This window comes from Lygodium microphyllum, chromosome 14, assembly GCF_053477565.2.
Source record: "Lygodium microphyllum isolate KBCC chromosome 14, Lygodium_microphyllum_v1.1.10, whole genome shotgun sequence".
Lineage (NCBI taxonomy): Eukaryota > Viridiplantae > Streptophyta > Polypodiopsida > Schizaeales > Lygodiaceae > Lygodium > Lygodium microphyllum.
The window spans coordinates 34179976-34252064 of NC_141148.1; positions in this window are offsets into that span (position 1 = coordinate 34179976).

The following is a 72089-nucleotide window of genomic DNA, read 5'->3' on the forward strand; positions in this document are numbered from 1 at the left end:
GTTGATAAGATAAGTGGGAAATGTTGGAACACATGCAAGAGGACCTTCTTCATCAACCTGTGCACTTGGCTCAATCTCCTTTTCTTCCACCATTGTGATATTGTCACTCTTGAATAAACCTACATCAAAACCTTGGACAAGTTGATTCTCAACATCTTCTTGGAAAATCTCCTCCTTCTCTTCAACCTCCTTATCCATACTTGCAATATCCTCTAGCTTTCTCTGTTGGTCTATATCTGGAGAAGAATTTTCCATGTACTGAAGATACACAATAAATCCAACGTCCTTGTGGATCAGAAGGCATTGGCGTTGGTACCTGTGGAAAGGGAAACATGTTTCTTTCTTTCTGAATTCCTCATCAATGAGGTTGAACCTACCTAGCAAAGTTGACCTGGACGTATTGGTGGCTCCCATGACATCACAATAATGAACAAATCCATTGACTTCCAAACCTTGCACATGTCTATCATAAAAACATATGTACTCCTTAAGTTTATCTTCAAGATCCTCCAATAACTCCTTCAAATCAAAAGGAACATTGAAAATTTCCCTGATATAGCCAAACTTGGAAGAATTTCCAGTGGTGTGTAAGAAATCAAAGAGCCTATCATTAGATGTCTCAATTATCTCCTCCTCATCCATTCCTTCCAAAGATAGCTTCCTCTTTGTCATCTTGACCAGGAAAATATTTATCCCTGAAAAAAAAGCAGAATAGAATCAATATCCAATAAAACAATATGGAACCATGGAAAGAGGCCCCAAAATTGATTTTCCAAGACAAAAAAATCAAAAAATGAGAAAAAATTTTAGTTGACCGGTGAAACGCGAAAATTAAAGTGTCCAAGGCAAATGCCTGTGAAGAAATCGCGTTTCACCAAACACTACCTTGAAGATAAAAATTATTCCAATATCTCGCCGGTGAAATGTGATACTTAGCAAAATATCACTAACAGGGACATTGTTTCGCGTTTCACTGGTCAAAAGATGCAAATCAAGAAGAGAAACATGAACTATAAATTAATTCTATGGAAACACAGAAATTGATGATAAAATCCTTTCTAGAAAAGCTATGCTACTTTTAAAAGATACAAAGCACATAACATCTGTAATTATTCAAGTGTTATTAAAAATTCTTTCTATATTAATCAAATTTATTTTGTTAAAATACTTGTAATTAAAAAAAACTGTTACCTATCAAAGATTTTTGAACTGCTCTCCACACAGGAAGCAAGGACCTTGAAGGGAAGTCGAGACAAAATTTTGGCAGAAAAGAAGACAATGTCGGAGAAATGGCTTTGAAATGCTTTTATATTGACCATTAAGCATGTGGTGATAGTTCCAACGAAAAATTTTGTGTAATAATGAAAAAATACGTGTACACGTGTCTCACTTAACACACCGTATCAAACTCTTCAGAAGACATGCGCACTCTCTTTTTCCAAAAATATGTCACACGTGTGTTACATAACACTTTTCCAAGTTTAAAAAAAATTCCGGTAAGCGAGAATACGTCACACGTGTGTTTTTAACACTTTTCCAAGAACGTTGAGTCCATACAAATTCACCGCCTTCACCTTTCATCGCATTTCCAACAAGCAGAAAACATTGCTATTCCACCTTTACCTTTGGTGTTCCTTCCAATCTCCAAGCATTTCACTGCTTCGCCAATAAAGGAAACCTTCGAGCATATTGTCGTCATTAGGCTGAGATTGTGAAGAACAAGCTAAAAAGAAGATATGATTTCTGCATCTTGCTTTTCAATAACAGGCTCCATTCAATGCATTCTTTTGATACTTTTCCTTAATCCTTTATGTTATTATGAGCTTATCACCACTACAAAAGAATTTTTTCCACAGTGGGAGCATTTCTTAATGTTGTGGAGATTTAAGAAAATCTTCAAACTTCTTCCCTAATTCTGTGGATATTTTATGTAATCTTAAAAGCTTTCCTTAGATCAAAGCTCTTTTTTCTTGGTTTTGTCAATTTTTATGCTATTCATGAGTTGTCCGATGAAACGCGAAAATAAGGTGCTTCAAGGAGGTCTCCTGGCTTAAATTCGTGTTTCACTAGACACAATGGACAACAAGTCTGGTAAAACGCGAAAAGGAGCAGCTGCAAGGAGGCACCTTGCTTGACACTTGTGTTTCACTAGACACGCTCGAGAAAAATTCAGCTGAAACGCAAAACGCCATGCAGCATGGATACCTCTTGTCTGGGACTCGCGTTTAGCTGGACATGCTTGAGAAGAAGTAACATGTCTTTTTTTGGCAGATGGCTAGGACTAAGGCAACAGCAAGAAAAGAGAAGATTGATCCTAGGGATTTAGCATCAAAGAATCATCAGTCTTCAAAGCCTCAGAAGCTCTCTAGAAAGTCAAAGCCAAGGATAAAGTTTTCTCAAAATGTCAAGTGCCTAAGGGAGATTAGGAAGGCAGTAAATGCTCTTGACAATACAATTCCAAAGTTGTCTTTTCAGAGGCTTGTCAGGGAAATTTGTGACAGATATAGTTTGGATAGTTTTAGATGGACAAGAACAGCTCTTAATTGTATACAAGAAGCCACAGAGGATTTTTTAGTTGAGTTTTTTCAAGATGCCTACATTTGTGCTGCTCATGCTCATAGGCTCACACTCATGGACAAGGACATGGTAATTCTTAGGAGGCTAAGATATAGATTTTCAAAGGTCCTTGAGCCAATTCCCCTCACTGATATGAAGACATTTAATATCCTTAATGTGCCCCAACTAGGAGAAAGAAAGATGATTTTGGTCTCAGGGTTGAGGATGTCACCCATGAGAAGGATACAAGGAAACATGAAAAAGAGGAGAAAGCTAAAGAGGAACAGGCAGATAAATGGAGAGAGTATAGGAGGCAAAGGGTTGAAGAAAGGGAAACAGAGCAACTAGAATCCTTTGAAAATGAGCTAGCCACCCTTCTTCAAGCAGCTAATCCAAAAGGATTCAGTGTGTTTTGTTTCTTACCTGGTGACTTAGGCAAAAGAACTGAGGTTATCTCCTTTGATGCTGCATGTGTTTAGATTCTTAAGGATAAAAGAAGAGAAGTAAATGACAATATTATTCTTGTTGGCCTAAGGTATGTCCATCCATAATTACTTATACTTTTTGATATTGTTTTAACAATAAGATTTTTCTTGTTTATACTTACTATTTTTATGCCTTTTCTAGGTGTATAATGCATGAGTTTCCTTTGGATATACAACAAAAAATTGAGGTTCTTGATCCATCTATCTCATTCTTTATGAGGAATGAGCTTGATACAAGTTTTATTGAGCACTGGCTCAATTTGATTGACTTCGATACTTTGGAGCTCCTTATAATTCCATATAATGAAAAGTAAGTGATTCAATATTCTATTAGAGTTTTTGAGATTTTATCCTACTAATTTGTTGAGATATGATTGCTTTTAGTTCTCATGGGAGCTTGATTGCAATAGACCTTGTGGATAAGCAACGTTTTTTAATCAACTCTATGAAAGGAAGCCACGGAAATGCTAAATTGTAAGTTATATTATCCAAGGGCTCCTTGATATTTCAATTCTTTTTTTTGTAAGTACTCTAAATTTCAACATATTTTATATACAGAGGTGCCAAAAGATTAATTGAAGAGGTAGAGAAAAGACCCCCTATGCCGTCTGATTTACTTGCAACAATGCAATATAGACAAGTTGCGGTAAGTTATTCATTAAAATAATTGAAACATGAGTTTATTCTATGAACTACCATTCGTCCTCTTTATAGTTTTACTTTGTGTTGGTGGTTGCAGTGTCCCCATCAGGATGATAGCCATTCTTGTGGGTGGCTGGAGGGTGATTGCAAATGCTAGAAGAATGGTTAACTTTGTTTATCTTAATGATGATAAACATGTAAAGGTAATATGAAAGATGCTAAACTTTAAGATAGATATTAATTGCAAATAGTCCATTGATGATAAAAATATAGTCTATTGTAAGAACAATAATGAACTAAAACTCTTTTGTCTATAAATGTGTGACAGTTTTCGAAGGATTGCTATACATCTGAGCATGTTTGGTACATCAGAGCAAAGCTCTTGAAGTATATAATGGTCAATTGTATACAACCAACAACAGAGATTGGTGGGGATTTGCACCATGAAGGAGATGCAGTGCCTATAACCACGGAAGGCAAATCCACAGCTTCAACACCTTCTATACCCAAGACATCAAAGAAAGGCAAAAGGACTCCTAGAAATGATAGTTCTCCAAAAAAGAAATAGCTTTGCCATATCGCCTTGTAAGCCTTCATATATAGAAATTTGCCCTTCAGCCCTTGTATATCTCATAGAGATGGCAGATAGACATCTGCTACAAAATTTGTACATATATTTTATATTGATAGTAAAGATATATTTTTTTGAATGTCCTTGCAGTGTATATTATTTTCTCTCCTTTTTTATATCTATAAAAAATAAATTACAAATGTTTGTTAGCTAGAAAGTGAGATCTTGATATACATCTAAGTAGATATAATATGATGTGAAAACTTACTCGTTTCTTGTCAAATTGGAATACAAAGGAGCATGGTAGTTCAATGTCTTCATTTTGTAAATCCATTCTCACTTGATGTAGCGTACATGATTTTCTAATCTTTAAGATTGCAATAATATCCTCGTTGAACCAAATATCAAGATCCACTATAGGATCCTTGCTGAAATCATTAAGATTCTGGTCTAAAGCAACTAGACTACTACCAACAAAATGCCATCGACTATAGTAAAAGCTAAGGATAAAATTTTGAGTAGCAATCATATATTTACAAGCTATAGAGTCTTGATCTATCTTACATATAATTTTTCCTTCTGTCATTGTATCCCATCCTTCATCAACAAATTGTATGATATGATCATATGTTAGTCTCTTCACTGAAAGCATGGTTTTTGTTATTCTTATCTCCATATTAGAGAAAAAATCAATAAATATATTAATAGGCATAAATAAAGTAACTTTGCTTAGCCTACTTGAGATATTAGATTTTAGTGCTTTCTGGATCTTAGAAAATATCTCACATCTATAGCCCTCACTAGTAGCTGGACTTGGCAAAGGCCACTCAAAGCTTGACAAATCTGGCAAAGGAAGGAGTTTTATTGATCCCCATTGGCAACGCCGCATAGGAATAACATAAGAATTGTCATAAAAGAATATTCCATTCTCTGCAAGTTCTGCCTTCTTTCTGCCTCTATACATTTCTTCTCCAATTGAACCATGTATAACATCAATAACATCAATAATAGATTCCACTGGTTGCCATTCCTCAAGATTAGAGGGATAGACATCTACAAGATAAACAAATATTATAATGGAAAAACCTAAACCATGTTTAAGAAAGGAAAAACTTTAAGAATCAAATTCTTACAATTTGGTCTATGCATTGGAATCTTTGAAGATCCACGTTTCAAACACAGCTCTCTATGCATGAACACATGTTGCACTAGTACCTCTTTGATGCTATTCTTATTTGCTCCAAGCTTAAAATCTCAGATTCTGCCTTTCCAAGCAGAGATAAACGAGCTCTCATGTCTTTGCCTTTTCCCACGTTTTGCTTGTTGCATGGTGATCCAACTACCTTTGCTAATGATAGTAGGAATCCATCTTCCATCAGTTTGGAATGAGTTAAACACTGATATGGATGTGATTTGGGAGCTTGGACGCCTTGTTGAAGGTCGAATTTCTGTATCCATGGTAGAAGAGAGAGATACATGCACAGAGAGAGAGAGAGAGAGAGAGAGAGAGAGAGAGAGAGAGAGAGAGAGAGAGAGAGAGGACTAGGCTACCATAACGGAGGGAAAAACAATAGAGGAATAAAAGAAAGGAGGGAAAAAACCGAGTGCCATGCTTTTCACCAATTTGAATTTCGATTACATCAGTCATTATCATTAATCTAGAAACATCATTAAATAAAAGTAGCTGAGACTCTATGCCATTAATTCAAAAGATGTCATAATCACGAATATAAGAGACTAAGAATACATAATAAAAATACAAATTCGTAATATTATCATATTTATATATTTTTGTAAAATGATTTTTTAATTTTTTTAAAATAGAAGTTCCGTTACGGAGGCTTTGCTCTTATTGGTCTAGAGCATTCTCTCTCCACATCCTAAAAGGCATTTTCGAGACCTCAAAACTCCCCTAATGTACATGGAGCAGCAAAAAGCAACCTTCAGTTGCTCTATCGAGTACAGACGCTGAGTATAGAGGTGCTGCTATGGCAGCATGTGAGGTGGTATGGCTGCAAAATTTATTAGGTGATTTGGACATGCATGGAGATGGTCCAGTTGTCATTCATTGTGATACATGAGTAGCATATAGCTAGCTAGGAATCTAGTATTCCATGCTAGGACAAAACACATTGAGATGCAGTACTTGCAAGAGAGATTGACTTGGTATATCTCAGCACACATGATTAGATAGCTGACATTTTCACAAAGGCATTGGGTGTAGAGAAGCTTCAAAAGTTCCGAAGCTTACTTGGAGTTGCAGAGATAGAGTTGAGCTTGAGGGGGAGTGTTGAGATGGCAAGCTCAACATGTGCGGACATTAATGATGGACTGCCTGGCTAGATGAGTCCGCACGTCTACACTTAGCACATTGGTGGTCATTATGATACTCACATGGCTACTAACTTATCACTTATTATATTTAGTTTATTATACCTATCTACAACTGGCAAAGATATAACGTCAGTCGATTAGTGTAGTCGGTTATGCACTATCTGACTTAGAAGGCCACTTTCCTTTATGTTGTATCTTATCTATACTTTGTGTACATTGTATAGTGTGTGGAAGAAGAAGAAGAAATCAGCAAGAAAACATTTTTTCCTCCATCTCTCTTCTTGTGTTCTTTAGTGATTTTCCTCTTGTGTATACAGTGTGTGTTTGGCACAGTAGCTCAAGCAAGTCCCCCACCACACGATTCTTGACACCTCCTGCATATATAGTAAGAGGCGTACTCATAACATGTCATCTAACCAACCTATGGATCTACAATAATAGTGGTAGATGGATCTTAGCTACTCTTAGCATTACCCATATCAACCATCGCATGCCATATAGCACGTGGTTTAATAACATTCCCCACAAATGACTAGGTCATGTCTTATTATCAAGAGCAACATCTGGACTAGGACCAGAGCTGAAGAAGATGTCCTCTTCATAAGAGAAATTGGCTAGTGAATCCACAAACTAATTCCAATAACGTAGAATCAACTGAAGAGATACTCTCTCAAATTCATCAAGTAGGATTATAGTTGTTCGATGATACATACGAAGGATAGGATTCTGGACTGTGTATATGTCTCATTGAATTGATTAGTCGGGAATCCCCTTTTACTAACAACTGCTGAATACCACCTTTCTTGGCAATATTCAATCCCATAATCAAGGCTTTATACTCCATCAAGTTGTTAGTGAATCCTACCCCGAGATAAGCAGCTAATTTCATTGTAACTCTACGTCGCGGATCTCGAAAAACTACTCCAACATTCCCTTTTTTATTAGGGCCCCTGGATGCTCCATCAAAGTATAATGTGTACATATACAATTGGTATGCAGAACTAGCCATCTAGACCTCCCCAATTCGTAATTATGATAGTCAAAATTCAGTATATTGAGAGGATGAACTAACGGCTCCATCCCACCTTCATCATTAAAGACTACAGGGACACTCATCAAAATCTACAAATAGTGATGATAGAAGACCTTAATATCCCAAACGAATGTCCCATCGTCTTGCTTAGTCACTTTATAGCCTTTACTCCACCTGATGAGCTTTCCTTGATGATATCACTGATCTAAGCATGGGTGCTCCAAATAAGGGATCAGTCGGCCCATCAACCTTTATCTCTTTGCAGATGTCTGATCAATCGCGCATAGATCTGCAAGGCACTTATGTCATTAGCGCAGTCAGAAATAATAAGGTTTAATCTTATTAAGATTAACCTTATTCTTAAACTCCACACCCTCAAGATCTGCCAATAATGCTGTGGATTTATTCTTCCCGATCCTAACAATCCTATAAGGACTGTCCCATTTGGGTTCCATCTTTCCTAGAAATAATTATCTATGCGCATCATAGTACAACACTAGCTGCCCTTTCTTAAAAGTGTATTTCTTTGCTTTTAGGTCATGGAGTTGCTTCATCTGATGCTTGGTCACCTCTTGATGTAGCAAGCTTTGCAATCTAATCTCATCAAGGTGTGCCAGAGTCGTAAAGCACTCTAAGAGGGCATCCCCATCACCCAAAGAATGATTGATCGTGAATCTTATCGTCGGCAACTCGATCTCTAGAGGTAGGATTGTAAGGGGCATAGGAACCTCCCCATTAATATAAAAGTCAAAGGGAAAAAAAATTTCTTCTTTCAACTCAAATTTTTTTATTCCTCCTCTCTCCCCGCCGACAGCAGTCGGGGAAGGAGAGAGGGAGTGGGAGTGGGAGTGGTGGGGGAAGCATTCACCCTCCAGGTGGAGGGTGGTCATGCTAGTTAATCCCTCCCCCTGGCTCCTCCCCTCCCCAAATATGGGCTACACCGTCACCATCCTGCTACACAACGCCACCTTTAGCCCTTGTCTACACGCCATTCCCCTCTGGTCACCACCCTCCTGCAGTCTTCCAAACGGGCTTTTCTTCCCCCCCCTCCCCCCCCGGGTGTGCCAATCTGCGTCAGCAGATTGGCAGCAGGACGCTACCAACGACCTGCTCCACCACCCAAATCTTCCCTCCCCATGTGGTTTCGATGCATGCCCTCTAGGCCTTTGGGCCTAGTCAAACCCCCCCCCCTTTATTATTGTAGTCGCGGGACCCCCCCCCCCCCCCCTAGGCCTCCATTTAAACGGCCTCCTGCCACTAGGCCCAAACATTTTTTTTTCCTAGATGCTTTTACTGTGAGGTGAAAGAAGGAGTAGGGTGGGAAAAGATAAAGAAGGTGAGAGAGAGAGAAGGGAAAGAAGGTGTGTGAGAGAGAGAAGAGGAGCATTGTGAGAGAAAAGGGAAGGGAGGAGAAGAGAGAGAGAAAGAGAAGGAGAGGATAAGAAGAAGGAGGGAGAGAAAGAAGGTGGAAGAGAGAAGGGAAGAGGGAGAGAAGAAGGAGGAGGTGGAAAAATAGGAGTAAGGGATAAGAAGAGAAAGGAGAGAGAGAGAGAAGAGAAAGAAGGGAAGAGAGAGAGAAGAAGAAAAGAAGGAGTAAGAGAAGAGAAGGGAAGAGGGAGAGAAGAAGGAGGTAGAAGAGAGGAGAAGAAAAGGAGTAAGAGAAGAGAAGGAAAGAGAGAGAGAAGAAAAAAAGGAGGTAGAAGATAAGAAGGAGGGAGAGTGAGAAGAGAGGGAGGAGTGAAGGAGGAGTGAAGAAGGAGGGAGGAAAAGAGGGTAGAGGAAGAGGGAAGTAGAGAGAGTGTAGTAGAAGAAGGGAAGGAGTAGGAGAGTGGTAGAGGAAGAGCAAGAAAAAAGGAGAGAAGGAGGAGAGGAGAACAAGAAGGGAAAGGAGAGAGGTAGAGGAAGAGGAAGAGGGGTGAGAAGTGGTAGGAGAAGGATAAAGAGGAAGGAGTCACCCAAACCACTCTCCTTGTAACAAACCACAACCAACGGTCTTCCAAATCAATCATGTCTAACTGAAGCCGTTAGGGTCCAGACTGCCCAATCTCCATGAGGGAATGGCTCCCAAAAAGAAAGTCACGGGAACCATAGGCGCTCAAGCCACCAGAAATGCTAGAGGGACGAACGGAACAACCAACACAGTGCACACGAATCAAGCCCAAGTTCAAGCATTAAAAAAATTCATTTAGGACTTAGTTCTCGTGGATGGGATAATGTCGTGCATAAGGTTTTGTTATACTAAGTTGCATGCAACGGTAGGGTTGAATTCATATAAGTTTTACTCATCTAAGACGATAAGGTTATCACCTTACCTCACTTGAAGTGATAACTTCTACACACATAAAAATGATAGGGCTATCGCCTTATTTCACATAAAATGATAGCTTTTTAACCAGTTCAGTGCATGAATAGTCATTTGGAATTCATATTTTGCAATCAGGGTTAAAAGAAACACATGAAATGTTAACTTCTGTTCATAAGTTACACTCGCATCATTGGAAAATAAAACCTTGGACTTCCATAGACACAAGTCACATGTGATCCGATGCATTAGAAATAATTACTCATTGCCAGGATTAAAGGGTGATAAAAGCTATTTAGGGGGTAACTATACTAAAATGCACAACGTGCATGATGATTGGGAACTCCTGCATAGAACTGCACTAGGGGAATTGGAAGGATCGCATGCATCTAAACCGCATCTTGAAAGTTTAAATGAGGATTCATGTGTTGCCATGTGTGTTAACTAAGCTTGGCTGGATTTAGAGATTATAAGACCCTTGGTTAGGTTGCGAATAAGGCATATCCATTTCCTTGACAGACTAGCTAGTGCTTGAGTTAGGGACTAGGATACCCTAAGGAAGTATAAGACAACTTACCAAGACCATTTGCCCTTGTTGAAATTATTGGGATTTCGCCAAGTCACGGAAAGACCCAAGTTCAATTGCTAGGCATCCGAGAAAAAGGAGACATACCTTAGCAGTGGGTCGCACAAACGACCTCCGAAATGTTCATGCTTGTACTTAGATATAGTATTTGATTTCTTTGCTCAAAGGAACTAATTCAGGGAAAACACTTAAATGCTTCAAGATGAAAGCCTGGAGGGAGAGGCAGGAACAGTTACCTCCGACTGTCTGCCTGGCCCTATCCAAGGGGGTTGATAGCCACGCCGAGTATATGGACCTAACCTGCCACGAGAGGTCTCTTCGTGGGTACTGCTTGGAGCAGGAGGATGCTTGGGTGCCAGGGGAGGCTCTGGCTATAAATCCCTTGCCTCCGGATCCCGTACAAGAGACCGACATGACTCGAGATGGGATCTCGAGGCCCGTGTACTAGTCTATGGGCGGAACTTGGAACAATGATCTTATAGATTGCTAGAATGGCCTTCGGGCATGAGGTCGGAATTCTGATAAATAAAGAACAGATGCTTGAAAAAAAGAAACTTGCTTGACATTGTTTTTGTGTCAATGCCTAAGTTACGTGAAGAAACCCGTGATTAATTGGTTTTAATTAAGGGAGCTAATTTTACATGTCAAAACGTAATGTGTTAGGTAATTAGATAACTAAAGCAAATTGAGGAAAGTGTGGTGGACGTGACTCAAGCATTGACATTGTTTTTGTGTCAGTGCCTAGGTTATGTGAAGGAACCCGTGATTAATTGGTTTTAATTAAGGGAGCTAATTTTACATGTCAAAATGTAATGTGTTAGGTAATTAGATAACTAAAGCAAATTGAGGAAAGTGCGGTGGACGTGACTCAGGTTCATCCTACAGAAGGGTGGTCTGGGTTAGCTGGGAACTTTTCTCAAATGATGAGATGATAAGTCAATCAGGACCTAGAGACTTGCCGGTAGGAAAGGAACCCTAACCCCAGGTCGATCCCAAGTGGGAACAGCTAGACTCTTCCACTCGGGGCAGACTCGGGAAGACCTAGATCGCAAACCCCGTGTCATTCCCTGCGAGTGCTAGGTAGAGCCTTCTAGACCCTCCTCCCGATGGGCCGCTAAGATGTGTCCCGCAATCAGACAAACATACACGTTACAAGGATGCACTTCTCTCCATATACTAACTTGAATGGGTTGTGACCAGTAGCTCGTTTGAATGTCGTATTGTATGCCCACACTACCACATACAACTTTTTATCCCAATCTCATTTCTTTTCTGATACTACCTTAGACAAAATGCCCACAAGCTGCTTGTTGGTACTCTTGACCTACCCATTGGCTTATGGGTTATAGGGGGTTGTTTTATTGTGCTTGATGTGCCAAGCCTTAGTCAAGATTTTTATCACTTTGTTCATAAAATGTGTCCCTTGGTCCGATACTATTTCTTTTGGCAGACCAAATCGACATACTATTTGCTGTAATAGAAAACCGACGAATACCACTTCTCTTCCCACATCTACGCTAAACAACAACTAATGCTATGCATGGTAGCCTGAAAAGATATAAAAAATTCCACCCCTCTTTGGTGCTTTCAGCATAGGTGCTCTTGCAAGTTCCTACTTTACATCCTTGAAAACCACCTTACAAGGGTCACTCCACATATACAAACAGTTAAAGGATAACTGATTTGTCAATGGCGACGTTCTTTCTGCCAAAGGGTTTATGAACCGTTGATAATACCCAACTGATGACAGAAAGCTGTGGACTTCTTTGGGGGTGTGTGGTGGACTCATAGCGACTATAGCTTTATTCTTTTCAGGATCCATCATAATCCCTACAGAGCTAACTACATGACCCAGCATGAGCCCATAAGGTACGCCAAAAACGCACTCCCTCGGATTGAGAGCTATGCAAAATTGTTTGCAACGCTCAAATTTTTTTTGTAAAATAATCAACTGCCTTTCTCTCACGGTGACTGTCCCTAAATCGTCAATAAATACCTTCAGCTCCTCAAGGGAAATGTCATCAAAGGTCTTATCGGCAATTCGTCACCAAGAAGGAGGCGTATTGCATAGACCAAATGCCATCATATAATATGCAAAGGTCCCGAAGATTGATATGAATGTCATTTTGAGCTTATCCTCTTCTGCAATCGCCATTTGATTATAGCCGGCAAAACAGTCCATGAATGAATATATCTCCCTACCCACCAATTGATCCTGAATCTAGTTGATAAAGGGCAGTGGGTAGTAATCCTTAATTTTTTGCTTGTTCAACTCCTGAAAGTCCACACACAACCGGATTTGATTATTTTTCTTCTTCTTGATCACAACTAGTGAACACTATTCAGTGTGCTGCACATGGAAGATCAAACCCTCTTTCCGTAATTTCTGTAACTCCTTGAACAACCCATCCCGCAACTTAAATGGCATATGCTTGACTTTCTATCGCATAGGATGGCTTCTTTCCTTCAATAGAATTGTATGGACAACGAGGCTGGAGGAATGCCCCTAAGTTCATCGTAACTCCAAGTGAAAATATCACGGAACTCTTGGATCATAGTGGCATAATCCTCCCGTTCCCATGCACTAAGCATGGATCCTAGCTTTATTGGTTACTCATCGTCTGGTGTACCAAGGTATAGCTCAATAACATCTACATCCCTTATTCTATCTTGAGCTTCTAATGGTTCATTTAGCATTACTTGATAGACATCTTCTTTGGTCGATCCTTCTTTGGATTTCTCAGTCAACGACGTCTCACTTGCAGACACGTCTTCAATTGTCTCTAACTCTATAGAAGACAGGGGAGCTCACTCACTTTGAGGCGATTCAAGATATGTATAGACTACCACACATCTAGTACCTCTACCAAATATCAATCTACTAGTGGGTATATCTACTTGACAGTCTACTTGCAAAATCCATGGCTGACCAAGCAATACTTGCTAACTCAGACACCCTACAAATCGGATTACCCTAAAGTCCAATAGACATTCTACGTTGGAAACTGTCACGTGGACTTTAGTAATGCAGCCCTCCGACTCTCTCAGACTATCGTCAGTCATTCTAAGGATTGTGGAGGCATCTTTTTGAATTGCAAGACCCAACCTCTCCATCAATTAAAAACTCATAATATTAACTAAGGATCCTATGTCAATGATAGCATTATCCACTAGAATCCCATCAACATAGGCTGCAACCCTTGGGCAATGCTTTTCGGCATGTTCAAACCAGTCATCCCCTACCCGTGCTATTCCCAACGGTTCTATGATATAACCCGCACGCAAGAAATTTTTAAATTCTTTGTATACTCATGGCAACACCTTGATTAGCTGCAAGAGATTCACGTATGGATTAACATCGCAAAGAAAGCTAGCTAAATCAAATTCGTGATAATTCGCTAAAGCTTGTTTCTTGTGCCAAACCATCCGCTCTTTAGGATGCTACACTGGCTTTATTGCCTCTCTTTTAACTCTCACATTCTTTCTTGATAGCTCTTTATCTCTCTTGGCGTCAGCCTTACTCTCTACGAGCTTCAGAGGTCCCCCTTCCTTGTCAAGATTTAGAACTTATGTTCCTTTATTATCCTGCCTAGGGTTTCCATGGACAGGTTTTACATTATCTTTGTCGCCTTCTCTATTTTTTTGGCCTCTTGTTATGGCATGTAGGCTAGAAGCTTCAGTGCCATTAACCTGCACAGCCTCGATGAGGCTCACCCCACTGTCACCTAGCAGTTCCTTAATAATAGCCTTACCCCTTTGGAGTATTTGTTTCGGCCCATCATCCTACTAAAAATTGTTTCCTTGCACATGATGATTAACAGGCCCTAGTTGTTGCTGACTACCTTGCTGGAGGGAACTGATCTTGCTCCAATAGGTTGCTGCTAAATGGCCGGACTTCTCGCAAATGTCACACTTGACATTTGGGTAATTATGTGGATAATGTTGCCCACTTGCACCCTCTTTGGGACGTCGACTCCCTATCAGATTCTGTTATTTCTTTATAAAATGAACATCAACGGCTATTTGCTAGAGATCATATCCATATAGTGCTTCATCATATCCTTGACTTTGCTAAGGACATTTGAAGAACTCAACTCATAGCCCTAATCGTCTACCTGTGGGTCCCTTGACCGCACAATTTGATTAGGTATTGGTTGTATTGGTTGCTAACCCACAGGAATGACGTTAGGCTTCGCTGCTTGGCCTCCCACATTTGGAGGCATTTGACTACATAGGCATAGTCACACTAGGCAGAACTGGCAATAAAGGCATATTCAGCACCACGTTCCCTCTCCCATTAGGGTTGGCCTTCCCTATCCCTTGGTTTCCACTTCCATTGATCAGTTGGGAATTATTTTCCAATGCTAGAACCATATTGGGATTGGTTGAGAAGCATAGGCCGCTTGCAGTCAAGATTCTATTTCTTACGCTCATCTAATGGCAGTGTTTACATCTGCCAAGGTGACACTACTCAACTACACTTGGATGTTAAAATCAAGACCATGCAAGAAGTATTGTAACTGGGCACCAGGTGGGATAGGGATAGAGGCATCCAATTTACAGAAAACCTCTTTTATCTTCTTGGTATATGCTCGTATGTCTTCATGTGGTTCTTGGCATGTCAAATTCAACACGTGCAGTCGATATTCGCCACCCCTCTCAAGGGAAAACTCCCTTTGGAAGGCTTCATGAAATAAGTCCACAGTGATTATGGTTCCAACCTCAAGGCCGTGATACCATATAGCTGCCCTTCCCTTCAGGGTCATGTTGAAGAACATCATTAGATGTCCTTCCTCTTGGATGAAATAGTTAAACATTAGCTTTTGGAACTCCCTTATATGAAGCTCCACATCCTCTTCCACTAACCCATTAAAAATGGGTAGGGGGAAACCTAAGGCTAGCAAATCCGTCGTTCCCATAGGGATTGCGATAGGTTGCAAAATGGCAATGATCAGATTTGCTAATGGAATTGGGACATGCAAAGCTGTCACACCACTCAAAGTGGGGAGATTAATTAGGAGCGAGGAAGTACTAGAACTTCCACCTCCTAACAGACTTTGATTCAGGCTAAGGTTACTAAGACCCCACCCTTGAATAGGTTCAAGACTACTCCTTTTAGGAGAATAGTGCCTATTGATTTTGGCCGTCCATCTAGCCCTCTCAGCTCTCTCATATTTTTGGAGTTCGGCTTGACGGATCTCTTCAAAAAATACATCAAATAACAAGTAGGTCTTGAGAGACCCTAGATTCGAAAACCACAACTTTGAGGCGGCTCCTGGTAGATGCACAATTGATGGGACCAAAAATGGACCCAAAAGTGGATCGGCACTGGCTATGGCACTAGCCAAACCTCATGCACACAACAGACACCTCCACCACCACCCAACCTTGTAGGCCACGAGCGTCTGTAATAACTAAGTGCACACTAGATACATCTAATATTGCGTTTGTAGCTAGATAAGAGTCCAACGACACCTTCCCAAAAACCTCTCAAAGGGGGAATCCCACACATACTCGCAATGAGTGCCACGTATCACAAACATAGGAGGCACCCCATCGACTGATTGCCGTAGCCCCATTGTAGCTCTCCTACATCTTGGGGATTGTCCCCTCGATGCACTACTTTTACATATAAACACATTCGCACAAGGCTCCTCTTTTTTTCAGTGAGATCTAGGAGATACCATGTCTCCTCACTAATAATTTCCCCCAAGAAACAAACAGCTAACCTACGGCAAGGGGAATCTCACCCTCAAGCATTGGTCAACAATAATTCAAACGATTGCTATGTATTTCCAGGATTTGATACCATATCGATCATCAGTGCAATAGTGGATGTCTCATTGAGTACAAATAGTTATGTTTCGAAATCAACCTGTGTGCTAGTATGCAAATAGTCTTTTCATGAATTCCAGCTAATACGTATATGATTCATTGCAAGAATCTAGCACCAGGGCCAACCTTATGCTACTAGATTCCTTATTTCCAAATAGTCCATTTCTTAAATGTTATGCACAGAAAAAACAATCAAAATTTCTATTATTTCAGCCCTCAAACTATTGCACAAAATCTTCCTCCCCCTCACCGTTTAAGTTTTGCTTCATTGCATAGATGTATAGAGGTTGTTTTGTCATGGTTTAATAAATAAAAAGACATAAATCAAACACTGTGGCAAAAAGATAGGGCAAACCTCATTCTTTGCCACTATCGTATGTCCACAATCACTTACTATAGTTTTTTCTATTTTTCTAAGGCATATTTCTATTTTTTTCCTTTAATTTTCCCATTTTTCTCTATTTTTCTAATAAAAATATTGATATATTTTCAAAGTTGTGGCTCTTGATACTTAGAACATTAGAAATATAGATTTTATTTGCATTTTATCCCATGTATATTGGTTTATCCCACCTGAAAACACCAAAAACCCCATTTTTCTCATAAAAACCATATTTTACAGGTTTCTAAAAATTATTTCCAGCATTTTGACTTTATGTTTTCTGATTATTTCATCATGCAAGCATAGAAAAAATAGTAAACAACATGTCTACCAATTTTCACTCCATAAGAACAACATTGGCTCAATCAAATATAAAAAACAAGCAATTTTCCTTTGTAAAATAGAGTTACCGATTTTTTCCTTCTTTGCAAGTTTTAAAATCTGATGTGGGACTGCAGATCAGCCCTCATTCAAGGCTTAGCCCACCTGTACAGCCAAGTCTAGCCCTTCATGGATCCGGGAGTGATCCGGTACCATGTCGAACAAGCATCCTTCAACCGATTCTCTTCTTGATTCTTCTCATATGAATTGCCTCTTGGAAGAGAGAGAGGGAGGAGAGAGAAAGAATAATTTTCATCCTCCATATCTAGGCAGCCATCTCACATGTGGAGATTGGCCATAGGGAGCATAGACAAGAGGGAGATCAGGTATGCAATCAGTTGGGGGCGTGCTTTGAAGCTCTCCAAAACCCCTTCACCAAATCATCCCCATCCATGGCGTTTCTTTCCTGATCAGCACACCTGAAAATTTTGGGGTCTCCCTCCCCACAAAATCATTTTTTTGGTTGGCTCCAAGGGGAGCCCCCAAAGGTCACACCCCTTTGGACCAAAGCTCTTTTACACGGCCATTTTGGCCCTTGGCCTCCCATCTAGCCTATCTCCCGCGTCTGGCATCGGATTTGGCCACTAAAAAATTTCGGGCATTTGTCTCAAAGTCCTACACTTCCAGGAATCTCTAAAAGTCCTGTCTAATAGTCAGCAAAATTATGAAAATTCCCCAACCGTCGCTCGGTGGGTCTTTAAAGCACTTTTGGGCGTTGTCGCTTAAAATCGTACTGATTGCAGTTGTTGCCTTTGACAAAGTCTATTTTTCCCCCGAAATTTGGATTTTTTGGCTATTTTTAAGCACTTCTCGATGTCAAAAATCATCTGTCACCAAATCATCCCAAATACACTTGTGAGGACCACGGTATATCAACCATGCAACATCTAGGTGAAGTTCCCAGATTCACCTTACCCGCTCACATGGTTGATTCCACTTTGTCTCAGAATCCTTCCTAGTATTAAGGTTTGAGGGATCAAGGGCATTCAACGTTGGCTTGCAGTGCTTTACTTCCACATGAGCCAATCATAGAAGTTTGGATTATATTCTAGATTGGCATAGTGGTTCATATCAAAAGGACGGATGCTGACTTGAGTGATGTAGGTGAGAACATCCGTGAGGAGGTCACTAGAGTCGATCTTGCTAGTAATGTGTAACTCTTCCTCAGTAATAAGGACTCGATCTAGATAAGGGTGCCTCATGACTTGATCTTTTAGTGATCGATTGCGAGTGATGGCCAATACCCTAAAAGAGAAAGGAGAGCTACGTAACTGGGATTATAATCGAAGGTCTTAATGGTGCGTTGCTACTCAGCATTAGTCATGATTTGGTAGCCTTCTTATTTCCACTGGAGTTTGAGAGCATACCACTTCCTCAAGAAAGACGAGTCATTATGGGCTAGCTTGCGGAGTTCGTGTCCAAGCTTTAGCTTGTGGCAATAACTCTGCTCTTGCTATAGGAGGTGATCAACCATTGTTTGAGGGCTTGATCTTAAGTTATCTTGGCATTGAAGGTCAATTCCTCTATGACTGTGGGAGTTTTTACCGTCACAAATTTGTATTCCTCCCAGGTGCATGGCGTGGAGCGGACATCCAACGCTAAGGATAGATCAAGCAGGCCTAGGTCCAAATGCACATAGCTCTTAGTGAGTAGGGTGAACATGGCATCCAAGTGCTTGATGCAAGTAATCAAGTGGTTTCTTGTGTTTTCAGCTAGGTCTTTAGCCAACATGAGGATCGATTGTTGTTCGTAGGATGGTTTAAAACCAGCTGTGGGTAGGGTTTGGCTAAACTAGACAACTTCGTAAGCTTATGGTTGCAGCTTAAGTTGCTCCTGAGATTGTGGCTGAGTTTCTTGTGTGATGGGCTTGGTTAGAGTTGCAGGTGCCACAGTGCTAGATTCTAAGTGATGAGATTGTAGGGGCACTAGTAGGGTTGGGATGAGACAGTGTGTGAGTAGCAGGGTGCGGCTTTGGTCGATAGACTTATTGAGTATCTGTTAGCTTATACGTTTGAGGTGCTATGGGCTTTACTAGCATGAGTCATTTGTGGTACTAGGGTGCTTTTTGTCACGTGGCTTGGTGTGGTCAAGGTTGCGGGCAGCATTTGAGCAGTGCCCTTGGTCATCTTGGCTTTAGGTACCCATATCTAGGCATTACCCTCATAATAATTTTGCACTCGCAATAAGATCTTGGGGACCCATCGTTGCTTGACCGTTCACCAATGCCTATAGTTTTTTCTCTACCTTCTAGGTTTTGAATCGAAGTTTCTAGCCTTGTGAGGTTGTGATTGTGTGCTTTTGGGTGGTGGCCCTTGATGTTTAGGGATCCATTTAAACTATAGTGCATGGGCCTTGGCTTTGATTTTAGTGGTTTTTTGGCTTTGAGGTTTGGTGGGTTGTGACAAGTCACGACCCCCCTCCTTAGCCTTGGTGGTGGGTTTCTCTATTGGTGACTTTGCAGGTTTTGATGGACGCACACTGCCCTTGCTAAAAGTGGTGACTATTCATACATTGATGATAGCAAGGTGAATATGTTGTGAGTCATAGCTGACGTTGCAGAGTGTTTTCTTTTTAGATGTATGTCCTAACAACAATTTTGTACTTGCATCCTTTGCATTAGGCAACACATAAAAGATTATTGCTATGCTTTCAAACTCGAAAGAGACTACAACCTTGCACTTTCCCAAAAGTATATATGATCAACCACTAAATAGGCTAAGTTTGGCAAGGTGGGTTGTAACTGTGGTCTTCCAATTTGAACCCAATGATCATGAGTCAAGATATTAAAATTAGCACCCTCATCAATCAACCCCTCAAATGTGTGTGTTTACTTGGCAATGACAGTCATGCACATGTAAGCTAGAGCTACGACTTCCTCATCTTCATCTTTAATTTCCGTGATAGTGGCCACTCGTACCTTGACAGGGGATTCTAGCAATGGAGACTCTTGTAGTGGGTAGCAGTCCTTAGCACACTAGAGGAGTAGCAGTCCTCATATTTGCTCTGATCACTAAAGGAGTAGCAGTCCTTGTATTCATCATGAGAACTATCCTCATCCAATTGTTCATCATCTCCTAAGTCTTGACATGGCATGGCTAAGGCCCAATTGTACATTAAGTTCAAGTTGTGCACCTTAGTCCACTACCAATTGGGTTCATCCAAGAGATTGTTGAGAGGTTTCAAGTTAGCGGTAGGGTTGTTAGCTAGCTTGCCCGTCAGGTATTCCAAGACCTCTTGGAGTTCTAGCCCATTGCTAGGGACATGGAGCGTGATAGGTTTGGATTGGTTGTAAGGGCTTTTGGGCATCATGCAAAGTGGCAATGTAGGTTCCTTCTTGGGCACTCTCTCTTTTTGCACAACTTCCTTGTAATCCTCTTCCTCATCTGAGAATGATAGATCGATTGTAGCAAGTACATGCATCCAATCTCTCTCATCCTTTGGGCAAGGGATATACTTTGTGAGTGTCCCGTAAGAGTTTCTAATCTACGCATTACCTTTCAACATGATGGAGATGGCATCCAAGTTGACCAATGTGGTCTTCCATGTATCCATCTCTACTCTTACTACTTCCATTTGGTTGCCTAAGAAGATTAGATCATTGCCCCAATCTTCTACGACCCATGCATTGCACATCTAGGACCGGCCTAATTGGATATCATAGTCCACTCCCTTCATGACTATAAAATCAATAGAGAATTGGATACGTGTGATCTTCAATAGCCAGTTCTTTAATACTCCAAATGGTTGTAGTTTCATTCCATTGGCTAAGGTGACATTGAACCTAGCATTCTCAATAGGTGGGTTACTCCAGTCTTGGAGTACCCCATGGTTCAACACACTAACTCCTGCTCCCGTATCCACAATTCCCTTTCTCGTGGTGTCTCCTAGAACTAGGACTGATAAGACTGCATGCCTTTTGATGCCTTCCCAAAAATCATTGACATGCAAGGACTTGGTCACCAAGTGCAGTGTCAAGCTAGGTATTTGAATTACTATGTCGTGATTGTGTAGATTAGTTGCCCCTTGCTCCAATGGTCCTTAAACCCATTACTTCAATTCTTGCCATAGTGTCGGATACTGGCTAAGCAAATCTCCTAGGCTTAGAGTCTGTGGTTACTAGTGTGGTGAGGAGGACGTTAGCTATTTTCCTCTCTTCTAACTCTCCTAACTCTCTGTTTCTTGGCTAATAGCCCTAATTGGTTTGCTAGCTTGAAGCATGTAGGCTCTGTTTAAACAGCCCTTCTTGTGGTACAATTGCGTCCCTCAACTTTGGTCGTGGAGGAAAGAATGGTGTGCTTACGCTTGAGAGATTATCAATCTCATTTTCCAATATGGGCTCAACATCCTTCAGGTGCTCCTGGGCTTCTTTCACCCACTCCTTGACCTTTTTTATGGCCTCAAGTTAGCATTTCGAGTTGGGGTACTTCTTGACCTTTGCACTCCCCTTCTCAACCGTCTTTGGAGCTGAGGTTTCTACCTTTGCATATGTCACCTTTTTTCTAGTAAGAAATGTTGTGGCACTCTCGATTTTTAGCGTGACCTTTGTGTCAACTTTCTTTCACCTTCGCCTATGACTTTTCTTTCCAATAATTGAGGCTGTATCTAAGTTTTTGGGTCTACGCAATGATATGTCAGCCTATTTTGTCTATGAGCAAGTCATGATATGCAACAAGATGGGTGCGTCCTCTCTGTTAAATGTCTCAACTCTAGACAGCCCCAATGGTACTGATGGCTCATTTGCCGCACTAGAGGGTGGTCTTCATCTAGGGAATTCAGCAAGCAAAAAGGTGGATGATTCCACACTTTGGGCATCTAAGATCAACCTTTTCCTGATTAGCCTACTCCCGTTTAAGGTAGCCTGAGGAGATATATCCTGGGTGTCCACAAGTCTTGGGTTTGCCCTCCCAAGCCTTTGCCTCTACCTTTGCATAACACCATCACCAATATAGGTCGGTAATCCATAAGGATTGCGTTGCCCTCTTTGTCATACGAGATGTAAGGGTGTATATAAGATTCTTCGTCATTTGACTCCTCCACTTAGTAGACTGAAGCATCGCTTAGTAGATGGGTTACATAGGGTCCAGGTGGTCTAGGTATGCCTCTATGGTTTATCTCAATCCTAGGAGTGGATGGTTTGGTATCATTAGGTGCCTGGAGAGCCAGTGGGACTCCCCTCTCAAAAACTTTTCATGGCCTATTCGCTAGGTAAGGCTGTCTGTATGGTTGCAAGTATGGCTCGATAGTCTTTGTAGTGCATGACATCATGATCGAACCTTTTGCAATTGTGGCGCAATGTTGGGACCTTGGATCCTAACATTCGGCTCTACTGGTAGGTGGTTTCTACCACAATACATACATTGGATGTGAGAGCGTATTGGTCATCTCATCATTTCTTGTAATTTGGCTAGCTCTATCTTCTTCTCGTCTAGCTCCTGACTTGCGTCTGTGCCCTTTCCTTTATCTTGAGTACTTGGGTTTGATCTTTCACTTGACGTTGAAAATCTCTCAAAGTTTCTAGCATTTTTATCCACTTGGGTCAAGCTCTTGGAGCTTCTCTCTTTGAGCTGGTTGTCCACTCTGATTGCCTTGTCAAAGACCCTAGCTAGTGCATCTCATTGCAATCTTGAATTGCCTACCAAGGTCTTGTAGAGTTCCTCACTTCTTATCCCATTAATGAAGATTGTGGAGACAGCTCTTTTGATGGGTTACTCATCACCAATTGGGATCCTCTCAAAGAGACTCCGGACATGGGTGATGTAGTCTCTTATGTCCTCCTTGTCTTTCTGCTTGACGTTCATCAGCCACACTAGAAGGTTATCAGAGTACCCAAGCTCAAAGAATATCTTAATGAAGAGACTCTTGAGGTTGTTGAAGTCAGCCCACTCAGCAGTGCCCAGACTCATGTACCAGGTCCTCCCCTAATCTCTTAAGCATAGAATAAAAGCTTTTGAGCACAGAGTCAAATCGGTGAGGTTGTTGACCTCGTAGACCTGCTCGAACTACTCTACAAAACTATATGGGTCATCATTTTGCTGGTACTTGTCTAACTGCTTAACCATGATAGGGATTCTTGATTAGCTCTTAGATCCCTAGTTAACTCCTAATCGTGTAAGCAATGAGGTTGCCATTGTAGCGGCACTCTGCTTTACTGATGAGTTGTCTAACAGTCACTTCGTAAGAAGCTCGCTCAATCATCTCCCAATGCTCTTTCTCTCTCTACATCAGGGCCTATCCTATTTTTGCTTGCTAGGGCTAGCACTCGTCTCACTGAATCTCATGCATTTCTATACTTTGCCGCAAGCTTCTGGCTTGTTGTTTCTAATTGTAGGTCACCATTGGCATGGAAAGCTTACGGTGCTAGTCTCCTCTCCTCTTTGAGGTCAGCTACTGTGATATCCTCAGACATCCTACCCTGGTAGTTTGTACAGGTCTGAAGATTGTAATTGGCGACTAGCCATTGGATTTCTATTGGGAAACTGCCTAGGTCAAGCTCTTCGCCATGTCTATGGTTGGGGCTTGACTCTGCAACTATGTTTTAGGGTCTTCTCCTACCATTAGGTTCATTCTGAGTGTTAGGTATGAGTGAGTTCCTTATTATTTACAAATAGTCCTCAATTAAACTCACTCAGTGTGTGTGTGTGCATGCTCTCTTCTGTGTGCATCAGTGAGAATCAAGCTTTCAACATTTCTTAAGTGCACTTCAAGTGTTGGAAAACATTGTGGGTGTGAATACAAAGTGACAATTGTAGCTCTCACACTCTCATCTCAATTCCTAGCCTAATGGGGCTCTAAACTCAATTCTTGGTTGTTTCCTCTGGTCTCTAGGGTCTATGCTACCTTGTTCAGGGTCAAATGGGGTCTACTGGTTTGCCTATGGCTCTAAGTGTGTCGAATATGTTGATATGAGTGTTAGCACTGTGCATGGCCGTTTGGCTACGATTTCCAAGGTTAAATTAGTCTATAAGGATTTTGATGAATTCTCTTATTATGGGTTGTACTTATTGTCATCTTGGATGTGCTAGCCTTGTCAATTTTGATGTGTCAAAATCTAGTCCATTTCTAGGAGTTTGATTCTAGGAATCGGCCGTCCGATTTTAGTTGTCTGATTCTCAGAATCAGACTCCCAAAATCGGATGGGACAATTCTCTTAGGCCAATGGCCGATTTTTGGTGGGCCAATTTCACCAATCAAATGGTCTGATTTCCTCATCTGATTTTCAATCATTTGAATTAGATAGGCCGATTTGCCTCCAAAGCAATCCACCGGGCCAATTGTTTGATTCTAGGAATCAGACGAGCCGATTCTACATGATGAGTTCCCAGGGATGACAAAAACCAACTCGATTCTAACAATTTTTGTTATGAGAGGGCCACAAAAACTTCCAAAATGTAAGAATAGACCCTAATAAAGGATTTTATATACCCAAAATAGCAAATAAACTCCAAAATACAAATCAGTAAACAAATCAAACCCTCTTGCCCTACTATGATAGTAGAAACCCTAATGCTTGTTTTTCTTCTTCTTTTTTCTATTTTTTCCTAATCTAATGCATCCAAATCACAAATCAGACCCTATAATACTCCAACCTGCTTTTCCAAATCCAAAAAACCAAAAATTTACTTGCTAAGGAGATCAAACTCTCTCGCTTCCTACCTATCTAGCTCAAGCACTAGCTCTTGGAAAAAACCCTAATTCAATGCTTGATTCAGAGCGTGCAAGCAGTCAAGGCTTGAATTCTTGGTCCCCACATGTAGAGGTGATCACCTCAAGACCCACAGACCGCTTATTCTTTAAAGCATTTGAAACGGAGCACTACTAACAACATCTCACATAGCTGACGTGCTATCTCTCTCTACGAGTGTAGTGAGCTTACCTCCATGCCCAATTGAGTTGCCTCCTCTCTCGAGCACTCCATTAGCTCCACGATCCAAGTGCAAGCTTCAAGCAAGCTCGATCCTCAAGCTCCATGCTCCAAGCTCCATTGCTACGAGCAAGAGAAGAGAAGTGAAAAAGAGAGGAGGAGATGGAGAGCTTTTGAGGCCGCCCTTGTGCTTTTGGCCATTTCCCTTCTTGCTTCTTCCTTTGTGTCTAATTCCTTCTAGACCACCTCTTTTAGGTGTCCCGGCTTGCACTTTTTTGCTTTTTTTTACTTTTTCTTGTGTTGCGGTTAACATTACCCCCCTCCTAGCCTAGTGCCAGTCCCATGTCACTGATGGATAGTAGTTGGAAGGTGGGATGGGTGTAGCCAAGTGGATTTTTGAGTTTATAAACAAGCCCTTGTAGGCGATGGTGTTGGATGGATTGGCCCTTGAATCTGAAGATGGTGTTGGGCCTAGTCCTTTGCTGATCCTCACAATAGGGGGATCTGTCCTTTGAAATTGGCAATGGTGTTAGATAGATCCTACCTAGAGAATGGGGATGGGCGGGATCTGTCCTTGAAATTGAAGATTGTGTTGGAAGGATCCCTTAAACCCTTAGACACCCATCACCTTTTTTACATGAACGGGCATATTGTTAAGACTCTCTTTTCCTATTCCCTTCAAGTTGCCTTATCCCTTCAACTGTGGTGATTGTTAGACTTTAATACTTGCTCAAGATGGTGCTTGGCACTCTCATAAAATGAATTATATTGCACCCTACACTTTCCTTATGAGAGCCCTTGGGATTTCTCCTTCATCCTTGATAGAGCATCCTTCATCCTTGACATGACCTCATCAAAATTGTTCAAAATCTCCCACATTTTGTGATCTTGCCTTCTCCTTCACTGTGCTTGCCCTGAGTAGAAAGAGCTTCTTCATTCACTTATTGACATGGTCTTCCTTGGTAGTCCTCTGCTATTAGAATATCAAGCTCATGTTACTCTTCACTCATTCTATCTTTATGTGTGTGACAAACATTAGCTAGATACAATTGTACACATATGTGGCATTCAATAAGTCAGTGTAGTCATTAACTTAACCACAATTAGTCTTGGTTAGTCATACCTATGTGTGTAAGTTTCTTTTAGTTAGTATGATGGAAGAATAATGGAAGAAGAACAACAATGAGCTAAGACACATCTTTCGCTCCACTCTATCTCTCTCCCTCTCTTCTAACATGGTATCAGAGCTTGAATGCTTGAAGCCTAAAGGCTTGGCAATGGCCATTTGACATCAAGATATCATATATGAAGAAAACGTCATCAAAGGAGACTATGCTTGCAATCCATTTTTTTGCAGAAGCTATATCTTGCTACATAAATGGTTTTTTGGAGAAACGGACCTTCACTCCTACCCAATTTAATGTGGTCTACAACTTTGCGGAAGAATTTTTTTTCAAATTCCTCATAGATTTTGAGATATTCAGCATAGACCTATGCAGACTAGCTATTTAATACAATAAACAGTAGATGATTCCAGGGCACTTGTGGCTTTCATCCTAACAATGTATATGCCCTTATTATCATGCATTTGAGCATGATATTGGAGTGTTAAATGCTCAATTTTGGAGTTTATTTGTAGGCTGGAAATAGTGAACTAGTTATTGTCTTGGAATTTGGAAACAATATACCTATAAGGTTAAAGTATCTCTAATGCTTATTTGCTACTACTGACAAAAGCTTGGATCATACCACTTGAGTGGTAGATGCTTTTTGGGATATTGTGAGTGCTAAAAATCCAAATTTTGGACTAATTTGTTGCTGGTTATACCAAGGTATTGATTGGTTATCGTCTGTAGGAAGGATACCTATCATCTTCACTTGACATACATGCAATATATTCTAACTGGTTGGACATGTATCAACTCTCGCATAGAGTGGCAACTGAATGAGATGTTTTGGGGTTGTTTTGAGGCCCCTAAATACTCTTTTTTTAAAGGAGAAAATATTGCTAATTATAGTAGTGGGCTGGCCGTATTTGGTATTGCTACTTGCATACAATACAAACATTGATACTTGTATGGACATAGTTGTTAGATATGATCAATGCCCCACCCTCATTAGGTACCACCAATGATCCATGGTGCTCAAAGTTGTAAGGCCCCCATTATGAGGAGAAGCCAAGTGTGAGCCCGGACATTGGTGGAGTCCTGACTTGTATATCAAATGAGGTCTATGTGACCGAATGGCAAAAAGGTGACCATTATGGGTCTAATCTTTGGGTTAGACAGAGTGGTTAAGCTGGTAGCAACTCGAGGCACATTGCATTGAGTTGCGTAGTAAGGGAGTTAAAAGGGGCCCCTATTGTGGTAAAGGGAATATTCCCTGGAATATTCCCTGGCCGACTAGTGGAGGCTCATATGGTAGGTCGGTCAGCAGGCCGACCTAACGACCTTCGCGGGCTATAAAAACTAAACCCCTTCGCAGCCATCTTACACTCATCTTTCACCCAGTCAGAGTTGTTGTTCCAGCTAGCCTTAAGCTCTTCATCTATCTTCTGTCTAGATCGCCATCTAAGCTTCATTTAGTTGAAGTGCACGGGTGGACAGAGCCATCTTTGTATCAGTTGTTTGGAGTTAAAGAATTTTACTGATTCTCCTCTTATCTGTTGTGTACTCTCTATCTCTTTCTCAGATTCTGTTCGCTGCGCCGTGTAATATTTTACATGGTATCAGAGCCCAGGGGGCTCTAGAGATCGGAGAGCGTGCAAGAGGCAAAGGCTTCAACAGCAAAGAGAAACGATGTCGACTCCGGGAAGCAGTTCTGGCGCATCAGGAAGCGGTGCAGGAGGTGGTGCTGCTATACCGGCTATTCAAACACTGAGGATTCGTCCACCAACCTTCAGCGAAGGCAAGTTAGATGGTACAAACTACACCTTGTGGAAGTTCAAAATTACAACTATCCTTGATTCTTATGAGCTTCTGGAGACTGTGCTGGGGACTGACGCAGAACCACAGCCTATCCTCGACCCATCAAATCCTAGTGTGATGATTCCTCTGAATGCAGATCTTCTACGAGCTTGGAAACGAAGGAATGCAGATGCATTGTGTGCCTTAGTTACAAGCTGTTCTGACAGTGTTTTGACTCTGATTCAGCATACAACCAAAGCGTCAGAGGCTTGGAATGTACTAAGGAGTCAGTATGAAACACGAAACCAAACAAGGATTCAAAACTTAGAGAATCAACTAGCAGCGGAGAAGTTTGCTGAAGGAGAGACGGTTGAAGCATTCATCACTCGGATTAAGAATCTGCGCGACCAGATGGCTGGCGCTAGGATACAAAAGACTAGCGAAGAGCTAGCTCGGAGGTGTCTTCGGATTTGTCCACAAAAGTTTGATGGACTAGTAACTGCCCTTAATACTCAGGTGAGACCTCAAGCTTTGACTTTTGAGGAGTTTTGTGCATTATTAATGGAGGAGGAGTTGAGGCTGAAAGCCCGAGAAGGAAGCAACAATGGAGATGCTGCATTCTCTGCCAATGCAAAAGGCAAAGGTGTTTCCTCCACCAAAAATGATGGTGACAAAAAGAAAAAGGGCGGCAAGAAGAAGTTTCAAGGAGAGTGCTTCTACTGTAAGAAGAAAGGACATGCAATTGCAGATTGTCGTGTCAAGAAGGCAGATGAAAAGAATGGTACCCTTAAAACTAAAGGGAAAGAGATAGCCAATACGGCTGAAGCAGAGTTGGAATTATTCATGGTGACCATTGAGGAAGTGTGCTCCTCGGCGCAAGAAGAATCTACCACTGACTCTTGGGTGTTGGATAGTGGGGCCTCCCGTCACATGACCAACAAGAAAGGTCTATACAGTTCTATGCAGCCTCTACAAGAATCCATCACTGTGACGGTTGGAAATGATGCTAAATGCCCTGCTGCAGGCACAGGTACTATTTCTTTTGTTGCTGCAAATGGTGAAGTCAAAAAGCTTTCAAATGTGTTGTATGTTTCCAAAATCAGGAGAAATCTCTTATCAGTTGCTGCCATAACTGATCTTGGTCATGAAGTGAGGTTCAAGAAGACAGGTGCAGAAATTATTGATAGTGCTGGCACAATTGTTGGCAAAGGAGAAAGAAGGAACAACCTGTATGAGCTAAGTGCTCTTACAGCCACCGCTAGAGTGGGCACAAGTAAGCTTTGGCATGAAAGGTTTGGACACATCGGATTTGCAGTATTGAAGGAGATGCAAAAGCAAGGTATGGTTGCTCACCTACCTACAATAACTGAATTGAAGGAACCATGTGAAGCTTGTATGATGGGCAAGCAACAGAGAAAGGCATTTCCACAAGAAAGCAAGAATAGAGCACATGCTCCTCTAGAGTTGGTGCATGCTGACTTGTGTGGTAAGATGCCTACACAGGCCTTGGGGGGATCTTCTTATTTTATGTTGATTGTCGACGACTACAGTAGGAAGATGTGGGTGTACTTCCTTCGTGATAAGGCTCAAGCTTTTGGTAAGTTTAAAGAATGGCTAATACTTGTTGAGAATGAAACAGGGAAAAGTGTGAAGAAATTTAGAACAGATGGTGGTGGTGAGTTCAACTCAAAGGAGTTTGAAGGCTTTTGCAAGAGCAAAGGGATCAAGCGTCAATTGACGACGCCTCACACACCTCAGCAGAATGGTGTTGTGGAACGCAGGAATCGTACCATTGTGGAGATGGCAAGATGCATGCTAAAGGGCAAGGGATTGCCTAACCATTTTTGGGCTGAAGCTGTTAATACTGCAGTCTACATTCTAAATCGGAGCTACACAAAGGCTCTCAAGGGAAAAACACCTCATGAGGCTTACACTGGTAAGAAACCATCTGTTTCACATTTCAGAATTTTTGGATGTGAATGTTATGCACATGTTCCAGATGAGAAGAGAAACAAGTTACAACCAAAAAGCAGAAAATGTATCTTCTTGGGTTATAGTGATGAGCAGAAGGCTTACAAGTTATATGACCAAGAGGCAAATAAGATCATCGCGAGCCGTGATGTGGTGTTCAAGGAGGAGCCGCATACAGTGGAGGAGGAGAAGGCAAGGTCTTCCACTTTATCATCAAGCGAAGAAGTAGTCCACTATGAACCTGTCCCGAGAGCTATCCCTATCCTTAAGGAGGAGGAAGCATCATCTTCAGATGATGAGGAAAAAGTTCACCAACCTGACATCACCCCACCGGAAAAGCCATTGCCGCGCTGGGTGAAGCAGCTCTATGACCACAATAATCCTATGCCTGCATCTGTTGAGGAGAAGGCAGACGGACCAAGGAGGTCTCAGAGAATAGAGGAGCAAAGGAGGGCTTCTGCTCACATAGTCAACATGGCCTTGATGGTTGAGATTATGAGAGAAGTAAAGGAGCCAACTGACTTAGAAGAAGCACTTGCAGATCCATCATGGAAGGCTGCTATGCAGGCGGAGTATGACAGCATAATGAAGAATGACACTTGGGAGCTAGTGGATCGGCCAGCAAAGCGGAAGATTATTGGCACCAAGTGGATCTGGAAGGTAAAGTACAAGGCTGATGGTACCTTAGAAAAGTACAAATCTAGACTGGTTGCCCAAGGATTTTCACAAGTTGAAGGGTTTGATTTTCAAGAGTCATTTGCCCCAACTGCCAGAATGACCACTATTCGCACGGTACTTGCAATGGCTGCCCACAAGAAGTGGCCAGTGTACCAAATGGATGTTAAGTCAGCGTTCTTAAATGGTGACCTCAAGGAGGAGGTGTACGTGGCTCAGCCACCAGGGTTTGAGGCCCCCCATTCTGAGAACAAAGTGTGTAAACTGAAGAAGGCATTGTATGGGCTAAAACAAGCCCCCAGAGCATGGTACCAGCGGATAGATAGGTTCTTTTTAAACCTAAACTTCAAAAGATGTGCCTCAGATGCTAACTTGTATGTTTACAGGGATGGTAAAAAGTCTGTAGTGATTGTCCTATATGTGGACGACCTTCTTATTACAGGTGACTATGAAGATATGATCAACCAAACTCGAAAGGCTTTGAGTTTTGAGTTTGAAATGACAGACTTGGGCTTGCTGCACTATTGTTTGGGGATTGAAGTCTGGCAAGAGCCAGGAAAGATCTTCATCTCTCAGAAGAAGTATGCATGGGAGATCTTGAAGGCATTTGGCATGACCGAGTGCAAGGAGATAGCTACACCTATGGAGGTGAATGTAAAGTTATCCGTTGAGGATACATCAGCACTAGCAGACATTGGGAGGTATAGGAGGTTGGTCGGCAGTCTAATCTACTTGTGTAACACCAGACCAGATATCAGTTTTGCTGTTGGTGTTTTGAGCAGGTTCTCAAACAAACCTCATGAGAGTCATTGGAAGGCTGCGATGCGGGTGCTCAGATACTTGAAGAAAACTCTTGACTATGGTATCACATACAGTTTCGGAACTTCTCTTGTGGGGAACTGTGACTCAGATTGGGCAGGAGACATTGATTCCAGGAAGTCAGTTTCTGGTTATTGTTTCTCTTTGGGTTCAGGAATTTTCTCTTGGATTAGTAAGAAGCAACCAACAGTGGCATTGTCTTCTACCGAAGCAGAGTACAAGGCAGCTTGTTTTGCTGCATGTGAGGCCGTATGGTTGAGAAGGATTCTATGGCATATGGGAGTGCAGGATGAAGAACCAACTGTGCTGAGATGTGACAATCAGAGTTGCATCGCCATTGCCAAAAATCCAGTGTTTCATGCATGCACCAAACATATAGAGATCCAGTATCACTACGTGCGTGATTTGATGGAGGATGGGATAGTGGAATTGGTCTACTGTCCAATAGAGGAGAATGGAGCAGATATCTTCACCAAAGCACTTACGAAGGATCTGCTTCAAGTTCATCTTCAGAGACTCGGCATTGGGCCGAGGAGATAGTTCACCTATGGGTGGACATTGAGGGGGGGTGTTAGATATGATCAATGCCCCACCCTCATTAGGTACCACCAATGATCCATGGTGCTCAAAGTTGTAAGGCCCCCATTATGAGGAGAAGCCAAGTGTGAGCCCGGACATTGGTGGAGTCCTGACTTGTATATCAAATGAGGTCTATGTGACCGGATGGCAAAAAGGTGACCATTGTGGGTCTAATCTTTGGGTTAGACAGAGTGGTTAAGCTGGTAGCAACTCGAGGCACATTGCATTGAGTTGCGTAGTAAGGGAGTTAAAAGGGGCCCCTATTGTGGTAAAGGGAATATTCCCTGGCCGACTAGTGGAGGCTCATATGGTAGGTCGGTCAGCAGGCCGACCTAACGACCTTCGCGGGCTATAAAAGCTAAACCCCTTCGCAGCCATCTTACACTCATCTTTCACCCAGTCAGAGTTGTTGTTCCAGCTAGCCTTAAGCTCTTCATCTATCTTCTGTCTAGATCGCCATCTAAGCTTCATTTAGTTGAAGCGCACGGGTGGACAGAGCCATCTTTGTATCAGTTGTTTGGAGTTAAAGAATTTTACTGATTCTCCTCTTATCTGTTGTGTACTCTCTATCTCTTTCTCAGATTCTGTTCGCTGCGCCGTGTAATATTTTACAATAGTTTGTTGCTGGGATGTTTTGCCACTACCATAGAATGCTTTGAGCTGATTTGAGCTTGGTTTATGCTCAATTGACCGTGTTTTTTCATTGTTGGAATATAGTTTACAGCAAGCATGTTGTCAAGGAAACTATCCTAAATAGCATGAAACTGGTCCTGAACTATAGGAAAAGGAGTCAGATACTTACAGGTTATATACATCATTGAATACCTAAGCTGCAACTATGGCAAATGCTCAAGGCACTGACAATATCACTCAAATTGTGAGAGAAAAGTAGGACAACAAAAAAATTTCTTTATGGAAGTTCCGTATGAAGAATTTTTTGGTTGGCAGAGGTTATTGGGACTTATGTACAGGTGATGAGGCTAAACGTGAAATACATGAAAGGAATCCGATAAATGATCAGAAAAGGGCTCATAAGCTATGGACTGAGAGAGCATGCAAGGTATTACATTGGTTTTCCTTATGTATATGAGATGCTATGGTTATACAAATTATTGGATGCAATTCTCCAAAGGATGCATGGGACATACTCATGAAGAATTATGGAAATGTAACACATGCAAGAAAGATTCAGCTAAAGCAATAGTTCAATAACATGTCTAAGAATAGTAGAAGCATTCAGGCCTACACTATAGAGATCAAGAACATAGTGGATCAACTTGCCACCATTGGATCTTCAGTGTTTAAGGTTGATATGATTGCAGTGACATTGAATGGACTTGGTGAAGAGTATAAAGCATTTGATACATCTATTTTGTGTGAGAGTCGAACCCCCTGATTGGGATGAGCTGATTACTAGGAAGTTAAGCTTGGGCTGAATACAAGTTCTAGTACATCTCAAAGCAAAGAAATTGTTCTTTACTCTAGCCAGTGTGGTAGAGGTGGTAGAGTCCATGGCTCTTTTTGAGGTCTAGGAGACACTCGAAACACTTATGAACAGCATCAGTAAAATGCCTATCATGGCACAAATACACATAGCCAATGTGGATTTGGTGGCTTTAGAGGGAAAGGGAGATCACCCCATGGTAGAGGTGGTGGATCTGGTTCATGGTAGCCAAATGATCAATTAAACAGAGATGAGGACTGTCATTGTGGTAGATATGGACACATTGTAAAGGATTGTTACAAGAATCAAGGAGATATGAAGGCAAAGGGAAAACAACATGGGCACTATGCATCTTCTAGTGGTGCTCGTGATAAGCACATTGACAGATTGTTTGCCATGCAGCATGTGTTGAAGAATGCATCTAGGCAGAATAGAGATGAGAGATGGTACATTGATTCACGGGCTTCAAATCATATGACAACCCATGGAGAATGGTTTGATGAGATGGTTGCATATTCACATGGTTATGTGTGTACTAGGGATGACACCCTACATGACATTCAGTATACAGGAATTTTTCCGTTGTTGATGTCTGATGGCAAGAAAAAGAGCCTACATGATGTACTATATGTACCTATGATAACCAATAATCTTTTGTCTGTTGGATAGATAGTAGAACAAAATCTGCAAGTGAGATTTAATAGAGATGGATGCTTTGTTGAAGAATATGGTAATGGCTGCAAATTGATTGCTAGAGGCCGAAGAGATGGCATAATGTTTACTCTTGATGTGTCAATTCCAGAATTGAAAGCAGCCATGTTTGCACATGATGATGGTGCTATATGGGATGTTGAGATATGGCATAAGCAGATTGACCATGTGAATGTATAAAAGATGAAATCTATGCAGTAGAAAGAGATTGTGCTTAGACTTCCCAAGTTCAAGTATCATGACTTTGGACATGTACGTGATGCATGTCAGTTTGGAAAGCAGACAAGGTTTCCATTTATGAGACATGTACGGAATAGCTCATGACCCTTGCAGTTGGTACATTTAGATGTATGGGGTCCATCTCATAATTCTTCGTTTGGTGGTATTGGTTAGTATGTATCCTTCATTGATGATTTCAGTAGGTACACTTGGCTTTACATATACTGAAACATAAGGATGATGTGTTTGATGCATTCAAGGAATTTAAGAAGCATGTTAAAAATGAGTTGAGCTGTAAATTTTCATGTCTTAGATAAGATGGAGGTGGAGAATATGTCTCTAATTACTTTGACAGGTACCTTACTAAACATGGGATTAGAAGACAATCAACTTGCAACTATACACCACAGTAAAATGGTGTAGCAGAAAGGAAAAATAGGGTATTGATGGAATCGGCAAGAGCTATGCTAAATGAGAAGAGTTTGCCAAATGGTTATTGGGCTAAAGCAGTAGTGACTATTGTCTATGTGTTGAATAGAACCCCTACAGCAAGGATTTATAATGTAACTTCATATGAGAGGTTGTATGGTCATAAGTCTGACATTTCGAGCTTGAAGGTATTTGGCAGCATTGCATTTGTGCATGTTCTTGATGAAAAGAGGAAGAAATTGGATCCTAAATCTGTCTCAAGAGTGTGTTCCTTGGTTATGCACGAGATCCGAAAGCTTACAAGTGTTATGTACCATCTACACATGAGACGTTGATTAGCAGTGATGTTGTTTTTTATGAGCTAGCATCGTGGTATGGTAATCCTATTGCAGTGGCTATTGATGGATCAGCCAACACTAGTAATGCTGACAATACACCTACAATGAGTACATCTATGAGTGGTCCTACCTTACTGTAGGTGATGGGTCACCTACAGTAAGTCCTTGGTCAGGACGCTTGCGGAGTTGTACTCCTACATCCAGTGACATGGATATTTCATTGAGGGGGAGATTGGATAAGGAAAAAGAAAAGATACTTGACAGGTCCACTTATAGTAGGTTATGAGTCATCCAGCAGTGATAGTTTGGATAGTGAGTTGGGCATTCCGTCTATTATAATGCCTGGAGCAAGGAAAAGTTGTTATGTATTGCCTCATGAGAGGCAACATAACATTGCTAGCCAACATAACATTTCACAACACAATCTCACACTACTTTCCAATTGTATTTACAAGTCTTTTAGCAGTTTCAACAACCAAATTATTTCACAAGCCGCTAAGGCAGATCCTTTGTACTCAGCTTCTATACTAGACAATGCAATAGTAGGTTGTTTCTTACTCTTCACTTATCATACTACTGCCCAATCCAAATGCATAACCACTAGTTGACCTCTTGTCATAGGCATAACCAGCCCAATCAGCATCAGTAAACCCTATCAAGTCAAGATATTTTCCATATGCATAAAACAACCCATAATCTATAGTACCCTTTACATATCTTATGATCCTCATGACTACATCTAAATGTGGTTTGTGAGGATTTTGCATGAACTGACTAGTCAGCCCCATTGCATAACATATGTCAGGACGAGTAATAGTCAAGTATATCAAGTTGCCCACTATCTGTTGATACATGGTCCCATTCTCTATGTCATTCCCAACATCCATCTACAGTTTGACATTCTAATCAAGAGGTGTCTCCATAGGCTTGCATTCAACCATACCATACTTTGGTAACATGTAATGAGCATACTGCTTCTGTGTAGCAGCCATATACCTTGAGGCGTAGAGACTACCTCAATTCCAAGAAATACTTTAGCTCACCAAGGTCTTTGACTTTGAATTCAGCCTATAAACATGATTTAATTTTAGCAATTCCCTCTTCATCATCTCCAATGATGATAAGATCATCTACATAAACCATTAGAAACACATATCCATGATTTATTTTCTTCGCAAACAAACTATGATCTACATCACCCAATCTAAATCCATGTTGCTATAAATAACTAATGATCCGAGATTCCATGCTCTAGGTGCCTATTTTAGTCCATATAAAGCCTTTTTTAGCTTACATACATGTGTAGGAAAGTTCGAGTGAACATAGCCTTCAGGCTGCTCCATATATACTTCCTCAACCAAATCACCATTCAAGAAAGCATTCTTGACATCCATTTGCTATAATTTCCAGCCTTTCCATGCTGCCAAAGCAATGATGGTTCTGACTGTTGCCATTTTAGCCACCAGACTAAAAGTCTCCTCGTAGTTAAGGCCATATCGTTGTGCATACCCTTTTGCAACCAGCCTGACCTTATAGCACTCTAACAAACCATCTGACTTGCACTTAACCTTGTACACCCATTTGCAGCCAATGGGGAATTTTCTTTTAGGCAACTCAATTGATTCCCATGTCTCATTTTTAGCCAGGGCTGCATACTCCTCATCCATGGCAGCACACCAGTTATCATCTGTAACTACATCATCAAACTTTGTAGGTTCTTTGTAACCTGTCACACTAGCCATATATGCATAATGGTGGGCTGAATAACTAGTTTATGTACACCTATCAATTGGTTTTCTGACTCTCTCATATCTCCGTAACTGTGGCTCACTCTAAGCTTGCCTCTCATGAGGCAGTACATAACAGCTCTGCCTTGCTCCAAGAGTCATAATAGACTGAATGTCCAGCTCACTATCCAAACTATCACTACTGGATGACTCATAACCTATTGTAAGTGGACCTGTCACATCCTCAAGCATCTTTTCTTTTCCCTTATCCAATCAGTCTATCTTTATGTGTGTAACCTGACATTAGCTGGATATAGCTGTACACGTATGTGACATTCAATAAGTCGGTGTAGTCAGTGACTTAACCATAATTAGTCTTGGTTAGTCTCATACATATGTGTGTAAGTCTCTTTTAGTTAGTATGATGGAAGAATAATGGAAGAACAACAACAATGAGCTGAGACTCATCTTTTGCTCCACTCTATCTCTCTCCCTCTCTTCCAACATCTGCTTCATTTTGGCTAAATGGTGACCTATTGTGGAACATTACCTTCCTCCTAGACAAGTGCCAATTCCCTCATACTTTTGGTGTTGAGTTGATGAATATTCGTGATTGAAAAATGGGTGGTCGTGTGAGTCGATGATGATGGGGTCTCATGGGATTGGTCTTGGGGAGGGATTGATTGACCGGTTGAGGTGGTGGGGGCCAAGAATGTAATGCATGGATGATGGGGCCTCCAATGTGGGTGGGTTGCAACATTTGTTTTTACCTAAAAAGAAAAGAAGGTGCACTATCTAGGGGTGTGTCGACCTTACCATGTGGTACATAGTGCTCATGCGAGTGAAACTAGGAGTTGGGTTAGGCAAGCCTAGGTGGTGTCCCACACTTGAGGACCCAGTTCGTGCATCGTTGGAGGTGCGGTGCATGGCTTAGGGAGATAGGTCTGAGTGTGACCTTCCTCGGTATGTCCTTCCATTGATGTGCCCTAAGCGTGATGTGGGGAATCAAAATGGGCTAGGGGGTTAGAGCGGCCGACCAAAGCCGCCGAACGTTGCTAACTTGATAACTGCTATGTGTAGTGACCGTGACCTTGTGTGTGTGTTTTTTTTCGTCACATTGATCTAGCCATAGAATAGATATCTTGGCCGACATTAGAGGTCAACAAGAGTGGTGGGGGCATCCTTATAATAAAACCCTCCCTTGAACGAGCTACTGCATTGATGTCCCCTTTCAAAACTTGGTTCTACATCCTCAGTCGCATCCCTCGCCTCTCTTCTATCCTATGATGTGGTGGCTCTACTTCTGTGGGCCCTGCAATATGCATCCCAAGAATATGCAAGGCCTATCCCATGTCCTTTATCTCAAATCTCTTTTTGAGTTGAGTTTTCAAGGTATCTAGCTCATCGTGAGCTCTCTAATTATAAGCATATCATCCACATAGAGTACCAAAATCATAAGCCTACCATCACAAGCCTTCTTCATGTATAAACATGGATCCATAGCACTATGGCTATATCCATATGAGTACATAAAAGTATCATACTACCATTCCTTAGGTGCCTACTTAAGGCCATAAAGGATCTTTCTCAACTTGTACAATAGGCATTCTTGCCTTTTTCTTCAAAGGCCTTAGGCTACTGCATGTAAATCTCATCAGAAAGCCATCTTTAAATCCATTTGATAAAGGTTTAGATCTAGCTAAACAACCAATGCTAGTACCAACTATAGGGTCATTATGATCACAAGAGAAAAAAATTTATCAAATTCAACACTATGTTCTTGCTTGAAACCCTTAGCTACCAATTCGGCCTTATAACAGGCTTGGGGTGTCCAATGATATGTTTCAACTTGTCTACCCACTTACATAGCAATGACTTCTTGAGACTACGCAAAGAAATCAAATCCCATGTATAGTTAGTCTGTCAAGAGTCAATCTCCTACTACACAGCACTATCCCATGAGTGACTATCATTTTTGTGCATGGCCTCATGATAAGAGAGAGATTCACCTACATCTATCACCACAACATAATCCATGGAGAGCACAAAGTGCTTAGAGAACTGATGCCTAGCTCTAGTAGAGTGTCTCAAAATAGGTTGATTATGCACAATAGACAGATCCTAGGCCATTGGAGCATCAATTGTTGCACATTGTCTAGCTCGATATATGGGAGCAAGAGGCTCCTCTTGAAAGATCACCCTATATAACTCAACCACATGCTCATGTTGTTTATGCATATTTTCCTCGTGGAAAACTACATCATGTTTGTAGATAACCCTATGAGCCTACAAATCAATAGGTGGCATGCTATCTCACTTGCATCCCCATAACCAAGAAAGATGTATTTTACAGACTTAAGATCCATCTTATTGCACTTGTCCTTTTGGAAACATGGCAGAATGCCTCAAACCAAAGATGTGGCAAATGAGCATATGATAGAGGTTTTCTAGTCTATAGCTCCTTTGCAACTTGGCAATAAAGATTAGTGCAAGGGAACCTATTAATCAAGTGTATAGTAGTAGTAGCTACCTTAGGCCAAAAGTGAGGTGGTAAGTCTGCTTGGCTAAGCATACTACAGACTCTATTTTGAATTATTCTCTTCATGTGTTCAGAAGAAATATCATTCTGGGGAGGGATATAAGGGGTAATCAACTAACACTTAATGCCCCTCTCATCACAAAATAAAGGCTTTAGAGACATACTTATCCCCATTGTTAGATCTTAGGCATTTAGTTTATACCCATACTAGTTTTCAACAAGAGTAAGCCAACATTGAAAGGCAGAGAAGACATCTAATTTTTGCTTAATAGGGTAAGCCTAGAACTTACGTGAGCAATTATCAATGACTATGAAAAAGTAATTTGCACCACTAGTGACGACCAATTGATAGGGCATAAGACCACATACATTGAGATGAATAAGAGCCAAAGGCTAACCCATACGCTTCATGCCATGCTTCTTACATATTACATGTCTACTTTCCATATAAACAATGATCACAAGACTCAAAATACTTATAGTCAAAGGGTTGAAGATACTGCAAGCTAGTAAGCATTTCCATTCCTTTCAAAGACATATAGCCAAAGGTGATGATGCCAAAGAGATATATGTGGAACTGTAGCCACAGCCAAAACATGGACAACTAACCCAAATACGAGCAAGGGTAGAGGATACTAGACTTAGCACCATGTGCAATAACAGCATTCCCATAGGTAATCTTCCATGAGGAATCACCAAAAGAGACAATATAACCTACATCATCCAAGGTGTCAATAGAGATAAGGCTCTTTGTGAGAGCCGATACATGATATACATCATGAAGAGTGGACATGCTATCTAAGCCAAAACATAGCTGGACATCACTAATACCAACTATCTCCAATGCTAGGTTATTACCCAACGGATAGAGTAAACATGCTACTTGAACTTAAATGTAGGTGGACATAACCAATATTAACTATCTCCAATGCTAGGTCATTACCCAAATAAATAGATCTAGTCATACTATGATAGGAATGAAACCACTCTCTGTGAGGGACCACATGAAAGGAAATCCTTGAATCTATCAACCAACACTAACTATATCTAGACAGAGCATCAGTAACCTGTAAAGCATCCAAGGAAGAGATGTCTAATATAAGATCATTTGATACATCAAGTTGCATCACATTAATCTCCTCAATCTTAACACTAGGCTTGCTAGGCACCATGCTTTGATAATCACTCTTTTCCTGCATTTCCCCTTTTCTTGCACTTGTCTTTGTGTATTTTATGGAACTATGAGTGAATATGAACTGCTTTCCCACAATAATGGCAAGTAAGACTAGACTTAAGACCCCATGACTTACTGTGAGATTGTCCACATGTCCTAGACTGAGATTGCTTAGAGTCTCTACCATGGCCATTTCCATCCTCTCAACCTCTTGCAGTCAATGTATGTGATGTATGGGACACATTCTTTCTCTTCACCTCTTCTGTCAAGAGGGTACTCTCAACATCCAACAAGTTCAGCCCATCCTTAGCATAGAGCCATATAGAAAGTGTCCCACAACTCAAGTAGAGTACCAAGGAGAAATAAAGGATGCAGACTATCCTTGAACTCAATCTCCCATGAAGATAAATGGTTGATGATGAAGTGAAACTCATTCAAGTATGAAGATATAGAAGTCTCTCCCTTAATGCGAAGGTCCATCAACTATTTTAGCTAATACATTTGTGATGTAGGACTCTACTGTCATAAAGATTCTTAATATGTGTCCAAATCTCATATGCAGTCTAATTTTCGGTTACAACATTGTAGTAAACTTGCTTAGAGAGTGATAAAATAATTGTGGACTTGCATAGCTCATCCAATTCATCCCAATCCTTAGCCGCAATGTTTTGAAGTTTGACACCTCCATTTTTTAGGTGGTTTAATCTACAATTTTTACACTAAAACATGCCATATTTGGGTCTTCCAATAGCTATAGTGAGTCCCATCCAATTTCTCAATATTGAAGATAACACTATTGCAAGAACCACTAGCCATAATGAGACCAAGTAAGTGCACAAAAAGGACAAACAGACTGCTATAATACCATGCAAATTAGCCCCAAAATCATTGCTAAATCAAGTAGGAGACAAGAGATGCTGCCAAAGTAATGAACTATCCACAAAATATAAGCAAAAGAGTGTCAAGAGAAGGTGATTGCTCTCATAAATAGTGTAGTAAACTGTAATTATAGCATGCTAAAAATATAATGCAATAGTAAGAAATCAAAACCAAGTATGCACTATCACTGATAAAATTCAAAGACAACTGCCATGGAAGAACGACAACTAGAAATGAGTGAATATGCGACCAGCACTAAGAACTATCAAAGGTCAATGTGTCAAATTGAGATACATCCCATAAGCATAACCATTGTGAATATAGTAGGTCTCATAGATAATGGAAGAGACTTGCCAAAGGCACAACTAACTGAGCAATGACAATAGAAGCTCAATACATAACGCCATATAAGATAAACACTACTTCACTAACAATAGTGTGACAAAGATAGGGGCTAGCCCAAAATAAAAGTCAAATAAGGCCACTAGACATCAACTATGTACATATAGCATGAAGAGAGCAAGTACATGTCACATTGAGTCCCACTGTCTCACTGTAACAAGCTCAAGCTCAACTGCATAAACCAAATGTTCTATAGTATATCCAATTATCAAATTTGGCTCAATACATAAAGCCAAATATCTCCCATCAAAATAGAAGTCAAATACCAAATGAGCAAGCAAGGCTCTAAACATCATGGTGATGGCATCTATACATCCAAGCTCCATAATAGCATACATCTGGGAGCATAAAACCACCCGATATATTCTTCAAGCCTGTATTGCATAAGCCATTGAAACAACCAAGTCTCAAACCATAATCAAGATGAATGTTTGTAAGCTCAAAATTGAGGTTCAAGAGCTTCCCATAGCATATTTGATTGCATAGACTAATGCTATGCATCAATACATGTATATGAAACACCTAAATGATATTCAAGAGAAATAGGCATGTAGTGTTCCCTAATAAAAGCTTGCTAGTCCTTGTATTACAAAAATGAATTCTTTGCTAAAACTAAGCTATTCAGGCTTAATCCAATCCATAAGATATTCCCAAGTATAAGATACCCATGTGGGTATCAAAGGCAAGTACGATGAGCATTGCAAAAGTACATTAGAATGAGTTACAAGCTATCTAGACTCGTAGACAACACGGTTGTTTGAATATCCAACCAATTTTTGAGCATGTACTACTCAAGGGAGTGCTCCAATGCAACCAAGAATACCTAGAGAAGTTTCCAAGGGTGTGGCCAAGTGCAAGAGAGCTTCAAACCTTGAAAAGTATCGGAGTAGTGAAGCTGTGATTTTCATTTATGATACAATCTTATTGTATGTTAGTTATGGAACCTCATCGGCTTTTAGTTTTTCTTGTTGCAAGCAAGTTTTGACTCTTCTAAGTTTCTTAGTATGACTTGCATGTGGTAGGCATGCCACCAACAAAATGTTCCTACAAATTATGGCCAATTCTTGAGTTTGGTTTTATCACCAAGCCGATCATAGACAAGCATGAAGCGTATGCTAGAGTATTCCTCTATAAGCCAAATGGGATATGTTATGATTAGAATAATTGTTGTAGATCCTGATAGCGATAATTTTTTTTCCAAAAATGGACAAAATGTACGTTATCATGCATCGGGAAACCATTTCAACTAGTTGTCAAAATGTGGACAATTATTCCTTATTACATGGCTACCATAAGACTTGAGCTGCTATAGGTATTCATGGGATAAAGAAATTCTTGAGTGAGCTCCTCAATGCCGGTGTAATGGATCTAATATCAATTGAAAGGACTAAGCCTAGAGTGGAAGCACATGAGTGCAAGAAAGAGCTATGGTGGAAGGAGCAAGAGCAAGAGAGAGATAGACACAAAATGTGGGAACTCCAACAATCACAATGTGTGGCCGGCCTTCCCTTTATTCAAATATCATTGAAAGAATAAAGAATGAAGTGAGAGTGATGGGCACCTACCACTTGTAATGTACAAGTGTTTGAGTACTATCAATATAGTAATACATAGATGTCTAAGCATAAATGCCTTACCCCCAATAAATCCTACCTCTAGAACCCTTCCCAAAGTGGGGACTGGACTTCATCCATCCCATCTCTCTAGCTATGGCATACACAAGAAACAAGTATATCTTGACAGCAAACATAACAAATTACTGCACCAAATGAGTAGAAGCATGGGCTCTAGTGGACAACATTGCTAAGTCAATTGCCAAATGTTTATCTAAGGATATCTTCACCAGATAAGACACTCCAATTGAACTAGTTAATGGACAAAGGTACATACTTTGTAAATAAAGTTATCAAGAAACTCACATCATTCTTTCTAGTTGTCCATAAGAAATCTTCTCCTTACTATCCACAAGGTAACGGCTTAACTAAGTCCACCAACAAGGTCATATGTAAAATTTTAATCAAGTTGGTAGATCACAATAGTAAAAATTGGGATACTAAGCTTTCCACAGCACTATGGGTTTTCTAGACTGCCTTCAAAGTCACCACCAATATGACTTCATAGAAACTAGCATTCCACCTAGAAGCCATAATCTCCCTTGGAGTTTTTAGTCGCAAGTTTTAGTCGAAAGACTAGATCATTTTAAAAGAATCACTTACATTTTGGATGGAAGCCATTGTCCAACTAAAAGAAGACCAGATATGTAGCACTTATATTTTGTTCGAGGTTCAAGCCCGGTAGTATAAGCACCAAGTCGACTGACTATCCAAGAAACCCAAACAACCCCATGGCCTCGTGGCTAGAGCACCATGTAGACACTATGAACTTGGTTATTGAAATAAAACATTTTTAGATATAATATCTAGATTGTAGTCCAATGTGATCCCCTCTTGAATCCAAGTAGAGGGAGTTATAGGTGGCTAGCATCTCATAACACAAAGGGAGTGCCTCCTAACTTATCACTATGGCCCCACTATGGCTCTTCTACACCCTAGGGATTGGCCCTAAGATGCACCATCTCAACATATAATACATATGCACAAGATCCGCTCTTCACAATATTTTGACAGAAGATTTTTTATACCAAGAAGTGCTTAAAAATAGCCAAAAATTCTGAATTTCGGGGAAAAAATAGATTTCGTCGAAGGTGGCAGCTGCAATCAATACGATTTTAAGCGGCAACACCCCAAAAGTGCTTTAAAGACCCACAGAGTAGTGGTTGGGGAATTTTCATAATTTTTTGGCATGTTAGATGAGAATTTTGAAGATGCCCCACAGTGAGGGACTTTGAGAAAAATGCCTAGGAATTTTCACATCGTAATTCGGACACGGGACATGAAAATGGGGATGCCTAGGAGGCCAAGGACCAAGAGGGCCAAGTGTAAAAGATACTTTAGCCCAAAGGATGTGACCTTTGGGGGCTCCCTTTGGGGGCCCCTCCCTTTAGGCACCCCCCAACAAATTGGATACATGATTTCCCTCTTCTCTACTCTTCCTATCACCGGTCTTCGCACGTGAGATGGTTGTCTGAAGATGAAGATTAAAAAATCAATCTTTCTCTCTCCTCTCTCTCTCTTCCAAGAGGCAATTCATGTGGGAAGAATCAAGAAGAGAATCGGGTGGTGAACGCTTGTTCGGCATGGTATTGGATCACTCTCGGATCGATGGAGGGCTAGAGTTGGCTATTCGCAGGTGGGCTGAGCCTTGAATGAGGGCTAATCTATAGTCCCACATCAAATTTTAAAACCCACAAAGAAGGAAAAAATTGGTACTTATATTTTACAAAGGAAAATTACTTGTTTTTTATATTTGATTGAGCCAATGTTGTTCTTATGGAGTGAAAATTGGTAGACATGCTGCTTACTATTTGTTCTATGCTCACATAGTGAAAAAATCAGAAAACATAAAGTCAAAATGCTGTAAATAATTTTTAAAAACCCGTAAAACACGGTTTTTATGAGAAAATTGGGGTTTTTGGTGTTTTCGGGTGAGATAAACCAATACACATGGGATAAAATGCCAATTAAATCTATATTTCTGTTGTTCTAAGAATCAAGAGCCACAATTCTGAAAATATATCAATTTTTTAATTGAAAAAATAGAAAAAATAGAGAAAAATAGGAATATGCCTTAGAAAATACGAAAAAATATAATAAGTGGTTGTGGATGTATGGTAGGGGTAAAGCATGAGGTTTAGCCTTAGTTTGCCCTATCTTTTTGTCACAATGTGTGATTTATTGCTTTTTATGCATTAAACCATGACAAAACAACCTCTAGACACGTATGCAACGAAGCAATGGTGAGGGAGAGGAGGATTTTGTGCAATAGTTTGAGGGCTGAAATAATACAAATTTTGATTTTTTTTTTCTATGCATAGCATTTAGGAAATGGCCTATTTGGAAATAAGGGATCTAGTAGCACAAGGTTTTCCTTGGTTCTAGATTTTTGCAACGAAGCATATACGTATTAGTTGGAATTCATGAAAAGATTGTTTGCGTACAAGCTCACAGGCTGATTTTAAAACATATATGTTTGTGCACGATGAGACATCCACTATTGCATTGATCATACATATGGTATCAACTCCTGGAAATGCATAGAAATTGTTTGAATTATAGTTGACCCATGCTTGAGAGGGTGAGATTCCCCTTGCCATACGTTAGCCGTTCGTTTCTTGGGGGAAATTATTGGTGAGGAAACATGGTATCTCTTGGATCTCGCTGAAAAAAGGGGAGTCTTGTGCGAATGTGTTTATATGTAAAAGCAACGCATCAAGGGGCCAATCCCCAAGATGTAGGAGAGCTGCAGTGGGGCCATGGCAATTAGTTGATGGGGTGCCTCCTATGTTTGTGATACGTGGAACTTATTGCCAATATGTGTGGGATACCCCCTTTGAGGGATTTTGGGGAAGGTGTCATTGGTATCCAGCTACAAACACAATATTAGATGTATCTAGTGGGCATTTAGCCATTACAGATGCTCCTTGCCCGTGAGGCCGTGTGGTGGTGGAAGTATCTAATGTGTGCATGAGGTCCGGCTAGTGCCATAGCCAGTGCCGGTCCATTTTTTAGTCCCATCATATTTGTTCTAGGAGATAGTATATTCATTACCAAATCAGTCCTCCCCAATTAAACGATTACACTTGTGGGAGGTTCTCGCTCGACTGCCAACACCCACAAACCACTTATTGCTTCAAGAATTTCAAGACAAGTGCAATGGCTATCTCTCACATATCCATACTTGCTCTCACACCTACTAGTGTAGTGACCTTACCTCCATGCTCGATTGAGTTGTCCTCCCTCAAGTACTCCAATAGCTCCATGATCTAAGGTGCAAGCTCAAGCAAGCTCAATCCTCAAGCTCCAAGCTCCATGCTCCATTGATGTGTGTGAAACAAGAGAAGAGAAGAGACAAGAAGAAGAAGAGAGTAGAAGATGAAGAGCTTCTCCACCCACGGTCCCTCACCCTCACACACTCACTCCCTCTCTCAAGCACAATCAAGCAAGCAAGAAGAAGAACAAGAGGGGAGGAGGAGGAGGAGGAGGAGAGCTAGTTTTGGCCACATACAAGAATGAGCTTCTTCATTCACTTTTTTCCTTTTACACAAAATTCTAATCCCCTTTAGACACCCATCCCTTTTTCGCATGCCCGACCATTTTAGCCTAGGTCCTCTTTTCCTATTCCCTTCCTATTTGCATTGTCCCTTCACCCATGCTCATTTACAGTTACAAATAACACAAGAGGGAGGTGGATGCCCTTTTACAAGGATTTAGAGTGTACTTTTATATTTAAAATGTGCATTTTCTCTTTTTCATTTGCCCGAACAGATAACATTTTAGTAGTTGCCTAGAGTTTACCTTCCAACCGTCACCATCTGTACTCTAACTAGAATGATCGGATTTTGTTTATGGCTAGTTAACCCTAGGCCTACTTCACAAGGGAAGTGTCTTGTTGTTACCCACGGAGGACCTGAATGTTCCTAATTGACCTAACAGTCACCTATCCATAACTAGCTCACATCTGGAGGTGTCCTTTGAGAGGCTTCTTGTCCAAAAGGAGCAACTGCCATTACCCTTGGTTCATGAAGTACAACACTTTTTTCCAGTAGCAGACTAAGGATTTATGAAATCCTTTGTAGCGCTTTGGCACAGCCGATGTACCTTTCCCCTAAGATAATTTATAGTTTTGGTTTTGAGACCAAACCCTAAGTTAGTGAATCAGCCCTTCCTAGAATTTCTTCTTAGTGTTTGTTTTTTGCACAGTCGACGTACCTTTCCCCTAAGATAATTTACAGTTTGGGTTTTGACACCAAACCCTAAGTTAGTGAATCGGCCCTTCCTAGAATTTCTTCTTAGTGTTTGTTTTTTGAGAAACCTCTCGACTAACCGAGACCACCATAGAATTATTTTAGAAAAACATGTGGTATCGCAATTTGTAAAGGGTTGTTATCCGTGCTCATGAGTTCGTTAGTGACTCCCGTGCTCGCAACTCCAACTATTTCTTCCACTTTACTAGGGTCATTCTCGATTTCTGCTTTTGAATTCTTTTTCTTTGAGGTCATAATGGAAATATGATTCATAGAAGAAGAAGAAGAACATGGCAATAATACCAATTGGCAAGGGTGTAAGTCTCTTGATGATGATGATGGTGGATATTGTGGGATTCAATTATGTAGGCCTCACGGATGATTCTTCTTGCCTCGTGGAAAGTAATACTTCACTCTCTCTACTAGACGAAATAGAGACAAGAGTAGAGGTGTAATAGAATAGGATAGAGTTATTCAGTGTCTTCTCTTCTCGGATTAGAGTGGAAGAGGATGAGAGAACTTCAGCGTATCCCCTTCCTTGGGTTGAATAGAATGATTTCTCTTCGTCTCATGGAATAGAGTCTCATGTTTCTCGATTAGTGTCTCGTCCCATCAAGATTGCTCTTGTCGCTCCTACAGGTCATCCCAGAGCCCTCAATTTATAGTTTTGCAGGGGGTAGAAGAGAGGATGCTTGCCTTTTTTAGCATTTTTCAATGACATAATCAAAAGAGATAACACTTTATTGTAGCACTTAGCTTTAAAGCTTATGTTTTTTTTTCACTATTTTTGTTTTTTTCTACCCTGCAATGTGTTTTGATCATAACTTCATCATATGAACTCCAAATATAGACATTCGGTACTCAAAATAATCGAACATATCTAGTTCACAAGCTTGCAAGGGAAAATTTACAAAATTCCATTAAAAATATGTGAAAATGACATTTTTCGTAAATCAGATTTTTTTTATCCGTCTTTTGTCTTGAACGACTTATTCCCTTCAAAATAAGTCACAGTATATGTTTGGATCCATTTAAAGTGGGAATTAAGTCATCTAAACACGATACTAGAGATTTTAGACTATTCTAGTCAACCAATCCTACTTGTAAATCCTGTAGAGATTCTGCAATTTTTTTCTTATGTGTGGACATGCATCACCATGTATACGCACCTTAAAATAAATTAAGTAATGGGGTCATTACATTCTTCCCTCCTTAGAGAAATCGAGATTTCCTCATCTTGAGTGAAAATGGAGGTATTCTTTCATAAGGGTTACATCATCAACCCAAGTGGCATCCTCTTCATGATAATCCTTCCACTGGATGAGATATTCTCTAAGGGTCCTATTCCTATAGATTATTTCTTTTACATCCAAGATTCTATCATGTTGTTGAAGTTTAAGAAACCTTAGCTTGGCATTACAACTTGTTGATCATCAAGAATATGATTAGGATTAGGTACATAGGGCTTCAAGAGACTTACATGGAATACATCATGAGCTTTTAGGGTTTCAGGAAGTTGCAACTTATAAGCATTAGGTCTAAGAGCCTTTATGACTTTGTAAGGTCCACAATATCTTGGGCTTAGCTTCTTCAAATTTCCCAAGGATAAAGAACTCCTCTTTGGGCGTACATATTTTTAATGGAGAATCACAATGTTATTTTACTACAGCTTATCACAGTCAAACTATGAAGTCTCTTGGTAAAATAAAATTGTGTACCAAGAGCTTCAAATAATACCTTCCAAAAATATGAAGTGAATAGAGAATCACAGTCGTTGATAATCCTCTTTGGTAGTCTATGAAGTCTAAATATTTCTTTGACAAATAACTTGGCAATCTCTAAGGCTTTATAGCTAGTTTTGACCAAAATAAGGTGAATAACCTTAGTCAACTCCACCATTACCATGATCAAGTTGTATCCTCCTTCAACTGAGGGTAATCCAACTACAAAATCCATACTAATGAATTCCCATTTCATCTGAGAAATATCAAGTGGTTGTAGCTTTCCTTGCAGCTTAACTCATTTGGCTTTTATTCATTGGCAGCTCAAGTATTCGATTATGTATTTAAGTACATCACTTTTGATATTTTCCCAATGATAGCTCTTCCTAACTGCATTGAGAGTTTTGCCATAGCCAGGGTGTCCTGAAAATATATAATCTTGTCCTGAAGTAGACAAGCCTTTCGTCAATAAAGAAGTTAAGATACTTTGTCTTAAGCTTAGAATTTTTTTCTTCATTCTAAATTTCCTTTAGCATTAGTTGATATTTGGGATCATTATTCACCTTCTCCTTGGCTAGCTCGATGATAGGATTGCTAGGCATTGATATCATTGTAGTCAGTGTTTGATCTCTAAGAGGTCCTTCTGAGATAAGTGCATTGAGAAATGATTTGTGGCTTAAGGCATCTGCAATTACATTCTCTTTGGCCCATCTATATTTGATCTCAAAATCATACTCTTGCAAGATTTTGATCCACCGATGTTGCCTCATATTTAGATCTGGTTGAGTGAAGATCCATTTAAGACTTTTATGGTCGGTTACCAGTGAGAATTTCTTCCCGAGTAGATAATGTCTCCATAACTTAAGAGCGTGGATAATTGCAAGTAACTCCAAGTCATGAGTAGCATAATTTCTATGGTGAGTCTCCAATTTTCTAGAGGAATATGCTACCATATGTCCTTCTTGCATGAGTACGCATCCCAAAGAAAAAATCTCGCATCAATCACCACTTCAAATTCTTTGAGTTTAAGGATCACGATTGTGACTAAACTTAGTCTATCAAAGCTAGACTATTCATCTTGGGTCCATTTAATGGAAACTAGCTTGTTGAGTAGGTCGGTGAGGGGTGTAGCAGTCAGGGCATTATTCTTGATAAAGACCGGATACCATCCTGTTTTACCCAAAAAGCTACGAACTTTGCTTACAGTGGTTGGAGGCGGCTAGTCTTGTACATCCTTGACCTTGTCTGGATCTACTGAAATTCCCTCTACTGAAATTATAAACCCTAAATACTCAATTTGCTTCTTGAAGAACGCACACTTCTTCTTCTTAGCATATAGCTTGTGAGTCCGCATTGTCTCAAGAACTGTCCGCAGTTGTGGCTCATGACTTCCTTCATCCTTGGAATATGTTAAGATGTCGTCAAAGAATACAAGGACGAAATTATCAAGATAAGGTTTGAATATATCTTGCATTAATTTGCTGAAGGTAGTAGGGGCGTTGGTTAATCCAAATGACATTAAAATAAACTCGTAATGATCGTATCTTGTGCTTAAAGTGGTTTTTAAGATATCTTCTTGCTTGATTCTGATCTAGTAATACCCTGATATAAGATCAATATTGGAGAAAAACTTCACTCCTCGTAGTCGATCCTTGGAATCGGATACTTATTCTTGATTGTTACCTAATTTAGCCCTTGATAATCAATGCAAAGATGGAGAGTCCCATCCTTCTTTTTCTGAAATAATACTCGAGCTCCCCAGGGTGAGTTGCTGGGTCTAATGTATCCTTAATCTAAGAGCTATTTGAGTTGTTCCTTTAGTTCTATGGCTTCCGGAATGGACATTTGCTATGGTCATTTTGCAAGTGGTGCAGGTCCTAGCACTAGCTTGATTTTGTGGTCAACTTCTCTCTGTGTGGTGGAAGTTTAGTTAATTCTTCAAGAAATATGTCAGCAATTTTCCTAAGCCACAACGGTTCACCTTCGGCATCTTTATCCTGTTCAGTCTTATTTAATTTGATTAGATATACAGGTGAGCCTTTTCTTAAACCCTTAGCGATTCGAGAAGCTTTTGCTAATTGAATCTTTGGTTTCCCTACTTCTCCTTATGTGGTCATTTGTTGTCCTACAAGATTCAAGAATGTGACTTAACCCTTTTCACAATGAATATGAGTGTCATTGGGAATTAACCAGTCCATTCCTAACATGCACTCATAGGTTCCTAGGTTCATCACTCTGAATTTCATGTTGGTCTAATTGCCACCCGGATTAAACTCCATCTTACTCGTCTGTTGTGTTGAGGAAACTTCTTTTCCATCAACTAACTCAACTATCAACCCAAGTGCATGCATTGTGTATATGCCTAGTTTTCTAGCACACCTTGGTGATATGAATCAAAAATTTAAAGGGTTTACGGTTATAGGTTGATGGTGTTTGAATCACTAAGAATTTTTTATTTGGTCCCTTCTTGTTGAGAGAGGCATGAATTCTTGCTTTCTCCATGTTGGTTTTCAAGGTGGGACCTTCATCATCTTCTACTTCCTTGAAGGTTATGTTGGCAACTCTTCCTCTAACTATGGCTGTCCAACTCTGGTTGTTACGGAACTTGCTATGGCATTCATTCTGTCCTATTTTTGGGCATCACCTTAGGATGTGGCCAGGTTCATTACAATAATAGCACCTGCAAGTATCCTTATTACCACCAGTAAAGTTCTCCACCGTTGACATCTTAGCTTTCTTGCTATTAGCAGATTGGAATTGACCTTGGGCTCTTTTGCATAGCCCCTAGTTATATTTTTATTTTGCATTTATTATTCTAAGGTTTATCATTTCTTGGTTTGAACTAGAGTTTTTTTACAATTAGTCTTGCTCTTATCAATGCATCTTGGAGGTCAAACGGATGGATTGCTTCAAGCCGTGTGTTTAGGGGATCATTCAATCCATAGCAAAACTTGGATACTTGCTGATAAATCTCCGTAGACGGTGCATACTTGAGAAGTGTTACAAACTTTGAGTAATAGGCTTCCAGTGTCATTCCAATTTGGTTTAGACTAAAGAATTCATTCATCTTTTGTGTGTAGTATGCTGGTGGAAGATATTCGCCTCACAATGCATCCTTTAACACGTAAACACTTCAGAGATTCCTTGGTCTTTATATCATTATTTCCACCAAATTTGGGCTTCTCCTATTAGCTTTAACTTGTAGATCATTGCTTGATTAGTTGGGGTATATCTAGCAGCAATGAAATAATCTTCCATGGACTCAACCCATATTTCTACTTCAACCTCGATGTTTGTAATATCCCGCATGCCCCCCCCCCGGTGCCTTCCCCCCTTAAAATTTCTAAAAAATTTTAATTTTTTTTTACTCTCTCCTTCTCTCCCCCTACCGAGTGCATGGCGAGGAGAGAGAGAGAGAGAGTAAGTAAGACAGGGGGGCATGCAGCCCCCCAGGTGGAGGGTGGCGGCCATTCAACGGCCATCTCCCCCCTCCATACCTCCTTCCCCCCCACCATATAAGGGAGCCCCCCTCGTGGGGCTGGAAGACAGCGCCCCCCCTTCTGTGGTCATCGGCAGGCAGCCCCCCCCCCCCCCCCCATCGATCTGCACAATGCCCCCCCTCCCTCATCTTTGGAGAAGCAGCCCCCTCCCTCGCCACTTGACAACCCCCCGGTAATCACAGAGAGAGAGAGAGAGAGAGAGAGAGAGAGAGAGAGAGAGAGAGAGAGAGAGAGAGAGAGAGAGAGAGAGAGAGAGAGAGAGAGGAGGAGGAGGAGGAGGAGGAGGAGGAGGAGGAGGAGGAGAGGGAGAGAGAGAAGGAGAAGAAGAGAAGAAGAAGTAGAATAAGAAGAAGAGGGAGAGAGAGAAGGAGAAGAAAAGAAGAAGAAGAAGAAGAAGAAGAGAGAGAGAGAGAGAAGGAGAAGAAGAGAAGAAGAAGAAGAAGAAGAGAGAGAGAGAGGAGAAGAAGAGAAGAAGAAGAAAAAGAAGAAGAAGAAGAAGAAGAGAGAGAGAGAGAAGAAGAAGAAGAAGAAGAAGAAGAAGAAGAAGAAGAAGAGAGAGAGAGAGAGAAGCTTCTCGAAGCTTCTTCTCCCCCCTCCTTAAAGAGAGGTCACACACCCCTCTTGGTATCTCCAGAAATATGCCCCTCCCCCTTCATTATTTTTTTTCTCCACTCAAGGAGAGGCGGCGAGAATCTTGCATAAGAGAGTGCAAGAACTCTATCACTCGTACATGCATCTTCGAGTATGGCCCTGAAGCGTAGTTCCGCAAAGATGGTCGGAAAGATGGATGGAGGTTCAAAACAAGGTGCCACCACAACCGCAGGTTCATCAAGCATCAATACCACTGGAATCACGGCATCACTCTAAACCCAGGTATGAACATAGTTGTGATGTATGTAACAAGAAAGATAATTTCCATAGTAAGATGACATCATAATAGGTGAGATTGATTAGGTAATTGCATCGTAAATTACCAAAAACGTCTTGCAAGAATTCCTGCATAAAGTGCATTGTTCCTTGCACAAGTTCTTGTTTAAAATGCATTTGAGAGGACATTGAAAGAAACAAAGTGCATGTCCGTATCAGAAGAAGGATTCTAAGGTATATGTAATAATCTACAAAAAAGATTAAAGTGCAGCTAGACTCATACAATGATCACATAAAGTTAGATCATTCAAGAAGGTTATAGATCGTGTAAATAATTACACAAGGGATAATGTTAAGATTGCATGCATAGAAAGTACATTCGCATGTGTGGCATAAAATAACGTATGGATTATATCAAAATTGTAAGCATTGAAATGAAGGCATGGCAATACGTTGTGTACATTAAAGTTGTTAGGAAAATTCAACGTTGTTTGTAATCTACCAAAATGGGACTAAGATCCATGAGTCCCATGTCAAAGTCCTTGGTGAATTCAAGAGGGATAGGTAAAAGCTTAAGCACCTATGAGCATTATTAAGAGGGCTTAAAAATATTATACTTAAGACAGAGTAGAAACTGCTCTAAACAGAACCATCTTGACCAACCATGGTCAAGGGGATAGAGAATCTTGATCAATTAAGATCAAAGATAAAGGTACATAGGTACTTCAAGGGATCTAGGAGATAACCAGCAAGTTGACCAACCAAGGACAATGGGGTTGTCCATGATCTATCTTGCAAGGAGACCTAAGGTAAGGATAATTAGGGTCAGTAGGGTACAAACCCTAACCCGAAAGAAAAGGGGAAGCAGGCAACCTAGCTTGCCAAGCCCTTGGAATCTCGCCAAGTCATGAAGGATCCAAGATCGAATGCTTGGAGCATTCGGGAGAAAGGAATCACACCTTAGCAGTTGGGTTGTACGAACGACCACCGTAATGATCGTGATTGTACGCTTAGGTACACTATTTGAGCTTCTTTGTCCAAGGAAATAATTCAAGGCAAAACACTTAATCCTTCAGGTTAAAATCATGGAGGGAGAGGCAGGTTCAGTTACCTTCGATTGTCTGCCTGGCCCTATCCAAGGGGGTTGTTAGCCGCACCGGGTATATGGACCGAACCCGCCACAAGAGGTCTCTCCGTGGTTGGGTGCTACTTGGAGCAAGAGGACACTTGGGTGCCAGGGTATATCGACCGAACCTGCCGTGAGAGGTCTCTCCGTGGGTGCTACTTGGAGCGGGAATATGCTTAGGTGTCAAGGGAGGGCCTCTAGATCCCGCAAAGAGGCAGACGTGACTCAAGATGGGATCTTGAGGCCCGTGTACTAGTCTACGGGCGAAACTTGGAGCAGCAATCATGTTGATTGCTAGGATAGCCTTCGGGTAGCGTGATACTTGATGTATTCTGGGACTATGATAAATAAAGATCAGATAGTTGAAAAAGGAACTTGCTTGACATTTTTTTTGTGTCAGTGCCTAAGTTACGCAAAGGAGCCTGCGTTTAAATTAATTAATTAAGAAAGCTGCTTTTGCATGTCAAACATAATGTGATAGGTAATTAGATAACTAAGCAACCCGAGGAAAGTGCGGTGGATGTGACTTGGGTCCCCGTCCTACAGAAGGGTGGTCCCAATTAGCTGGGAACTTTTCTCAAAAGATGTGATAACGAGACTGTGAAGACCTAGTGTCAGTAGAGTTAGAATCCCAATTTATGTTGTTTTAGGGGAACAGAATGGGACTATGCCTTATGGGCAAGGAGGTTGAGCTTTGCATCCCTCTCGTTTCCCATTCTCCATGAACCAAGTGCAGTATAAATCTGCTTCGACTCTGTTGTTCCTACGCAAAGTGGTTCATCTGGAGCTCGACGCTAGCTACTTCCTTGATAGGAAAGAAACCCTAACTTCAAGTCGGTCCTAAGTGGGAACAGTCGAATACTTCTGCTCGGGGTAGACTCGGTAGACTCGGGAAGACCTAGATCGCAAACCCTATGATATTCCTTGCGAGTGCCAGGCGGCGCTTTCTAGACTCTCTTCCCGATGGGCTGCTAAGACGTGTCCCACAAGTGGATGAGCAGACACGTTACAATGTTTTTGCCTTGGCCATAAAAAACAACTCATATCTCAAGCTACAATACCAAGTTTTTTTTTTTGCTCTAATACTACTTGTAACGTAGCTGCCTTGATTTCTTGATGGATAACGCTTTAGTTGTCACATATAAGAGTTTACCTTCCAACTGTCACCATCCATACTGTAACCAGAATTATCAAATTTTTTCCATGGCTAGTTAACCCTAGGTCTACTCCACAGGAGAAGCATCCTGGTGTTACCCACAAAGAACCAACCTAAAGGTTCCTAATGGACCTAACAGTCACCTATCAACAACTAGCTCACATCTGGAGGTGTCCTTCAAGAGGCTTCTTGTCCGGAAGGAGCAACTGTCATTACCCTTGGTTCATGGAGTGCAATGCTTCTTTTCAGATAGCAGACTAAGGATTTATAAAATCCTTCTCAGTCCTCTAGCACAGTCACCATACCTTTCTACTAAGAAAATTTACAGTTCGGGTTCTGAGACCAAACCCTAAGTAAGTCAGCAAATCGACCCTTCCTAGACTTTCTTCTTAGTGTTTGTTTTTGGAAAAACATCTCAGCTAACCGAGACCACCGTGCCATAGGACTGGATTTGTCGAGAATCCATTCCATCCACTTCCCTCTATGGAAGTTCTTAGTTATCTAATTACCTACTATATTATGTGAAACATATAAAAACGGCTTCATTAATTAAAATCCTTTTATGCACAATTTTTCATTTGCGTAACTTACTCACGAACACACAATCAGAATAAAGCAATTTCATTGATTATATTCCATAATGTTAGATAGACTTCTAAAATCACCTTTGATAGTGAAATAGAAGCATGGATGTACTGTTCTCCCTATTATATGGCAGTTGTAGAGTTAAAGACAGAGATAGCAGCAAAAGCAAAGGACATAACAGAGAGCTTGTTCTTCTCTTACAGAACACCCACCACATATGTAGAAACAGAACCTGAAGAGGACAAAATTGATAATGTTGACGAAGATTATGAAAGAGAGCTAGAATGATCTATCCTACTCACAAAAGGCAGAGATGAGGAAGACGTTCCTGACGTTCTTGAAGCCTCAGAAGTAGAAGATCCCTTTTTGTTTGATAGAATGATTGTGGTACCCTTTGGATTGATCCATGAATCATGTCATACATAAAGCCTTTATAAGAAATGGATTAAGAAGAATAGGCCTTCCTTTAGTAATGGCTCTTTTCATCCACAATTACCCTTCCTTAAAAAATATGATGACGATGCACCTTGCCAACAATCCCCCAGTCCTGCAGTTTAAACAGAACATAGGAATTTCTTGCTATGTGACATTCTTGGATGCATCTTCAAAAGATGAATTCTCGAGCCAAGAAGGAGCCAAGAAGTAACTCATTACCAACCCAAACTTGAAACCTTAATGATACCCTTTCAGCCTTAAAGAGCGATTTAAGACTCCATTATAAGGCAACAGTAGTTCCAGTGCATCATCAGAAGATGAGACCACCCCTTGAAGGAGTCAGATCCTTACCCAGAAGCAATCCATGGGACATTTATTCGTGAAGTGGAAGGTGAAAGGCAATTGACGTTCCTAGATGCTGAGGTACTGAACATCACTTAAAAGTGGGTCTAAATCTTCTAGAAGAAAAACTAGTGGTCCTACGAGACCCACTAAAGGAGAACTTAGACGTGTTTGCATAGTCGTATAAAGATCTAAAGGGGATTGATCCCACAGTATGCCAATACCACATCGATCTAGAGCATGATGCCAAATCTGTGAGGCAAAGATAGAGGCACATGAATCCCAATTATTTTGCTCTAGTGAAGGTTGAATTATATGAAGCTCCTTGAAGCTCAGTTCATTTATCACATGGCTAATAGTGAATGGGTTTCGCCCATTGTGGTTGTACCCAAGAAGAACGGGAAACTTTGAATATGTGTAGACTTTTGAAAGTTGAACTCGAAGACGAAGAAGGATCATTTCCCTATCCCTTTCACAGACCAACTATTGGACACATTGGCAGGCCATGAGCTCTATTCCCTCTTGGATGGATTTAGCATATACAACCAAGTCCAAATCATAGAAGATGACCAATCCAAAACAACCTTCCCAGCAAAATGGGAAACTTATGCTTACAAAGTGATGTCGTTTGGGCTCTGTAATACTCCTACTACCTTCCAACGAGTGATGATGGCTACTTTCCAGAACCATCTACATGATTTCATTGAGGTGTATCACGATGACTTCTGTGTTTATAGTCTAATCCGTGAGCATTGGGGACACCTAGAGCAATGTTTTGATAGATGCCGAGAGTATGGGATTTCTCTCAACCCCAAAAAATGTGTTTTTGGCATTTCATTAGGAGTTCTTCTAGGCCACATTGTCTCTACATAAGGGATAGCAATAGATCTTGCTAAGATTGAGAAGATTGCTGCCTTGACAGCCCCAGGTAACCTTAAGCAATTGAGGGGATTTCTTGGTCATATGAGCTATTACAAAAGGTTCATTGCACATTCTGTGAAGAAGGTAGCTCCTTTGCATAAACTCCTAAGAAAATATGTCAAATTTACATGGACCACTGATTTTGACGAGGCATTTCATACCCTGAAGAAATGTTTGATTGAAGCACCTATCCTGCTCTTGATTGGACGAAAGAGTTCCATGTTCACATTGATGCATCAGTTGAAGGCCTAGGTGCAATCTCTCCACAAGAACTCAGTTCCTTGAAACCTTCTGCTGCTTACCAAAAATCTTTTTAGGTTCATAAATGATCAAACTCTCTTCATTAAGGGGAGGTAGTTCTTCAAGAACTTGAATTTTAGGGCCAACATAATTTTTGAGCTAAGATACATTAAAGATATTGTGGATACATGTAGTTGAAGGTAAATTAAGTTGATAGGAAAGATCCCCAACTCGGTTAACACAAACTAGAGTAGATAAGGATAGCTCTCATCTAGCTATTATTCATGGGCAGTGTACCAACCGCATCTGCAACTAACAAGTCGATGACATAAATGCACAACGGTCATTCTGGCATATCACGAGTGGAGCTCGATATCTCAACAAGCCTCCCCATAGCTGTGGCCCTTGCCCATGAATGGGGTACCACTTAACATGCTCCCTCGTAATCAAAAAATAAAAGAAAAGAAATATAAAAGAAAAAATAAGTGACAAAGAAAAGAAAATAAAAAAATAAAATCCCTTCATTCGCACCCTATGAGTGGCACAACCACTACACCTAGGGACCACCCTAACCCTTTCCCTATTTCACAACTTAGAGCATGACATTTCATAGACCTATCTCCCTAAGTCACTCAGAGCACCTTCCTTTACATGGACTAGGTCCTCAAGTGTGGGACAACACCTTAGACTTCCTATCGTTTGACCCATCTCCCAATTCCACTATCACTTGCATAGTGTACTACACGGTAAGGTAGACGCCCCCATAAGAAATGCACTCTTCTTCTTTTTAAGTACATTGTTGAGTGCTGAAATTATATGTTTTTGGGCTATTTTTTTGTTGTTTTTGTTGTTGAATGGTTGTTTTTTGTGACGGATTGTTTGAATTTGAAGATGTTTTGAAGTGTTTGAAATGGTTTGAGTATGTTTTGATGAGGATATGTTGTTCTGTAGGGTTCTGTAATTTTTTCTGTTTGGTTCTATGAGGTCTAATTTTCTTTTATTTTCTTATGTTTTGTTTCTATTTTGGTAGTTGAGATGGTTGAATGAATGATTTGAGAGATGGTTGAGGTTGTGTTAAAAGGTTTATGAAAGATTGAATTGGTTTTGGTTTGGTTTTTATAGTTTTTATAGTCTCTGTTGATCTTCTATAAGGTTCTGTTGTTCTGTTGTTCTGTATTTCTATTGCTCTGTGGTCTGTTCTGTTCGTTTCTGTTGAGTGTTATGTTAGATGTATAGATGTTTTGGGAAGTGTTTTTTTTTTTAGAAAAGGATGAATGGCAGTTCTAGTTCAAGCTAATTGAAGTGAAGAAGTAGCTGTTGAAGATTCACAGAAGGTTACAGAAGAACAATGACAGAAGCCAGATCTCACATGACACTATAATGTCTCTGGTGCCTCTTCGCATCAGACATACCTTTTGGGAGGTGTATCCACAACCAAGAGAGGATAATTGAGTGCCATTCTTGAGTATTGTAGTGAGGCTATGATGTATTATTGAAAGAGCAAGAGTATGTGAGAGAAAGAAGTGAGAGAAACTCAGTTCTATGCCTAAAAACAATGTATCTACTATGAGAGATAGAGAGAGAACTATAAAGACAATGAAAATGAATACTATGTGATTGATTATTTCCATTCAAAAGTGGTGTATTCCTTTGTGTTCTTTTTTTATCCATCAGGATTTTATGAAGAAATTGAAGATTATGGTTGGTTCTATCAAATCTGTGGGAGATATCTGCTATGATGCTATGTGAAGATTTGTAATTTTCCTTGTTGTGGTTCTCAAAAGAATGAAGTAAAAGCTTTTTGATGATACAAGATAGATTTTCTTGCAGTAGAAACCCCTTTTCCTTGGTGTTCCTCTTGGGGCACCATATATTGTGCAGAGGTCTCGCGTAAGTTAATCATGAATATATATGTGCATCATGTGGGTTCAAAATAAGGTATTTTTAAAATACCATTTTTATGCATTTTTTACATACAAAAGGTGGAATATAAAAGGATTATTTATAGATTGGATGGAAAAGGGTTATGTTTTATTCAAAAAAAATTCATAGATCAAGATATTTATAAATAGGCCTTGATCACATGTGATGTAGAGGATATACATATAGTAACTTCCCCGAGGCAGAGGTGTGGTACGCCAACAACTATAGAGGCCTTCTTCAACTACCAATCTCTCTTCTGCATTAGCAATCTTAAAATCTTCTTCACAAAGCATCTCCAGGAACCATTCCACACCAACCCTCAATATTTTTAGTCCATACCATCAAGTGCCATAGGACTAGCACTCAACTAGGAGGGGGATAATGTTAACCCTCGAAAGACCAAGATGAAAAAAATTCAAAAAATCAGAAGTGGAGGATAGTCCCAAGGCAAGAGGAAGACAGAGGACAAAGGCATACTCAATAAAATCTAAAGAAACCAACATAGGAAAATTTATAAACGTAAGAGAAAAGTGCACAAGAATATCCACACCTTTATATTTTTGCAAAAAAGAGCATTGGGCTCTCTCTTGTGTAAGTTTTAAAGAATGAGAGACATAGGTTAAGGCCAATACTAATAAGAAGGAGAAGGAAAAAGAGAGGAATGGACCAAAAAGGGAATGGTCGTTCAAGGAGGAGATATGGCATATATAAGAGTCAAAAAGTAAATGAAGAAGCTTATTCTTGGTGTGTGGCCAAACTTGTTCTCTTCTTACTTCTTACTATTGCTTCATTTTTGTATATGAGAGAGGGAGAGAGGGTGTGTGAGAGAGGGAGAGTGTGTGTGAGAGAGTGAGGAACCGTGGAGAATCTTTTCTTCTCCTCTCTTCATCATCTTCTTCTTCTCTTCTCCTTTCTTGCATGTATGGCTATGGAACTTGAAGCTTGGAGCCTAGAGATGGGGATTGCTTAAAAGTGCATCTTAGATTGTGGAGCCACTAGTGGATTCGAGGGAGAAGACAACTCGATTGGATTCAAAGGTGAGCTCACTACATTTGTGTGTGGGAGAGTGCCCACAACTATGTGAGAGGCAGCCATAGCTCTTGGCTTGAAACACTTGAAGCAATAAGTGGTCCATGGGTCTCAATGGTGTGCTCATGAGAGTGAAAACACATAGCTAGGATCAATGTGAATTAGAGAATCATTTGTCATCAATTTTTTCCATTCGATGTGTTTTTTCTCTACTCAGACGGTGCCCAAGAGCTTGGACAATCGAGCCTAATCAGCCCCTTGGACTGTCAATTCACTTTTTTTCCACTCAGACAACCCCACCAACTTAGACTCAAATGGTCGACTTAGTCCACTCAAACCTTGAACAATCTAATTTTCCACTTGGATATTCCAATTCAGACTCAAACAAGCACCCCTATCCAAGTCAAGCCTGACCATTTGGATAGGCCAAGGTTACCACTCAGATGGACAAGTCTAAGACTTGGACAGACAAAGACCTATAATTTGGATGTCCAAATTGGAAGACTACTTGACCCAATAAACATTTTTAGGGACCATCCAGACCTCCCAAACATACCAAAGGCTATGAGATAATTACCAAGTGACCCTAGCTAGATCCCAAACCTACAAGTGTGACCATAGAGCCGACCAGCACTACAACTTACCTTGACAAGCCCAAGAATTGACCAAATCAATTAGTTACTTGTAGTTTACTTCCTAATAAAGGCACTATTTGACTGCATGGGAAAACCACACATCATGACTCCATAGAGGATCAAAATTGACTACCAAGAGTAATCGCAACTCATGTAAAAGAGCTGCAACCATACATAACTGACTAGTAAGGTGTGTGTGTGTGTGTGTGTGTGTGTGTGTGTGTGTGTGTGTGTGTGTGTGTGTGTGTGTGTGTGTGTGTGTGTGTGTGTGTGTGTGTGTGTGTGTGTGTGTGTGTGTGTGTGTGTGTGTGTGTGCTTTCATGTGCATGTGTGTGCATGTGCATATGCATGTATGCATGTGCATGTGTGTGTGAGTGTGTGTGAAGGATTTCATTGAAGGTTGCACATTGCATTGTAGGCTTTTGGGTGAGAAAAGTTGAAAGCCTGATTGTGCACAGCTCACATTGCATTGCACCAAGTAAACGTAAATATGAAAAGTGATTCATTAACAAGGAACACACTAAAGGGGAACTAAGCTAAGAAATGAACCCACCAATAGTACTTGAGAAATCCCTGGGACCATAAAGACAAACCAAAAAACCCAACATGGAGAAGTGAGCAGCCTCAAACCACCTGATAACCAAGTGAAGAAAGGAATGAACCACAACTAGAGATGTGTCCTTAGCTGACCTAATTACCCTCATTGACACATTAGTGGTTCAAGAGACCACCAACATGGCAAGTGCTAGTACAAATACAGGCAACCAATACCTAGGAGATTTTCTAGTCAACATACAAGAACTCATGTCATGATACAACCCTTAAATGAAAATAGCACACCATAAGAGATCTGCAACAAATGAAATCATAGCTGATCTTGAGGAGGAGAGGAGACTAGAAAGAGTTTCCCTCCAACACCTAGCTAGCTACAACCAAGAGCAATGTGCTCAGAGGCTATGCTAGGAGATAGAGCTCAATGAGGTCCAATGAGTGCTAGCTATCGCAAGAAGCAGAAACACAGCAAAAGGAAATTCCAATAGGAAGAGAGAATTAGAGGTTGATCTTATATTAAGTGATATTTTCACAAAGTGATTGTTAGGTAACATTGCCACAGAGCAAAGTGGAGCTGCTCTAGCAACTTCGTTGCTAGCTAGACTAGGAATCACCCCAAACCATGGGGGATTCACTAATAGTAATAAGGAGATGTCACCTGCATGTAAGAAATATATGAAAATACCCCTTATCTACCCTCTATTTATGGGACCTTACTTTATAAAATGTGCCTTCCTTCCCTTAAATAACCCCCCTCCCTTACACTCACGTGGTACCATACGATAAACCCTAGTGGACCCCCCGGTCCTCAAACACTAGAAGCCAGACCAAGATACCTATAGTTGCAAAGCAACTTGAGAAGTATCATATAGGTAGTGATCCTTATAGCTTTGTTGAGAAATTTGAGCAAGTATGTTAAGCAAACAACCTCATGGACCCACTCAGCATGCTCAAGCATTTCGACTCTGCCTAAGGGGACAAGGGACAAACTTGATTTAGTAGTCTAGACAACGCTGAGTGCAAAAATTTCAATAACCTAAAGGATCTTTTCATTAAGAAAATTTTCAAGGCTAGATACTCAAACAACCTCATTATCAGGTTGATGAATGTCAGCCAAAAAGACAAGGAATAAATCCAAGACTATGTCACTCACATGAGAAGTCTTTACAAGAGGATTCCATCAAACTGGAGTGACCCAATGAGAGAGCAATCTCCACCATGTTTATCAAATGAAACCCAAGATGAAGAACTCTATAAGGCCTTATCTACTAACTCAAACCTGCAAAGGGACGTGTTAGGTAAGGTCTTTGAAGAAGCTCAAGAGTCACACCACAAGAGAACGTCACCTCTAGCAACACCAAGAGAACCACAATCCTTAGTGATCAATCAAGCCATGGCATGAAAGATAAGGGGAAATTTTTGACCAAGCCAAGAGATAGTTGATTTGAAATTAGAGCTACCTAAGCTACAAGACAATTTGAGAAGGTTGGTGTAATCCCATGTGCAGTGTGCATTGTGGTGGGAACCATCTCTTAGCTGAATGTCCCAACCCTAGATCACCACCTTGTGCTAACTGTGGTAGGTTTGGACATGCTGTGTTGCACTGTCGGTTGCAAAAAAGGCTAGCATACCCATACCCTATACTCAATCCTACTATTTAGGGAATAGGCAGTCCGTTGATGGGACCTGAAACGGGCTGGCACTGGCTCATGCACTAGCCGGACCTCTATCATGCGCTCAACAACCCCACGGCCTCACGGCCAGGAGCGTGGATGACACATACATCATTTTCCTAAACATCTTTCATTTGTATCATGTATCGTAGCCCAACTCTAACCCAACTAACACTCCTCAGAGGGAGTCCCAGCACATTGCCAAATAGCACGAAGTACAAACATAGGAGGTCCTCCACGGCTGACTGCTGCCACCTCACTGCGACTCTCCTACACCTTGGGGATTGGCCCCTCAATGCGTCGCTAAACATATATAACACATAATCTCACACATTTCCACTCAAGGTACCAATTAATCGTATCCAGGAATGTACCATTTCCCTCACTTTCTTTCCCCTTAGACCCAACGCCTAGCCTACAGCTTGGGACAACCTTACTCATTCAACGTTGGTCATATTCCTCTATAAAGCAATTGCCATGCATCCAGGAGGTATTCTTTGATACTTTTAAATTTCTTTATGATTCATGCAAATTGTGAATGTCCACATGCTCAAGCAATTAAGAAAATCAGCATTTGTGTACATGTGGAAAACATTTCTTTCAATGAATTTGACTAACGCTCGTATGCGGCGTTGCATGAACCTAGCACCGAGAAAACCCTATGCTACTAGGTTCTTAATTTTTAATTATTGACCAACCTAAATGGTATGCATAAAAACCAAAAATATTTTCATCATTTCATTCAGCATTTAAACACTTTTTATACACTCTACCCCCTCACCCGTTTAGGTTGTGCATAATTGATCGGTTTAGGGTTCATTTTCCATGTTTTTATTGTATGGAAAGCAATAAAAACTCACTAGAACATAAAGGTAGGTCTGAATTGAGGCTAAACCTCATACTTCAGACCCCCCATACAACCACAAACATGAATCTTATTTTTTCTTAATTTTCGGCACTCAAAATCTATTTTTCCTCTATTTTTAGGGGATTTTTCCCTATTTTCTTTGTATTTTTTCCATTTTTGCATTTTTTTTAATTATTAAAAATTAAAAACAGGTTATGGGCTGTGGCCCTTAATTCATTTGCAGCAAAAAGCATAAATTTAGTTGGTGTGTCTTACTATATTTTCCATTTATATCTCAAAAACACCCAATTTCTCCATATTTTGCGTGTTTTACGGGTTTTACCCTATTAATTTCAATCACAGCACTTATGATTTTCTGATTTTCTGAGCCTAAACAGTTGGAAGACATTGTAAACAACCTTATAATGCATAATCATCCCATGGGAACAAGTATTCATGAAGCAAATTGCATAGACCATCAATTTCCTTTGTAAAAATGAGATTACCGTTCTTTGCGGGTTGCGGGTTTTTATTTGCCATATCTCGGGACTGATTTCTAGCCACCATTAATGCTCATGATAGTCCACAATCAGCAATCTTCCTTCCTCTTGAACCACGGAGCAATCTGGTCTTCATTGGACAAGCTTCTGTCATCCATTCTTCTTCTTCTTCTTCACCACATGAATCTGCCTTTAGGGGAGAGAGAGGGAGGAGAGAGAAAGATTAGATTTCAATCTTTGCATTTAGGCCACCATTGGAGGAGCGAAGGATGGCGATATAGTCAGCAGACAGAGGGGATTCACTGGCCAAGATTCATTGGGTGGGTTGCATTCAACCCCATGATCATGATGAGAGATGAGGAGGCGCATTTTTTGACACCTGTAGGTGCCTCCTCTCTCCACGTTTTTTTTATCTCTTGCATGAAAAATTTCATGCTACACTAAAAGTTGCATGTCCCCCCCCCCAAAGGTCATGCCCACTTGGCCTCCCAAGTGTCCACCTCTTCAAATCTTGCCCATTTCTTGGCTCCTTCCCCGTCCGGACTCCGAATTGAGCTCTGAAAAATCCTGGGCATCCGGCTTGACATCCCGCATTGGCAGGTAACTCTTGTCAACCCGCACGACAGTCTAAAAAATTATGAAAAATCAACAAGTGTTGCTCGAGCACCTTTAAAGCACTTTTCCCTTGATATTTGTAATTTTTAGCTATTTTTAAGCACTTCTCAGCACCAAAATTCTACTCTCACCCACTTTGGAAGAGGAGCTCCATTAGCTCTACCAACACCCAATGGCTCAAAGTTGGCTGCCCCTAGGATTGACATTAACCCCATGGGAATCCCATGCCACCTAGACCCATAGTGACCCACCCACTGAATGATGTGTAGATACTCTTTGTAGAGGAGTCTCTAGAGGATGAAACGTATGTGAATCCCTATGTCTCCTATGACGAGGAGGGTAATCCTATATTGATGGACTTTAGACTAGTGCTAGTCATGGATTTAGGTAAGGAAAGAGGTAGAGGTCTATGAGGGGGCCCAACCAAGAGCCACTAGCATATTGGACTTGTGAGCATCCAAGGCATATTTTATCTCGTTGCCCTAAAAAGAAGCAAGCAAACAAGGACAAGACTAACTTGAGATATATAGAGTGTGGAGCTACATATTTATATGATGATTGCCCTAGATGGAAACCCTCCACTATTATGGAATTCATGCCATCAATACCACTTAGACTCTTTAGTGTCAAAAAACCTAATGATGAAACCACACCAATGCCACTAAACATCATGACCTGATCTCAAACGAAGCAAGCTACTATCTCACTACCTCAACCTAGCAACTTAGATGCAACATCTAATGGAAAGAAGAGCCAAAGGAGGAGAAGGAAGAGGGAAAATATGAAGATAACACTCAAAATTGATAGTGTCACCACACTGACCAAAGGGAAACAGGTTACAAATGTGGAGGTAGAAACATGTGCTCCTAAGACAATGGAAAAGGAAAATGCCAAGGTTGAAGAATATCCCTATCCAAAAAACCAATTAGAAGTTGTGGACAAAGTCAAAGAATGGGTGAGAGAAGCTCAAGCATACCTGCAAGATGCAAAGCTTGTCATGGAGGATGAGATTAATGATCTCTTTAGCATGAGTCTCCCCTATGCACTTGATATAAAAGGGCACATCAATACCCCATGTAGCACCACACAAGTAGAATCTAGATGCCACAAATAGACTAAGTGCCTAAGAGCATTGGTAGAAAGGCCTTGAGTTAGAGGAAAAGGAAAAGGTAGGCAATTTTCTCATAACACTTATATCAACCCCTATAACCTTGCCATTAGGAGAATTGATTAGGCAAAACCCCATGGTATGGCAAGTGTTGAAGCAATGGGTAGAAAGGCTCAACGGACATGGAGTGATCAACTTGCTAGACCATGATATAGAGATGCATATACTAAGCTTAACTGTGAACCCATTGTTTAAATCTCTACAAGTGAATGCCTTTTGGGAGGGCACAAAAATGCACATAATCTTACCTATTATTGCATTAGGTTATTCCACATGAAAAGAAATTGTGGACACAAAAACAAGAGTTAGTGTGCTTAGCCATGTAGTTATGCAAGCTTGGAGAAACCCACCACTGGAAACTGCATGGTTTAATGTTACATTAGCGAATGGAATGAAAGACAAACCATTCGGAGCGCTAAAAGATTGGCCCCTAAAGATAGCAAGAATCTAATTCTTGATTAAGTTCATAATTATGAAGGGATTGGACTAAAATATTCTATTAGTAGGTAGGCCGTGGATGAGAAATACTCAAGTGATAGAGAATTGGGGTAATGGCCATATATTCTTGGGCAACAGAATAGAATTCGTTTGAGTAGAGATCAACACTTGGAAATCCTCACCTATGGACCTTGATGCTACCTCTACAACACTAAAGGGTGACTCACAAGGAAATCACTAACATGGACTCTTTGGATGCATTTATTGGTAACCATTGACTTGCCATTCTTAGACGATGAGGATGTTAGAAACAAGCTAGAGAAGCAGTTAGTAAACCCAATATGGAGTCACAACTTCTAAGTTACCCAAGAATGATACCACATCATCAGTACCTCTCTACATGATGGCCAGGAGTTCCATCAACCAATCAATGCCTATTACCTACCATGTACCAACTAATAAACTTGAACTCCATAGAATTCTTGAATACCTGACGAGAGAACTAGTTGGTAGCCTAGTTGCAAACTTTAAGCCTCTTAAGGATCTCATAGAGAAACCCGAGTGGCAACGAACTAAGGTGCATGACCTAAATCTTTTGTGCAACTAGGCCCTCATTTTAGATGAGAAAAATTCCTATGAATGGAAGTCATGGGAATGATGAACCGTCTAAGTATGAGGATTCGATGAATGTTGAATTATTATTATGAAGATTAATGTTCTAATGGAGAGACAAGTGAGGAAGAAACCGAGACCATAGAGTACAATATGGATGGATGAGTGATTGAGCATATGAGAGTGGATGCTAAGCCCCAAGATACTAATGCTTTTAGACTGGAAAGAGGAGTCATCAAGGTAAATTGTGATCATACCTAGTTAGAGCATCTAGATGTAGTGAACCATGAGTGAGCTGGATTAGTTCAATCAGGTGCCACACCACTGCTTAGAGTGGAATCAGTCTCAAAGCTACAACCATTAGGGAAACTCCTTCTTCTAGTGAAGGTTGTGAGTTCAACTCTGTGTCAAAAGTCAACTTTGAGAGTGATCCAAAAATCCCATGACTACTTAGAACCAAATGTATCAAAAGGGACCTGGTGCGCAGAACGGACGCTGTATGCTCGCGTAGTGAATACCGGAAGGTCCCCAAGAACAATGAACTCTACTTTTTGCACAAGTTACAAGGTAAAAATCATGAACAACAAGAGCAAGAGACCAATTGGGTGCAATCTCCCCCCATGCCTTGTGTGAGTGCTCCACAAAGCATGTATTTTATGTATATTTCATCTTCATGCTCAATAATAGCCCAATTTACAAAAATATAGCAAGCTTTTAGCTTTTGAGTTTGCTTTAACATAAAAATAGGAATAAAGCTAATGGACGGTGCCCAAAGAGTCTGGCACGCCCAATACAATGTCCAAATAGAAATAACATAACCGTGCGCCCATGCACATACAAAATAATAATAAATAATCGATGCCTCAATAAATAGGCATGACAAAATATAGGCGTGGCACCTATCAAAATATAATCCATAAATCGAATACTCGCTATCCTCCAATGCTTTCCTCCGCCACTGCTGCTATCTCTACACATCAACTGAAGCATTCACAATCGTTAGTAAAATAATACAATTAAACCGACAAAAGTGAATACCTAGCAGTCTTCAGCTACATAAATAAATCAACTGGTTAGAAATAAATCCTAACCTTAATTTATTACGAGTGCGCACTCTAAACTCATAAACGTTTATTAATTTAATATACATTTTGCGGAATCACCCGCTATGGAATCACCCATGTACACACTAAATTAATGAAACGCCCAAAAAGGACAGGCGTCCCCATCAACTTCTCGCACAAAGAATCCACTTTGTTTATGAGCCCCGGTCATCAAAGTTTACGGAATCCACCGTAAAACCTCACAGAATCCACCGTGAAATATGCCTCCTGGCATCATACCCCCGGGGTGGGATAGCAATTGACCTCAATTTCTATTAGATCAATGTGGAGCTAACAAAGTGGGGAAAGCATTTAAGTCTCTAGTGTGCATCCATTGTGCTTCCTCTACAGGATGGTTCTTAAATTTAACTAGATATCTAGAATATCTGCGACCAGTTCTAGTGGTCATAAAGTCAGTGTCTATGATAGCTTCGGGTTCAAGTATTTCAGTCTCTTCCTCTAATAAAGGTGGGTTTTCATAAACAAGGTGTATAGGTAATTGGCCTCTAAATGGTCTCAATAAATAAATGTGAAATGTGTTGTGAATTTTCCAATGAGGTGGTAAATCTAACTTGAATGCATTGTCATTAATTTTATGAATGATCCTAAATGGTCCATAGAATCTAGGGGCTAATTTCACAACTGGATGTCTATCTACACTTTGTAGTCTACGTTTTTCTATTCTCAACCAAACATAGTCATCAACTTTTAAATTCATTGCTTATCTTTTCTTGTTGGCTTGTTTGGTATATGATTGCTGGGCTTTGGCAATCATATCTTTAACCTCATCGAAAATAGTGTTATGCATACTAGCAATATCATCAGCACTCTGAATTCTATTTGACAAAGATGCAACAGGTGTAGATAATCTATATCCATAAATCACTTCAAACGGTGCTTTCTTTGTAGATGTGTGTGGTGTATTGTTATATGCAAACTGTAATAAATACAAATGTGTGTCCCATGTCTGTGGTTTAAAGATAGTATATGCACGTAAAAGATCTAGAATTGTGCTGTTAGTGGCTTCTATTTGTCCATTAGTTTCTGGATGAAATGCAGATGAGAAATCAATCTTTGTGCCTAAGTTAGCAAACAGAGTAATCCAAAAGTTGTTACAAAATCTAGAATCACGATCTAAAATAATAACTTTTGGCAATCCATGGTTAGTAAAAACAGTTTTCAAAAACAACTATGCTGCTTGTGATGCTGTTAAAGTTTTCTTACATGGAATGAAATATGCTTGTTTACTAAATCTATCTACGACTGCCCAAATCATATCATGGTTAGATTTAGTATTAGGTAAACCAGTAATGAAATCCATAGAAATTTGTTCCCAAGGTTTAGATGGAATAGACAAAGGCATAAGTAATTCATACTGTTTACCATAATGTCTCTTAACTCTTTGACAAATCAAACATTCAGAAACAAAGTTAGATACATCAGTGTCCATATGCGGCCAATAAAAATCTTCAGTTAATGTACGTAAGGTAGATATGATACCTCTATGACCTTGATATGGGGGACAATGAATTTCATTCAAAACAAAAGATCGGAATGGAATTGTAACACACAATCTCTTTTCATAAAACATAAATCCATCATTATATGACAATGAATCAATAGGAATCAAATTATTTTGAAGTAATTTATTCCAATCAGCATGAAAAGTAATATCCTGATGATAAGTGTCTTTCATAGCAATCAAAGAATCAAAAGATATGACAGAAATATTTTGAATAGCAGCTCTTCTACTTAATGCATCAGCCACTACATTTTCTTTTCCATGTTGGTATTGAATGATAAGATGAAAACTCTGAATAAAGGAGGCCCATTTGATATGTCGGTCAGAGATTTGGGGTTGGCTAAGTAAATGTCTAATACTTTGCTGATCGGTCTTAATCATAAATTCTGCCCATTAAGTAGTGTTTCCACTGTCTTAATGCTTGTACAACTGCTAATAGTTCTTTGTCATATGTCGAATATTTCATCTTAGAGGGTTTCAGCTTACAACTAGAATATGCTATAGGATGATTGTCTTGCATAAGTACAACTCCTATTCCTGATCCACTAGCATCGGTGACTACTAGAAAGAATGGTCTATTAAAATCAGACAACTGTAGAACAGGGGCATGGGTTAATGCATGTTTCAGTAAGTCAAAGGATTTCTATTGATTTTCGGACCAATGATAAACAATTCCTTTCTTCAGAAGTTTGGTTAATGGTAATGCAAGTAATGAAAAATTACGTACAGACTTCCTATAGAAACTAGCAAGACCAAGGAATGAGCGTAACTCATGCACGTTTTTAGGTACAGGCCAATTTAATATTTCATCTATTTTCTTAGAGTTAACTTTAATTCCATCAGATGATACAATATGACCTAAATACTCAATTTCTGTTTTAAAAAATTCACTCTTTTTAGGGTTTGCATACAATTGATTTTCTTTCAATAACTGAA